Raw genomic sequence first — 54,825 nt, 5'->3', positions numbered from 1 at the left:
GCCCTGAGCAGCTTGTAGCCACAGTACAATGCGCTCTGGTTACGGTGGGCGTGTCAAGGCAGGTCAAGGAGGGGGGTGGGGGTGTGGCCCTGAGCAGCTTGTAGCCACAGTACCATGCGCTCTGTTTACGGTGGATGTATCGCAATGGCTCGTAGAAACCCATATTATACATAGATATCTATATAATATAATATAATATATATTATCACCTGGCCCTGAGCAGCCCACGGTACCATGCGCTCTGTTTACGGTGGATGTATCGCAATGGCTCATATTATACATAGATATCTATATCATAATATATATTATCACGGCCAAAAGCTGTGTGAGCCTCCAGACGATAGGCTATTATGAATCTCAAACGACCGCGTCTTCTTCAGATTGATGTGGAAGTGGAAGAACCAGAGACGTCGGAGAACCCGACGAAGTCCTTTGTGATTCATTATATCGTCTGGAGGTGCACACAGCTTTTGGCCGCCCGTGATAATATGTATTATTTGATATAGATATCTATGTATTATATGATATTATTTAGATGTAGAGCCCCAGGACTGTAACGCAAGTGTTGTACACTTCCTTGTTATTTGGATAACTGTTCTGCTGTTGGTGTGATGGCGCATAACACGTCGGACTCTCGTCTCTGGTATTTCTACAACGAGACTCGTAGTGGGGGTTATCTCAGCCATGGTTCAGAATGAATTGGGGGAAAGGAACTTTGGCTTTGACTCCCTGAAGTACATGAACCACGACATGGAGGAGAAGGGGATTGTTGGCCGCGAATGTATCCCGCTTGAGCCCAGCTTCCCGCCGCCTCGGCAGCGGTCAGCGCTAATCACCGCCTCCTGAAGCCGAGGCGGTGGTCAATCGGCAGCGAGGCTCCGGCGGGAGACGACCGCGGTCAACAATCCCTTTCTCCTCTATGTTGTGGTTCATGCCTATTTCAGGGAGTCAAAGCCAAAGTTCCTTTCCCCCAATTCATTCTCAACCATGGCTGAGATAACCCCCACTACGAGTCTCGTTGTAGAAATACCAGAGACGAGAGTCCGACGTGTTATGCGCCATCACACCAACAGCAGAACGGTTATCCAAATAACAAGGAAGTGTACAACACTTGCGTTACAGTCCTGGAGCTCTATATCTAATACATAGATATCTATATCAAATAATACATATTATCATGGCCAAAAGCTGTGTGCACGTCCAGACGATATAATGAATCACAAAGGTCTTCGTCGGGTTCTCCGACGTCTCTAGTTCTTCCACTTCCACATCAATCTGTAGTAGACAGAACCGCGCGCTGCCTGCTGCCTGCTGCCGGTGTAAGTGCCATATTGGCTCGGCTACCAGATCGGCTCGGGGTCCGTCGTCTGCTGATTACGTCACACAATACGCTATCTACAGCAATAAGGTCTTTTATGGCTTAAATTAAAGAGCCTGTAATGATCTTTCATTTTGAACATAGACCATTCCCAACCTATCTGTATGGATAGTTTTCTTCTAAAAACAAAACATCCCTCGGAATCATCTTGGCTGTTAAGATAAGCCGTCCGTGTTGCCAGATTGGGCACATTTTCAGCCTGATTTGGCTAATTTGAATCACGTTAGGCTGGAAAAACGGGACATATGCCCAATCTGGCAACACAAACCGAAACTAGACAGACCTACTCGCGCTCACACATGTGCTCGCTGTGGTTGCTATGACGACAGCCAGAGCTACAGCACAAAACAGCCAATCACAACTGTCCCTTAGCAGCCAATCACAATGTAGCCTACGCCCATTCAAGCGTACAGCCAATGATATTGTGTAACGTAATCAGCAGACGACGGACCCCGAGCCGATCTGGTAGCCGAGCCAATATGGTACTTACACCGGCGCGAGGCACCACCGCCCGGCTGCCCGCTGCCGGGCGGTGGTGCTTCGCGGCGGTGGTGCCTCGCGGCAACCGGCGGCAGGCAGCATGTCGCACTTCATGTACTTCAATGTCGTTCTGCCATTGCATTCAAAATTCTGTAACTAGCCTGTTACTACGAACTAAGCAACTACCATACACGTATTAGCATTTAGCACTAGCTCAATCACGACTCCTTCAGAATTATTGTGGGTGGTTACGAACCAACCAAGTGGGCAGGGCCATGAATAATAGTTTGACAACGCTACGTCACAGTGTCACCTTATCCAGATCGGCTCATTTCTTCTGCCTTTTTCCTTTCATTGCCTATTGCATTCAGCAGACAAACTGCATAGATTTCAAACTTACCACAGCTCACAAACTTATTCAGACCTATGTTATTTAACAAACAGGAAGGAAAAATGTGATTTTAATGGCATGGGCTCTTTAAGTAATATACATCTGCCTAAAGAACCTATTTTGTGTAAAGATGCCAATTGTACGAGGGTAGAGCATAAGAGAGACCTCTGTTCCATGTATGACAATGTGGTGTCGGCCCTGTATGATGGTGGTAAACCTTTTCATAAACATGACACACAGAACAAGAAGTCTAAAAGTAGACCCGGCTGGAATGAGCATGTAGCGATGGATCATACTGAGGCTTGTGAAGCTTATAAACTCTGGATCATGGCTGGAAAACCTCAGCAAGGATCTGAGCTTGAGCATAAAATGCTTGCCAATGCCAGATCCAAGTATGCTGTGCGTTTCATATCCCTAAATGAGCAATACATCTTATACCGTTGGAAAGCCTGTTTCGCTCCCTTTCAAATGGCGCCCCGTTGTAAGGGACAGGCATTTGTAGGATGAGCAGCAGCGCTCAGTGTGTGGGTTGCGCCCATGAAAAATATGCAAAATCTTTTCTGCCATTGCCAAACAGGTTATTGTGCGGTTGCTATGGACACTTGTTTTGAGCTGTTGGTACGCCCAGGTGCTGCCAATCAGGTGCCTGACTGGGCAACTTCAAGCTGGTGATCTGCAAAACCAAGTTGCGGCAATATTTGGAGTGAGCCCTAGTACCCTCTCCAAACTGGAGGCTTAGATCCATATAACGGGGGACGCCTGGAGACGGAGAGAGGGGTGATGACAAGTGGGGCAACCCCGATCGGCGGCGGCTGAGTTATTCAAAGGAGACTCTCAAACAAGAGTTGCGGGTCAGCGACCCCCCCACTGTACTCACACACATGGGGAGAATCTTGACATGTAGCAACTGTACGTTTTGTCTTACACATGTTGGGTTGTTGTATGGTGGACATTAAGAGTCATTGACTCATCAGCTGTTTTTCCATTTTTATTAACATCAGAAAAGTATTTTTACATTTGATTATGTTGGCATTCATGATTACGAAGTATAAACTAACAATAATGTTTAGATGATTATGAAATACAATTCAATCCTGAAACCATGCTATACATGAATGCAACCACTAACAACTGTATAGCAGTAAACCTTAAAAGACTGGAGCAAACAGACAATGAAGAATATAATGTTATATAATTATTTAGAATGGGTTATCATTTATAATAGTCTGGGTTCACTTCCTACTGAATTACTCCTTGTTGTATTACAGCAGTACGATATTAATACAGTTCTCTCAGATCTCACATGGTAGAGATTCTAATTCAGGAAACAGCATTAGTTGTTTTGGTCGTTGGATTATTTTACTATCAAACAAAGGTCCTAGTCTGTTTGATTGACAGGTGAGATGATCAGGGGGGCAGAGTTTATACCTTCCGCATGTAAACATGGACCGAGGATTGGATAGAGAGGCTCAATAAAGCTGCAGCCAGTAGCAGAGTAGACATGAACCCCTGCTTCCACATCATAGAAGGAGACCAGACCCTCATCATAATCAACAAACACCCCCACCTTCTGGAGCTCAGCTCTCAGAGGGAGACGGACATCAGAGTCATCATTGAATACAAACTCATCCTTGTTGAAGTAAAGAGTCCAGTAACCTGTATCAGGGGTCGCTATGATCAGATCTTTTCTGTTGATGGACTCTCTGGCCACTCCTACATACCATCGAGTCTTGTCTTTAACCTGGACCTCAAAGTAAAATCTCCCTGAGAAGCTCTGCCTCGTGAGCACACGTATCTTCTTTGTAAATCTCTTAGGGTTGTCTGGAAGTTCCTTCCACACACCTCCATCATGTACTTGTTTCCAATCCTCAGACAGGATGAGATGGGGATGAGCTGTATCAGGATCCAGAGTCACATCTACTTCATACTTCTGGACCATCTTCAGTTCAGCATCACTCAGCTTGATCATCTCCATGTTCAGTGTCTCCTCCAGCTGATCCAGGGATCTCCTCAAGGTCCCTACGTATGACGGAGGACGGACCTCCACCGTGGTCCAGTCCCTGGTGGGTGGAGGATCCTTCAGGGATCTGAAGGTCTGGAGGAAGTGGAGGTGGTCTTCAGTGTGTGAGAGCTGCTTCACCGCTGAGCTTCTATCGGTCAGATCTTCTATTTCCTGCTCCAGCTCTTTGATGAGGTCTTCAGCTTGTTTCTCTGTGGATTTCAGTTTCTCTTTAACCATTTGGTTGAGGTCATCCTGGCACCTTTCAATGGAGCGCTTCAGAGCATTGAGGACGTGCACACCATCGGCTATCTCTCTGTCTGCATCTGCTTTGCTGCGCTTTACTGTGTCTTTAATCTCCTGAATATTATTTAGTCTCTCCTTGATCATCTGCTGGACTTCAGCCTCCATCTTCCCCAGCTGGGCCATCTTCACTTCATATTCCTCCGTTTGAGGTACTTCCAGACTGTCCATAGGCTCGACCTGCTGATGGTTCATCAGGACTGCGACTCTCTGATGTGGCTCCAGGTGGGTTTGGCAGAAAGACACACGACACTCTAGACAGGACTGCACAGCCTTCAGCTGGGTCCCAGTACAGATGTCACAGGGAACTTCTCCGGGTTTAACACAGAGCTGATCTTTTACTCGTTTGGATGTTTGAAACTGAGCGGCCAGCTCAGATAAGAGGATATTAATCCGTAAATCAGGTCTTGTGTTGAAAGCCATCTTGCAAAGAGGACATTTGAAAATGACTTGTTCATCCCAGTGCTTTGTAATACAGGTTTTGCAGAAGTTGTGTCCACATTGTGTGGAAACTGGACGGTTGAACACATCTAGACAGATGGAACATGAAAAGTTCTCTGCAGACCCGGAAGTGTTAGCAGAGGCCATTCCTAGACACAGACGACAAGGTTTATGTATTGAGCAAGTCCATTATTTATTTAATTCCCTAAGGAAGAGAGGTTTTAACTTCTCTGAACGTTATGCTGCTTTACTCACCTTGTTGTTGTTTCTGTCTGTCAGACTACTTGTTTCAAAATGTGTTTTCCTTTCCTCCTGAAAGAGAGAACTGCTCCCACGTCGGATTGACTTGGCTTCTGGGAATGTTACGTTTTGTTTCCTCATCAAGACGTCCTCTCCTCTCCTCCCCTAACACCTGGCTCCTCCCCTAACACCTGGCTCCTCCCCTAACACCTGGCTCCTCCCCTAACACCTGGCCCCGCCAGCACGGATGCACAGTTCACTGACATTCATGCGCTGTTCTTTCAAATATATTTTAAAACAGAATATAGGACAAAGCACGGACAAAGAGATGGTGCAAACATGACCGGAGACATTGTGTTGATCTAATGTTGATTTGCTACTGTAACTGGGATTGAGAGCTATTCAAAAACAATTGACTTGAATTGACTTTTCACGAGGCTGGTATTTTCTCTACAGTCTTCATATAAACAACCCTTTCCCCGTGTGTCCAGGTTGTATGTGCTAGTATGGTTTGTGATTTGATGTTGAGTTAACGCTGGTAGTTGTATATGGCTCATCCCTCACCTCATTAAACAGCTGCATCATGAGGCTCAGGGTAGGGCAGACGAACCAGACCAACCAGTTCCCAATTCAGAGACAACACAGTCAGTGCCAGCGACAGTAAAAACAAACCTAAATTGTGCCATGGCAGTTAACAATGTCACATTATAACCGGTGTATTATGGGTAGCTTTTACGTACCAGGGACGACCAGTGTGAAAATCTGAAGTGATGGACAACTGGTTTAATAGATTAGTTCAATTAGTTATTTATGCTTATCAAGGTGTGATTGAGCAAAATTATTTTCCACTAATCCAATGCGGTGTTACATCATTTCAATACATGGATTTCCTTATGTTCCTTTGAGCCAACTGAATGGGTGGAGTCCGACGTCTGATGTCTGGCTGACACTCGTTTTCCATTGAGAGGTGGGGCTTGATTGCAGATCAGGTATTCACCGTCTTTGAGGTGGAGCCAGAACATTTGACTGAGGTAACCTGATGACCCAGAACTGGTAGTATCAGTGAACGAGTGCAGTAGTATGTGTTTAAAGAGGGCCATTTGAGACCATATTTACCTACGTTTTTAAAATGTGATGCATTTGAGTTGAGATTTGGACCAGGATGAATCCACGTCGCTACTATGTAACCCACTGCATCACCTTTCATGAAATCAAAGAACGAAAAACAAGAAAGCACTTTATGTGTTTGGTTGCTGTATGATGTCATCAAATAAGGTTCTTCATTTCCCTGTTGTACACACAAACACAGCATGGAACCAGTCAGTCAGTCAGTCGGTCAGTCAGACTTTCTCTCTCTGTCTCTGTCTCTGTCTCTGTCTCTCTCTCTCTCTCTCTCTCTCTCTCTCTCTCTCTCTCTCTCTCTCTCTCTCTCTTTTTATAAACGGTTCATAAACAGTTTTAATAAGCGGTGACTCAGCAGTTTTAATAAACGGTGACTCAACAGTTCCAGTAATCCTTTGGGTGATTTGAATCTCTCGTCGCTGGTGGCTCGACCAGTAGAGCTGTCAGTTGGTGCCGCGCCCTCAGAGAACCACAGAACGGCCCGCAGTTCAGGGAGGAACTCAATTCAGGAATTAATGCAGGACTTTTAATCGATACTTCAAGCAGCCTTCTTTCCTACACCATATACAGATCGGTTTCCATTACTTCTATTGGATGTCTCCATCTCCAGGTGGAACACCTGCTGGTTCAGGTATCACTTCTGATTGGCTGATAGGGTGACCCGGTCCTTCTGATTGGCTGATAGGGTGACCCGGTCCTTCTGATTGGCTGATAGGGTGACCCGGTCCTTCTGATTGGCTGATAGAGTGACCCGGTCCTTCTGATTGGCTGATAGGATGACCCGGTCCTTCTGATTGGCTGACAGGGTGACCCGGACCTTCTGATTGGCTGATAGGGTGACCCGGTCCTTCTGATTGGCTGATAGGGTGACCCGGTCCTTCTGATTGGCTGATAGGGTGACCCGGTCCTTCTGATTGGCTGACAGGGTGACCCGGTCCTTCTGATTGGCTGATAGGGTGACCCGGTCCTTTTGATTGGCTGATAGGGTGACCAGGTCCTTCTGATTGGCTGATAGGGTGACCCGGTCCTTCTGATTGGCTGATAGGGTGACCCGGTCCCCTGCTGATTGGCTCTGGTGCCACACACCTGTCCTGGGCTTACTGAAACTGAACTGAAGGGGCGTTCACGGGGAGCCGGCAGCCCTGGAGCCCCACGATGAACCAGGACTGTTGAGGGCCTCAGGGGCCCCTGCTTGGTTGGTGTGTTCAGACTCCTCGTCCACAGGACCCCCGATGTCCCCCCTGAGCAGCCCAGACCTGGGCCTTCATCTCACTGGACGCTCTGGATACAAACGTCTGCTAATGATCACATTATGAGTTATGGTTTGGCTAACATGATCTTCTGTAGTTGGAGGTGAGAGAAGGTTGAGGAACCAGACGACGAGTCTTGTTTTTAATGATATTGAGATTTGGTTTGGCACTAAAAAGCTGCCAACAATCTATGCTTTCTTTATCTTATCCCGTCTCATTCGGTGCAAATAGTTCTTCCTGTAAAGTGTTTCACGTTTGTACTTCTTTTTGAATGGAGTAAGTACACCGGGGGTGATTCCCTAAACCAGGCGGTCGGTGGCTTGTCCACAGCGTGTGACGTCATCAGTCGGCCGAAGTTCAGCACCTTGGAGAGCGACAGCGGAAGACGTCTCCCACTCTGGGCCCTATTTTAACGGTCTGAAACGCAAGTGGGAAAGCGCAAAGCGCAAGTAGCTTTGTGGGCGGTTCTACGGCGCTATCGCTATTTTACAGGCGGATAAATGACGCTTGCGCCGCGGCGCAAGCGTCAAAAGGGTTGGTCTGAAGCAGCCTAATTACCCGTAGGTGTGGTTTGGGCGTAACGTGCATCAAACCAATGAGAGTGCCAGCTCCCATCCCCTTTAAGAGCCATGAGCGCATTTGAATCGGACGAGTTGATATTTTGACAGCGCGTCTGCAGTCTCCGATGAAACAGATGCACATGAATTTGCAAATGGCTTAGTTTATTGCCAAATAATGTGGCCTAATTCACACATGGAATAAGGGGTTTTCTTCCACAACTTCAGAAATACTGAGTCCTCAAATAAATTTCGGCAAAGAAAACGTATGATAGGCTATAACATATGATATGCGGTAACTGTGGTTCTATTTAATGATATACGCAATACATTATAAACATTGTTTCTTATGAGTATTGTATGCTATCCTAATATGCATGTGTCCCCGCGGTAATATACATTGCCATTGATTGTATTATGCGTTACGTGTTTTAGGTTGCCCAAGTGAAGGAGTTCAAGTACCTCGGGGTCTTGTTCGCAAGTGAGGGAACTATGGAGCGTGAGATTGGCCGGAGAATCGGAGCAGCGGGGGCGGTATTGCGTTCGCTTTACCGCACCGTTGTTACGAAAAGAGAGCTGAGCCGCAAGGCAAAGCTCTCGATCTACCGGTCTATCTTCGTCCCTATCCTCACCTATGGTCATGATCGGGTTGGGTGATGACCGAAAGGACGAGATCGCGGGTACAAGCGGCCGAGATGAGTTTTCTCAGAAGGGTGGCTGGCGTCTCCCTTAGGGATAGGGTGAGAAGCTCAGCCATCCGTGAGGAACTCGGATTAGAGCCGCTGCTCCTTTACTTAGAAAGGAGTCAGCTGAGGTGGTTCGGGCATCTGGTAACGATGCCCACATGGGCGCCTTCCTTGGGAGGTGTTTCAGGCACGTCCAGTGGGGAGGAGACCTCGGGGAAGACCCAGGACTAGGTGGAGAGATTATATCTCAACACTGGCTTGGGAACGCCTCGGGATCCCCTCGTCAGAGCTGGTCAATGTGGCCCGGGAAAGGGAAGTCTGGGGCCCCCTGCTTGAGCTGCTCCCCCCGCCACCCGACCTCCGATAAGCGGACGAAGATGAGATGATGATGAGAGTGTTTAGTTTGCGTGTGTTTAAACAGAGCACACACGCGCGCCCGCATTCATTAATTCTTTTTAACACTCACTCGCGGTAAAACAATGTTTTTCACGATCAAATAGGCCTACTCATCAATCCTAAAAGTTTTGGGCATGTAGGCCTACACGATGTCTGTGTCAAGAAAATATGTGTTTGCTGTACGGTGTTTGCAGATGCATTGATTAAAAAGTAGCCTACAACTTATTACCGCTGCATCAGCTGTTCTTTCCCAAATAATTTACCAAGAATGTGCGGCTAGGTAGATGAGAGAAGCAAAGTGTATGCGCGAGGTGCACAAGCAATCCGTATGCATTGCATGCGCATGTATGCTTGCGCCCTTAAAATAGCATCTGTACAACGCGCCACTGACTTTAAACCAGGTATTTCCTGGTCAGTAGCGCAATGGTATTCAGAGACGGCAAAATACCGTTTGCGCCAGAACACGCCTCCTCCTTCCGCCGAACCGCCCCTTGGGGCGCAAGATCATTCCCTAATTTACCGGCGAGTGGCGCAGGTGGCAAAAGAGCGCTCTGCGCCAGTTGTAAACTAGCAACGACACATGCGCCAGTGACTAAGTCATTTGCGCCGGATGCAAGATAGGGCCCTCTGTCTGCTGCGGCTATCCTCGACACACCGGCCACCAAGCCGACGCCATAAAAACGTTGTATTCATTTAACACCTTCATGTTTTTCAACGATGCGATTCTATTAATACTGTGTGTGAGAAAGAGACCGCAGACGACTCTTACCTGAACGGCTGATCAAAAAAGTGAATGAAAGAAAGTAATTTGTACCTTAATCATGCGATGAAGTGCAAAAAAGAGGATCATGTGTCACAATATTAAATAAATGGTCAAATTAGGCGTACTACAAAAGCGTAGGATCAGGGACACACAAAGAAGGTTCCGCCCCTCTGTGCTGATACCCGCTCCCGCCACTGGGTGTCGCTCACAACACTGATTATGGGACTGCTGCTTCCATGCGCCGGGGCACAGGTAGTAGACAATAGTGAAGACAAGATCAACGTGTATTTACTCATATGTAATGTGCACGCTGAACAGTACTCAACACAATCCTGGATGAGCTAGAAAGGAGAGCAGACATAGGAGATAGGAGCGGAAGAAGAGAGAGAGAGGAGGAACTAAGATGAGAGGAAGGAGAGAGGAGAGATGACAAGACAAAGTCACAGTACTCAGACACACGGGGAGAATCTTGACATGTAGTAACTGTGATCTTTGTCTTACACATGTTGGGTTGTTGTTTGGTGGAAATCAAAAGTCATTGACTCATCAGCTATTTTTCCATTTTTATTAACATCAGAAAAGTATTTTTACATTTGATTATGTTGTCATTCATAATTACGAAGTATAAACTAACAATAATGTTGAGATGATTATGAAATACACATCAAACCTGAAAGCATGCTATTCATGACTGCAACTATTAACAATTGTATAGCAGTAAAGCTTAAAAGACTGAAGAAAACAGAGAATGAAGAATATAATGTTATCTAATAATTTAGAACGGGTTATCATTTATAATAGTGAGGGTTCACTTCCTATTGAATTACTCCTTGTTATATGACAGCGGAAAGATATGAATACAGTTCTCTCAGATCTCACATGGTAGAGATTCTAATTCATGAAACAACATTAGTTGCTTAGGTCATTTGATTATTATAAGATCAAACAACGTTTCAAGCCTGTTTGATTGACAGGTGAGATGATCAGGGGGGCAGAGTTTTTACCTTCATAATCATAGATACCTGGACCGAGGAATGGATAGAGAGGCCCAGTGAAGCTGCAGCCAGTAGCAGAGTAGATATGAACCCTGGCTTCCACATCATAGAAGGAGACCAGACCCTCATCATAATCAACAAACACCCCCACCTTCTGGAGCTCAGCTCTCAGAGGGAGACGGACAGAAGGGTTATCATTAAATACAAACACATCCTTGTAGGAGAAGAGCGTCCAGTAACCTGTCTCAGGGGTCACTATGAACCGATCTTTTCTGTTGATGGGCTCTCTGGCCACTCCTACACACCATCCATTCTTGTCTTTAACCTGGACCTCAAAGTAAAATCTCCCTGAGGAGAAGCTCTGCATCGTGAGAACACATAGAACCTGTGTAAATCTCTTAGGGTTGTCTGGGAGTTCCTTCGCTACATCTCCATCATGTACTTGTTTCCAATCCTCAGAGAGGATGAGACAGGGATGAGCTGTATCGGGATCCAGAGTCACATCTACTTCATACTGCTGGACCCTCTTCAGTTCAGCATCATCACGCAGCTTCTTCATCTCCATGTTCAGTGTCTCCTCCAGCTGATCCAGGGATCTCCTCAAGGTCCCTACGTATGACGGAGGACGGACCTCCACCGTGGTCCAGTCCCTGGTGGGTGGAGGATCCTTCAGGGATCTGAAGGCCTGGAGGAATTGGAGGTGGTCTTCAGTGTGTGAGAGCTGCTTCACCTCTGAGTTTCTATTGGTCAGATCTTCTTTTTCCTGCTCCAGCTCTTTGATGAGGTCTTCAGCTTGTTTCTCAGTGGATTTCAGTTTCTCTTTAACCATTTGGTTGAGGTCATCCTGGCACTTTTCAATGCAGCGCTTCAGAGCAGTGAGGACGTGCACACCATGTGCTATCTCTCTGTCTGCATCTGCTTTGCTGCGGTAAACTGTGTGTTTAATCACCTGAATATTTTTTAGTCTCTTCCGGATCATCTGCTGGACTTCAGCCTCTATCTTCCCCAGCTGGGCCATCTTCACTTCATATTCCTCCTTTAGAGGTACAACAGGATGGGACTTGTGGTCTGTCTCTGTGCAGAACTGACACACACACACCTGTTCAGTCTGGCAGAAGAGCTCCAGAGGTTGATTGTGTTTCTTACACATCCTGTCTTCCAGACGGTCCATAGGCTCGACCAGCCGATGCTTCTTCAGGCCTGCGACTCTCTGATGTGGCTCCAGGTGGGTTTGGCAGTAAGAGATAAAACACACTAGGCAGGACTTAACGGCCTTCAGCTGGGTCCCAGTACAGACGTCACAGGGAACTTCTCCAGGTTTAACACAGAGCTGATCTTTTACTCGTATGGATGTTTGAAACTGAGCGGCCAGCTCTGATAAGAGGGTATTAATCCGTAAATCAGGTCTTGTGTTGAAAGCCATGTTGCAAAGAGGACATTTGAACTTGACTTGTTCATCCCAGTACTTTGTAATACAGGTTCTGCAGAAGTTGTGTCCACATGGTGTGGTAACTGGACTGTTGAACACATCTAGACAGATAGAACATGAAAAGTTCTCTTCCGACCCGGAAGTGTTAGCAGAGGCCATTCCTAGACACAGACGACAAGGTTTAAGTATTGAACAAGTTCCCTCTTTTTTTAATTCCCTAAGGAAGAGAGGTTTTAACTTCTCTGAAAGTTATGCTGCTTTACTCACCTTGTTGTTGTTTCTGTCTCTCAGACTATTTGTTTCAAAATGTGTTTTCTTTTCCTCCTGAAAGGGAGAACTGCTTCCACGTCGGATTGACTTGGCTTCTGGGAATGTTACATTTGTTTCCTCATCAAGACGTCCTCTCCTCTCCTCCCCTAACACCTAGCTCGTCCCCTCCTCCCCTAACACCTTGCCCTGCCAACACGGAAGCATAGTTCACTGACATTCATGCGCTGTTCTTTCAAATATATTTGAAAACAGAATATAGGACAAAGCACAGACAAAGAGACGGTGCAAACATGACCGGAGACATTGTAGTGATTTAATGGTGATTTGCTACTGTAACTGGGATTGAGAGCTATTCAAAAACAATTGACTTGCATTGACTTTTCACGAGGCTGGTATTTTCTCTACAGTCTTCATATAAACAACCCTTTCCCCGTGTGTCCAGGTTGTATGTGCTAGTATGGTTTGTGATTTAATATTGAGTTAACTCTGGTAGTTATATAAGGCTCATCCCTCACCTCATTAAACAGCTGCATCATGAGGCTCAGGGTAGGGCAGACGAACCAGACCAACCAGTTCCCAATTCAGAGACAACACAGTCATTGTTAACTGACACTGCCGTGGCAGTTAACAATGTCAGATTATAACCTGTTTATTATGGGTAGCTTTTACGTACCAGGGACAAAAATCTAAAGTGATGGATAACTGGTTTAATAGTTTAGTTCAATTAGTTATTTATGCTTATCAAGGTGTGATTGAGCACATTATTTTCCACTAATCCAATGCGGTGTTCCATCATTTCAATACATGGATTTCCTTATGTTCCTTTGAGCCAACTGAATGGGTGGAGTCTGACGGCTGACGTCTGGCTGACACTCGTTTTCCATTGAGAGGTGGGGCTCGATTGCAGATCAGGTATTCACTGTCTTTGAGGTGGAGCCAGAACATTTGACTGAGGTAACCTGATGACCCAGAACTGGTAGTATCAGTGAACGAGTGCAGTAGTATGTGTTTAAAAGAGGGCCATTTGAGACCATATTTACCTACGTTTCTAAAATGTTCTGCATTTAAGCTGAGATTTGGACCAGGATGAATCCACATCACTACCATGTAACCCACTGCATCACCTTTCATGAAATCAAACACCGAAAAAAAACAAAAAACTTTGTGTTTAGTTGCTGTATGATGTCATCAAATAAGGTTCTTTATTTCCCTGTTGTACACACAAACACAGCATGAAACCAGTCAGTCAGTCAGACACTCTCTCTCTCTCTCTCTCTCTCTCTCTCTCTCTCTCTCTCTCTCTCTCTCTCTCTCTCTCTCTCTCTCTCTCTCTCTCTCTCTCTCTCCCTCCCTCCCTCTCCCTCTCCCTCTCTCTCCCTCTCCCTCTCCCTCTCCCTCTCCCTCTCTCTCTCTCTCTCTCTCTCTCTCTCTCTCTTTATCCCTCTCTCTTTATCTCTCTCTCTCTCACTCTCTCTCTCTCTCTCTTTTTATAAACGTTTCACAAACAGTTTTAATAAACGGTGACTCAACAGTTCCAGGAATCCTTTGGGTGATTTGAATCTCTCGTCCCTGGTGGCTCGACCGGTAGAGCTGGCAGTTGGTGCCGCGCCCTCAGAGAACCACAGAACGGCCCGCAGTTCAGGGAGTAATCGATACTTCAAGCAGCCATCTTTCCTACACCATTTACAGATCGGTTTCCATTACTTCTATTGGATGACCCAATCTCCAGGTGGAGCACCTGCTGGTTCAGGTATCAATTCTGATTGGCTGATAGGGTGACCCGGTCCTTCTGATTTGCTGATAGGGTGACCCGGTCCTTCTGATTGGCTGATAGGGTGACCCGGTCCTTCTGATTGGCTGATAGGGTGCCCCGGTCCTTCTGATTGGCTGACAGGGTGACCCGGTCCTTCTGATGGGCTGATAGGGTGACCCGGTCCTTCTGATTGGCTGACAGGGTGACCCGGTCCTTCTGATTGGCTGATAGGCTGACCCGGTCCCCTGCAGATTGGCTCTGGCGCCACACACCTGTCCTGGGCTTACTGAAGCTGAACTGAAGGGGCGTTCACGGGGAGCCGGCAGCCCTGGAGCCCCACGATGAACCAGGACTGTTGAGGGCCTCAGGGGCCCGGCTTGGTTGGTGTGTTCAGACTCCTCGTCCACAGGACCCCCGATGTCCCCCCTGAGCAGCCCTGACCTGGGCCTTCATCTCACTGGACGCTCTGGATACAAACGTCTGCTAATCATCACATTCTGAGTCATGGTTTGGCTAACATGATCTTCTATAGTTGGAGGTGAGAGAAGGTCGAGGAACCAGACGACGAGTCTTGTTTTTAAGGACGTTGAGATTTTGTTTGGCACTAAAATGCTGTCAACAATCTATGCTTTCTTCATCTGATCCCGTCTCATTCGGTGCAAATAGTTCTTCCTGCATAGTGTTCTAGGCGTGTACTTCTTTTTGAATGGAGTAAGTACACCGGGGGTGATTCCCTAAACCAGGCGGTCGGAGGCTTGTCCACAGCGTGTGACGTCATCAGTCGGCCGAAGTTCAGCACCTTGGAGAGCGACAGCGGAAGACGTCTCCCACTCTGTCTGCTGCGGCTGTCCTCGACACACCAGCCACCAAGCCGACGCCATAAACACGTTGCATTCATTTAACACCTTCATGTTATTATCGATGCAATTCTAATAATACTGTGTGTGAGAAAGAGACCGCAGACGACTCTTACCTGAACGTCTCACAATATTGAATAAATAGTCAAATTAAGTGTACTACAAAAGAGTAGGATTAGGGGCCCACAAAGAAGGTTCCGCCCCTCTGTGCTGATACCCGCTCCCGCCACTGGGTGTCGCTCACAACACTGATTATGGGACTGCTGCTTGTATGCGCCGGGACACAGGTAGTAGACTATAGTGAAGACAAGTCAAACATTACACATATGTAATGTACATGCTAAACATTAATTAACACAATCCTGGATGAGCTAGAAAGGAGAGCAGACATAGGAGATAGGAGCGGAAGAAGAGAGAGGAAGGAGAGAGGAGGAACTAAGATGAGAGGATGGAGAGAGGAGAGATGACAAGACAAAGTCACAGTACTCACACACACGGGGAGAATCTTGACATGTAGTAACTGTTATCTTTGTCTTACAAATGTTGGGTTGTTGTATGGTGGACATTAAAAGTCATTGACTCATCAGCTGTTTTTCCATTTTTAATAACATCAGAAAAGTATTTTTACATTTGATTATATTGTCATTTATGATTCCGAAGTATAAACTAACAATAATGTTCAGATGATTACGAAATACACGTCAATCCTGAAACCATGCTATACCTGACTGCAACCACTAACAATTGTATAGCAGTAGACCTTAAAAGACTGGAGAAAACAGACAATGAAGAACATAATGTTATCTAATAATTTAGAATGGGTTATCATTTATAATAGTCAGGGTTCACTTCCTAATGAATTACTCCTTGTTTTATGACAGCAGTAGGATATGAATACAGTTCTCTCAGATCTCACATGGTTGAGATTCTAATTCAGGAAACAACATTAGTTGATTTGGTCGTTTGATTATTTTATTATCAAACAAAGTTCCTAATCTGTTTGATTGACAGGTAAGATGATCAGGGGGGCAGAGTTGTTACCTCCATAATCATGGTTGCCTGGGCAGAGGAATGGATAGATAGACTCAGTAAAGCTGCAGCCAGTAGCAGAGTAGATATGAACCCTGGCTTCCACATCATAGAAGGAGACTAGACCCTCATCATAATCAACAAACACCCCCACCTTCTGGAGCTCAGCTCTCAGAGGGAGACGGACAGCAGGGTCATCATTAAATACCAAACCATCCTTGTTGAAGTAAAGAGTCCAGTAACCCGTCTTAGGGGTCAAAATGATCCAATCTTTTCTGTCAATGGACTCTCTGGCCACTCCCAACCCCCATCCAGTCTTGTCTTTAACCTGGACCTCAAAGTAAAATCTCCCTGAGAAGCTCTGCCTCGTGTGAACACATCTACCCAGTCTAAATTTCTTGGGGTTGTCTGGGAGTTTCTTCCTCACACCTCCATCATGTACTTGTTTCCCATCCTCAGAGAGTATGAGACAGGGATGAGCTGTATCAGGATCCAGAGTCACATCTACTTCATACTGCTGGACCCTCTCCAGTTCAGCATCACGCAGCTTCTTCATCTCCATGTTCAGTGTCTCCTCCAGCTGATCCAGGGATCTCCTCAAGGTCCCTGCGTATGACGGAGGAAGGACGTCCACTGTCGTCAAGTCCCTGGTGGGTGGAGGATCCTTCACGGATCTGAAGGCCTGGAGGAAGTGGAGGTGGTCTTCAGTGTTTGACAGCTGCTTAACCTCTGAGCTTCTATTGGTCAGATCTTCTATTTCCTGCTCCAGCTCTTTGATGAGGTCTTCAGCTTTTTTCTCAGTGGATTTCAGTCTCTCTTTAACCATTTGGTTGAGGTCATCCTGACACTTTTCAATGCAGCGCTTCAGAGCAGTGAGGATCTGCACACCATGGGCTATCTCTCTGTCTGCATCTGCTTTGCTGCGGTAAACTGTGTCTTTAATCTCTTGAATATTATTTAGTCTCTCATGGATCATCTGCTGAACTTCAGCCTCTATCTTCCCCAGCTGGGCCATCTTCACTTCATAATCCTCCTTTAGAGGTACAACAGGATGTGACTTGTGGTCTGTCTCTGTGCAGGACTGACACACACACACCTGTTCAGTCTGGCAGAAGAGCTCCAGAAGTCGGTCGTGTTTCTTACACATCCTGTCTTCCAGACGGTCGATAGGCTCGACCAGCCGATGTTTCTTCAGGACTGCGACTCTCTGATGTGGCTCCAGGTGGGTTTGGCAGTAGGAGATAAGACACACTAGGCAGGACTTCACAGCCTTCATCTTGGTCCCAGTACAGACGTCACAGGGAACTTCTCCCGGTTTAACACAGAGCTGATCTTTTACTCGTATGGATGTTTGAAACTGAGCGGCCAGCTCTGATAAGAGGGTATTAATCCGTAAATCAGGTCTTGTGTTGAAAGCCATGTTGCAAAGAGGACATTTGAACGTGACTTGTTCATCCCAGTGCTTTGTAATACAGGTTCTGCAGAAGTTGTGTCCACATGGTGTGGAAACTGGACTGTTGAACACATCTAGACAGATGCAACATGAAAAGTTCTCTTCAGACCCGGAAGCGTTAGCTGAGGCCATTCCTAGACACAGACGACAAGGTTTATGTATTGAGCAATCCCATTATTTTTGTTATTCCTATATTGCAAAAGTGTTTTTAACTTATCTCAAAGTTGTGCTGCTTTACTCACCTTGTTGTTGTTTCTGTCTGTCGGACTATTTAATGCGTGTTATTATCTCCTGAAAGAGAGAACAGTTTACACGTCGGGGTGCTTTAGGTTTCGTTTCCTCAACATGAGAGAGGGGTCTGGCTGCAGACATCCACCCACACGCACTTCCGCTGCAGACAGAAACATCAACCCACACGCCGGAAATTGCGTGCTGGTGGATGTCTGGAGCGCGAGTTGCACATTATTCAACAGCGCCCCCTCGGGTCACACTTTTCGGTGGGTCGCAGAATTCGGTGTAACAACGGGACTCACTGCACGAAGATGTGACGTTCGGCTCAGCTGCACTTGGAGGTTATGGTAGGTCACGGTGACTATTCAAAACACAGCGATACAATTATAAATGCACGAGGCTTGCATTTCTTTACCGATCTATTAGTTTCATTAAGTTTAGATTTTTTCATCAAACAAATAACAGAACGTTACACCAAAATGAAGCATTTGTTGTTTTAATCCACACTGAGGTGTAATTTTTGCAAGATAGGCAAAAAAATTTTGTAAACGTTGTGTAGCCTATAGTCGGTCTTATTAAACGATTTTAGAGATTTGTTGATGTGTTGTGAGCATAAACGATTTTAAGATTTGGACTTTTGACAGTCATCTGTAGTCCAAAACAGAGTTAAGTTGTGATAAAATAATTACCACGAATTTAATTGACGCAGCTCGTTTCGCTTTAACTAGAGTTGCACCTCTCAGCTGTTCATCTCCGCAGCGGTGGCTGAGAAGTGTGATATCATTCAATAGACAAAATCGATCGTTAAATATTCGATCTGCCTGTTTAGTTCATACAATCTGTTTATAACTAAGAGATCATAGCACTTAGTTCAGTTAAAAGGGGTAAAAGAGATGAAAAATGTAATAAAACGGATAAAAGTTAATGAATTACTGTTATGTAATAGCCTACTATCCTGTCTCAGATTCTAAATGTTCAATGTCCCCCAGTCAATAGGGTGCTAGGATTTTTATTTTTTATTATCCGATTTCCGGCGTGTGGGTGGATGTTTCTGTCTGCAGCGGAAGTGCGTGTGGGTGGATGTCTGGAGCGTGTGGGTGGATGTCTGCAGCTAGACTCTCTTGCAACATGACGTCCTCTCCCCTCCTCTCCTCACACCTGGCTCCGCCCCTTCGGTGCGTGGGCGCAGCACTTCATTCATTCACTGTGTCGGCCTCTTCAAATGCGTTGATGTGTGTTGTCTTCTTTCTGGAGTTAAGAGAGAGCCGGTGCAGAATATAGACATGATTCGATGGTTATTTACAACTGGGATCATCGTTGTAGATCTATTTGGGCTTCCGGGGCTTCCCCGAATACTTTTTAACCAACCCCGATCCGATTTTCAACAGAAATAGACAGAGAGCAAAGAGCTGTTCATTGGCGCTACGCTGCTGTAGGAACTCTCCCCGATGTGCACGCGCAAAATGCACACACGAGTAGCAGATCTTACAGCAGCAGGCAGCGATACGATCTGGTCAGCGGGGGATTTCCTTTTGCTTTTGGAAAGCTTGCTGCGTTTGAAGTACTAGTGCACCCCCTGTTGGTAAAAGTGAGTCACACACACACACACACACACACACACACACACACACACACACACACACACACACACACACACTACACAAGTGGCTCCACTTAGCCTCTGAGCAGCGGGTACATTATTTCAATTTTTTTATTGATATTTTTTGCCTAAACACTGTGTGTGTGTGTGTGTGTGTGTGTGTGTGTGTGTGTGTGTGTGTGTGTGTGTGTGTGTGTGTGTGTGTGCGTGCCTGCGTGTCCATATTCCATACGCTACATCCAATCAGAATGCACCACATCCCCCTGAGTTCTCTGTCCTGCAACCCACATGCTCCGCCTCCTCTCCACCGTCTCTTCCTTATAAGGATTGACTTGATTCTTGAACTGGAATGATGTGGAGCTGCACGGCTCCTTCACAACGGACCGCCGCAGATCCGGATCATCCTCCTCCTCTCATGGTGTGATCCCCCCAACTTCATAGCAAGTCTCGATTGTTGACATAGAAAAAGAAACATCCAGTTGATAATAATCTAAAAGTATTGGTGGTCTTGCGGTTAAGTGCCTCGACCGATAATTTGAGGATTGTAGGTTCTACTCCCGCCTAAGACGACGTTGAGGTGCTCTTGAGCAAGGCACCTGCACCCCTGAGCGCCGTACTCTGTGGCTGCATCTCCGAGTGTGGTACTAGTAATAGTAGTACCTGGATGGGTTAAATGCAGGGGAGGAATTTCCCCAAGGGCATTAATAAAGGTTTAATTATTACTATTATTACGAGCCTGAGCGCCATTGCACCACAGTGATCCACTAGAGCTAGACTCCCCCAGTGGGAGTTCAACTGTACAACTATTTTAGATTCAGAAATCTAAATGTGTTGACCTTTGACATGTGAACACACATAGTGTGTTTCCACGCACGACAACAATGAACACAATCCTAGATGAGCTAGAGAGGAGAGCAGCGGTAGGAGAGAGGAGGAGGAGAGAGAGGAGAGGAGAGGAGGAGGAGAAGAGAAGGAGGAGGAGAGAGAGGAGAGGAGGAGAGAGAGGAGGAGGAGAGAGAGGAGAAGAGAGGAGGAGGAGGAGAGAAGGAGGAGGAGAGAGAGGAGAGGAGGAGGAGAAGGAGAGAGAGGAGAGGAGGAGGAGAGAGAGGAGAGGATAGAGGACAGGAGAGGGAAGCTGACAAGACAAAGTCTCGGCACTCAGACACATGGGGAGAATCTTTTAGATTCTGTGCATGGACTCCATTAAACGAAATTCAAACCATTGCCATTCAATTGGGATACTTTCTTCGACTACAGAAGGGGTGTACGCAGATAGTACAGTGCACCCTCTCCTTATGTGTGTGTCAAAACAACAAATGCATCCAAGGGTAATTGTAGTGTATTAAGTAATAATACATCTGCCTAAAGAAGCTATTTTGTGTGAAGATGCCAATTGTACGAGGGTAGAGCATGAGAGAGACCTCTGTTCCATGTATGACAATGTGTTGTCGGCCCTGTATGATGGTGGTAAACCTTTTCATAAACATGACACAGAACAAGAAGTCTAACAGTAGACCCGGCTGGAATGAGCATGTAGCGATGTATCATACTGAGGCTTGTGAAGCTTATAAACTCTGGATCACGGCAGGAAAACCTAAGCAAGGATCTGAGCTTGAGCATTAAATGCTTGCCAATGCCAGATCCAAGTATGCTGTGCGTTTCATATCCATAAATGAGCAATACATCTTATACCGTTGGAAAGCCTGTTTCGCTCCCTTTCAAATGGCGCCCCGTTGTAAGGGACAGGCATTTGTAGGATGAACAGCAGCTCTCAGTGTGTGGGTTGCGCCCATGAAAAATATGCAAAATCTTTTCTGCCATTGCCAAACAGGTTATTGTGCGGTTGCTATTGACACTTGTTTTGAGCTGTTGGCACGCCCAGGTGCTGCCAAGCAGGTGCCTGACTGGGCAACTTCAAGCTGGTGATCTGCAAAACCAAGTTGCGGCATTATTTGCAGTGAGCCCTAGTACCCTCTCCAAACTGGAGGCTAAGATCCATATAACGGGGGACGCCTGGAGACGGAGAGAGGAGTGATGACAAGTGGGGCAACCCCGATCGGCGGCGGCTGAGTTATTCAAAGGAGACGCTCAAACAAGGGTTGCGGGTCAGCGACCCCCCCCACTGTACTCACACACAAGGGGAGAATCTTGACATGTAGCAACTGTACGTTTTGTCTTACACATGTTGGGTTGTTGTATGGTGGACATTAAGAGTCATTGACTCATCAGCTGTTTTTCCATTTTTATTAACATCAGAAAAGTATTTTTACATTTGATTATGTTGGCATTCATGATTACGAAGTATAAACTAACAATAATGTTGAGATGATTATGAAATACAATTCAATCCTGAAACCATGCTATACATGACTGCAACCGCTAACAACTGTATAGCAGTAAACCTTAAAAGACTGGAGCAAACAGACAATGAAGAATATAATGTTATATAATTATTTAGAATGGGTTATAATTTATAATAGTCTGGGTTCACTTCCTACTGAATTACTCCTTGTTGTATGACAGCAGTACGATATTAATACAGTTCTCTCAGATCTCACATGGTAGAGATTCTAATTCAGGAAACAGCATTAGTTGTTTTGGTCGTTGGATTATTTTACTATCAAACAAAGGTCCTAGTCTGTTTGATTGACAGGTGAGATGATCAGGGGGGCAGAGTTTATACCTTCCGCATGTAAACATGGACCGAGGATTGGATAGAGAGGCTCAATAAAGCTGCAGCCAGTAGCAGAGTAGACATGAACCCCTGCTTCCACATCATAGAAGGAAACCAGACCCTCATCATAATCAACAAACACCCCCACCTTCTGGAGCTCAGCTCTCAGAGGGAGACGGACATCAGAGTCATCATTGAATACAAACTCATCCTTGTTGAAGTAAAGAGTCCAGTAACCTGTCTCAGGGGTCGCTATGATCAGATCTTTTCTGTTGATGGACTCTCTGGCCACTCCTACATACCATCGAGTCTTGTCTTTAACCTGGACCTCAAAGTAAAATCTCCCTGAGAAGCTCTGCCTCGTGAGCACACGTATCTTTTTTGTAAATCTCTTAGGGTTGTCTGGAAGTTCCTTCCACACACCTCCATCATGTACTTGTTTCCAATCCTCAGACAGGATGAGACGGGGGTGAGCTGTATCAGGATCCAGAGTCACCTCTACTGAATACTGCTGGACCCTTTTCAGTTCAGCATCATCACGCAGCTTCTTCATCTCCATGTTCAGTGTCTCCTCCAGCTGATCCAGGGATCTCCTCAAGGTCCCTACGTATGACGGAGGACGGACCTCCACCGTGGTCCAGTCCCTGGTGGGTGGAGGATCCTTCAGGGATCTGAAGGTCTGGAGGAAGTGGAGGTGGTCTTCAGTGTGTGAGAGCTGCTTCACCTCTGAGCTTCTATTGGTCAGATCTTCTATTTCCTGCTGCAGCTCTTTGATGAGGTCTTCAGCTTGTTTCTCTGTGGATTTCAGTTTCTCTTTAACCATTTGCTTGAGGTCATCCTGGCACTTTTTAATGCTGCGCTTCAAAGCAGCGAGGACGTGCACACCATCGGCAATCTCTCTGTCTGCATCTGCTTTGCCGCGGTTAACTGTGTCTTTAATCTCCTGAATATTATTTAGTCTCTCCTGGATCATCTGCTGGACTTCAGCCTCTATCTTACCCAGCTGGGCCGTCTTCACTTCATATTCCTCCGTTAGAGGTACAACAGGATGGGACTTGTGGTCTGTCTCTGTGCAGAACTGACATACACACACCTGTTCAGTCTGGCAGAAGAGCTCCAGAGGTTGATTGTGTTTCTTACACATCCTTTCTTCCAGACGGTCCATAGGCTCGACCAGCCGATGTTTCTTCAGGACTTCGACTCTCAGATGTGGCTCCAGGTGGGCTTGGCAGAAAGACATAAGACACACTAGGCAGGACTTCATGGCCTTCAGCTGGGTCCCAGTACAGACGTCACAGGGAACTTCTCCGGGTTTAACACAGAGCTGATCTTTTACTCGTATGGATGTTTGAAACTGAGCGGCCAGCTCTGATAAGAGGGTATTAATCCGTAAATCAGGTCTTGTGTTGAAAGCCATGTTGCAAAGAGGACATTTGAACGTGACTTGTTCATCCCAGTGCTTTGTAATACAGGTTCTGCAGAAGTTGTGTCCACATGGTGTGGAAACTGGGCTGTTGAACACATCTAGACAGATGCAACATGAAAAGTTCTCTTCAGACCCGGAAGTGTTAGCAGAGGCCATTCCTAGACACAGACGACAAGGTTTATGTATTGAGCAAGTCCATTCTTTTTTTAATTCCCTAAGGAAGAGAGGTTTTAACTTCCCTGAAAGTTATGCTGCTTCACTCACCTTATTGTTGTTTCTGTCTGTCAGACTATTTGTTTCAAAATGTGTTTTCTTTTCCTCCTGAAAGAGAGAACTGCTTCCACGTCGGATTGACTTGGCTTCTGGGAATGTTACGTTTTGTTTCCTCATCAAGACGTCCTCTCCTCTCCTCCCCTAACACCTAGCTCCTCCCCTCCTCCCCTAACACCTGGCTCCTCCCCTAACACCTCCCTCCTCCCCTAACACCTGGCTCCTCCCCTAACACCTGGCTCCTCCCCTAACACCTGGCTCCTCCCCTAACACCTGGCTCCTCCCCTAACACCTGGCTCCTCCCCTAACACCTGGCTCCTCCCCTAACACCTGGCTCCTCCCCTAACACCTCCCTCCTCCCCTAACACCTGGCTCCTCCCCTAACACCTGGCTCCTCCCCTAACACCTGGCTCCTCCCCTAACACCTGGCTCCTCCCCTAACACCTGGCCCCGCCAGCACGGATGCACAGTTCACTGACATTCATGCGCTGTTCTTTCAAATATATTTTAAAACAGAATATAGGACAAAGCACGGACAAAGAGATGGTGCAAACATGACCGGAGACATTGTGTTGATCTAATGTTGATTTGCTACTGTAACTGGGATTGAGAGCTATTCAAAAACAATTGACTTGAATTGACTTTTCACGAGGCTGGTATTTTCTCTACAGTCTTCATATAAACAACCCTTTCCCCGTGTGTCCAGGTTGTATGTGCTAGTATGGTTTGTGATTTAACGTTGAGTTAACGCTGGTAGTTACATAAGGCTCATCCCTCACCTCATTGAACAGCTGCATCATGAGGCTCAGGGTAGGGCAGACGAACCAGACCAACCAGTTCCCAATTCAGAGACAACACAGTCAGTGCCAGCGACAGTAAAAACAAACCTAAATTGTGCCATGGCAGTTAACAATGTCACATTATAACCGGTGTATTATGGGTAGCTTTTACGTACCAGGGACGACCAGTGTGAAAATCTGAAGTGATGGACAACTGGTTTAATAGTTTAGTTCAATTCATTATTTATGCTTATCAAGGTGTGATTGAGCAAAATTATTTTCCACTAATCCAATGCGGTGTTACATCATTTCAATACATGGATTTCCTTATGTTCCTTTGAGCCAACTGAATGGGTGGAGTCTGACGGCTGACGTCTGGCTGACACTCGTTTTCCATTGAGAGGTGGGGCTTGATTGCAGATCAGGTATTCACTGTCTTAGAGGTGGAGCCAGAACATTTGACTGATGTAACCTGATGACCCAGAACTGCAAGTATCAGTTAACGAGTGCAGTAGTATGTGTTTAAAGAGGGCCATTTGAGACCATATTTACCTACGTTTCTAAAATGTTCTGCATTTCAGTTGAGATTTGGACCAGGATGAATCCACATCACTACTATGTAACCCACTGCATCACCTTTCATGAAATCAAAGAACGAAAAACAAGACAACACTTTATGTGTTTGGTTGCTGTATGATGTCATCAAATAAGGTTCTTTATTTCCCTGTTGTACACACAAACACAGCATGAAACCAGTCAGTCAGTCAGTCAGTCAGTCAGTCAGTCAGTCAGTCAGTCAGTCAGTCAGTCAGTCAGTCAGTCAGTCAGTCAGTCAGTCAGTCAGTCTCTCTCTCTCTCTCTCTCTCTCTCTCTCTCTCTCTCTCTCTCATAAACGGTGACTCAACAGTTCCAGGAATCCTTTGGGTGATTTGAATCTCACGTCCCTGGTGGCTCGACCGGTAGAGCTGGCAGTTGGTGCCGCGCCCTCAGAGAACCACAGAACGGCCCGCAGTTCAGGGAGGAACTCAATTCATGAAGTAATGCAGGACTTTTAATCGATACTTCAAGCAGCCATCTTTCCTACACCATTTACAGATCTGTTTCCATTACTTCTATTGGCTGTCTCCATCTCCAGGTGGAGCACCTGCTGGTTCAGGTATCACTTCTGATTGGCTGATAGGGTGACCCGGTCCTTCTGATTGGCTGATAGGGTGACCCGGTCCTTCTGATTGGCTGATAGGCTGACCCGGTCCTTCTGATTGGCTGATAGGGTGACCCGGTCCTTCTGATTGGCTGATAGGGTGACCCGGTCCCCTGCTGATTGGCTCTGGTGCCACACACCTGTCCTGGGCTTACTGAAGCTGAACTGAAGGGGCGTTCACGGGGAGCCGGCAGCCCTGGAGCCCCACGATGAACCAGGACTGTTGAGGGCCTCAGGGGCCCCGTTTGGTCGGTGTGTTTAGACTCCTCGTCCACAGGACCCCCGATGTCCCCCCTGAGCAGCCCAGACCTGGGCCTTCATCTCACTGGACGCTCTGGATACAAACGTCTGCTAATGATCACATTCTGAGTTATGGTTTGGCTAACATGATCTTCTGTAGTTGGAGGTGAGAGAAGGTTGAGGAACCAGACGACGAGTCTTGTTTTTAATGATATTGAGATTTGGTTTGGCACTAAATAGCTGTCAACAATCTATGCTTTCTTTATCTTATCCCGTCTCATTCGGTGCAAATAGTTCATCCTGCAAAGTGTTTCACGTGTGTACTTCTTTTTAAATGGAGTATGTACACCGGGGGTGATTCCCTAAACCAGGCGGTCGGTGGCTTGTCCAAAGCGTGTGACGTCATCAGTCGGCCGAAGTTCAGCACCTTGGAGAGCGACAGCGGAAGACGTCTCCCACTCGGTCTGCTGCGGCTATCCTCGACACACCAGCCACCAAGCCGACGCCATAAACACGTTGTATTCATTTAACACCTTCGTGTTATTCAACGATGCAATTCTAATAATAGTAATATAATAAAATCTGTGTGAGGAAGATACCGCAGACGACTCTTACCTGAACGTCTCACAATATTGAATAAATAGTCAAATTAAGTGTACCACAAAAGAGTAGGATTAGGGGCCCACAAAGAAGGTGCCGCCCCTCTGTGCTGATACCCGCTCCCGCCACTGGGTGTCGCTCACAACACTGATTATGGGACTGCTGCTTGTATACGCCAGGGAACAGATAGTAGACTATAGTAAAGACAAGTCAAACGGGTATTTACACATATGTAAAGTGCATGTAAAACAATACTTAACCCAATCCTGAATGAGCTAGAAAGGAGAGCAGACATAGGAGATGGCAGCGGAAGGAGAGAGAGGAAGGAGAGAGGAGGAACTAAGTTGAGAGGATGGAGAGAGGAGAGATGACAAGACAAAGTCACAGTACTCACACACACGGGGAGAATCTTGACATGTAGTAACTGTGATCTTTGTCTTAAACATGTTGGGTTGTTGTATGGTGGACATTAAAAGTCATTGACTCATCAGCTGTGTTTCCATTTTTATTAACATCAGAAAAGTATTTTAACATTTGATTATGTTATCATTCATGATTACGAAGTATAAACTAACAATAATGTTCAGATGATTATGAAATAAACATCAATCCTGAAACCGTGCTATACATGACTGCAACAATTAAAAATTGTATAGCAGTAAACCTTAAAAGACTGGAGAAAACCGACAATGAAGAATATAATGTTACCTAATAATTTAGAATGGGTTATCATTTATAATAGTCAGGGTTAACTTCCTACTTAATCACCCCTTGTTCTATGACAGCAGTAAGATATGGATACAGTTCTCTCAGATCTCACATGGTAGAGATTCTAATTCATGAAACAGCATTAGTTGTTTTGGTCGTTTGATTATTTTATCATCAAACAAAGGTCCTAGTCTGTTTGATTGACAGGTGAGATGATCAGGGGAGCAGAGTTGTTACCTCCATATCTCCAGGACCATGGACAGAGGAGTGGATAGAGAGGCTCAGTAAAACTGCAGCCAGTAGCAGAGTAGATATGAACCCTGGCTTCCACATCATAGAAGGAGACCAGACCCTCATCATAATCAACAAACACCCCCACCTTCTGGAGCTCAGCTCTCAGAGGGAGACGGACATCAGGGTTATCATTAAATACCAACCTATCCTTGTAGGAGAAGAGAGTCCAGTAACCCGTCTCAGGGGTCACTATGATCAGATCTTTTCTGTCGATGGACTCTCTGACCACTCCTATATACCACGCAGTCTTGTCTTTAACCCGGACCTCAAAGTAAAATCTACATGAGGAGAAGCTCTGCCTCGTGAGAACACATATGTTTTTTGGTAATCTCTTAGGGTTGTCTGGGAGTTCCCTCCTCACACCTCCATCATGTACTTGTTTCCCATCCTCAGAAAGGATGAGACGGGGATGAGCTGTATCAGGATCCAGAGTCACATCTACTTCATACTGCTGGACCCTCTTCAACTCAGCATCACGCAGCTTCTTAATCTCCATGTTCAGTGTCTCCTCCAGCTGATCCACGGATCTCCTCAAGGTCCCTACGTATGACGGAGGACGGACCTCCACCGTGGTCCAGTCCCTGGTGGGTGGAGGATCCTTCAGGGATCTGAAGGCCTGGAGGAAGTGGAGGTGGTCTTCAGTGTGTGAGAGCCGCTTCACCTCTGAGCTTCTATTGGTCAGATCTTCTATTTCCTGCTCCAGCTCTTTGATGAGGTCTTCAGCTTGTTTCTCAGTGGATTTCAGTTTCTCTTTAACCATTCGGTTGACGTCATCCTGGTACTTTTTAATGGAGCGCTTCAGAGCAGTGAGGACGTGCACACCATCGGCTATCGCTCTGTCTGCATCTGCTTTGCTGCGGTTAACTGTGTCTTTAATCTCCTGAATATTATTTAGTCTCTCCTGGATCATCTGCTGGACTTCAGCCTCTATCTTCCCCAGCTGGGCCATCTTCACTTCATATTCCTCCTTTAGAGGTACAACAGGATGGGACTTGTGGTCTGTCTCTGTGCAGAGCTGACACACACACACCTGTTCAGTCTGGCAGAAGAGCTCCAGAAGTCGGTCGTGTTTCTTACACATCATGTCTCCCAGACGGTCCATAGGCTCGACCAGCCGATGTTTCTTCAGGACTGCGACTCTCTGATGTGGCTCCAGGTGGGTTTGGCAGTAAGAGATAAGACACACTAGGCAGGACTTCACAGCCTTCAGCTTGGTCCCAGTACAGACGTCACAGGGAACTTCTCCTGTTTCCACACAATGCTGCTCTTTTACTCGTAGGAATGTTCTAAACTGAGAGGCCAGCTCTGATAAGAGGATATTCACCTGTAGTTCAGGTCTTGTGTTGAAAATCTTGTTGCAAACAGGACATTTGTACCGGACTTGTTCATCCCAAAACTTTGTAATACAGGTTCTGCAGAAGTTGTGTCCACATGGTGTGGTAACTGGGCTGCTGAACACATCCAGACAGATGGGACATGAAAAGTTCTCTTCAGACCAGGAAGTGTTAGCAGAGGCCATTCCTAGACACAGACGACAAGGTTTAAGTATTGAGCAATTCCCTTATTTTTGTAATGCCATAACTGGAAAAGAGGTTTGAACTTCTCTCAAAGTTGTGCTTTTTCACTCACCGTTTCGTGGTTTCTGTCTCTCAGACAATTTTTTCCAAAATGCGATTTATTTTTCTCCTAACAGAGACTACTGCTTCCACGTCGGGTGGCTTTGGTTTCAATGAACCTTAGGTTGTATTTCCTTAACAAGACGTCCTCTCCCCTCCTTACTGGTTCCTCCCCTAATAGCTGGCTCCGCCCCCACGGACACAGTTCACTAACAGTTCAAGATCCACACTCTGGCCTTGGGTGCATTCATGCGCTGTAATTCAAAAACGTTGATGTGTTTCAAATATGTTTGAAACACGACAAAACACAAAGAGCTGGTGAAAAACCAGAGACATTGTGGTGATTTAATAGTGATTTGCCTCTGTAACTAAGATTAAGAGCTATACAAAAACAATTGACTTGACTTCTTTTTTTTTCCTGAGGCTGGTATTTTTCCACAAAAGTCTTTAAAAAAAAGCAACCCTCTCTCTTTGTGCCCAGGTTATAGATGATTTATGGTTTGTGATTTGATATTGAGTCAACACTAGTAGTGTTATAAGGCTTATCTCACAGACTTTAACCTCATAAATGTGTGTGAGTACGACTCTGCAAACGACTCTTACCAGAACGGCTGATCAAAAGAAAAAAGAGAACAAGATATCGATGGAGAGATTATCTATTTATACTGTTTATATAAATATAGATAAATAGATTGAGACCACGCTGTGATAAAGTTGAGCAATGACAATCCAGATCTTCAAGCCACGTTACAGCTCAACGTTCAGACAACCCGTGTCATAACGGGAGTTAAACCAAAGAACAACACCCCCTCATCCAACAACATGGCAGCAGTTATAACCTAATGGCTGCACACACACACACACACACACACACACACACACACACACACACACACACACACACACACACACACACACACACACACACACACACACATTATTACCATAATGTTAACCCTGCCAAAAATATCTGACATAAGCAAGGGGATTTCTCGTTAGTAATGTATTTTACTAAGTTCTCCAGCTACATAAATGATCAGTGAACAATATATTCAAATGTCTTAATTCAAAATGACTGTCGATTCAAAAAGCACCGCCCTCAATTTTCGCTTTTTGACCCTTTTGGTCTCCTCCTCATATAGGCAAGTAACTCCTTTTAAAAAACAGCACTTGTTTCGACATTCTCACATTGATCCCTCTGCAATGCCACATAAGAACTGTTACGCTACGTCCTGCTACGCGGTCCAACACCCCCATCTAGTGGTCGCTGGTTGTTTCTGGTCCTCTTCCCCTCGACACACCTGCCGCTAATCATCATTCTGTGGTGACCCACAATTACTGTGTGAGACATTCACATTCAAGGGACTGTACCTTTAAGATAAACGGTTCCGGTTTACGTCAGTTTCGATTTGAACTCATGTGCGAGTATCACTCGTTTGTTTGGAAGTGGAGAGTAAAGCTGACTCGACCCATCTCCGTCTCTTGTCTCATCATTTACATACTCCACAATTGGTGACCCCCGACGCGAGTTGGATACGACTGTAAAATGTTTCACATCGACGGTGATAACAACGCGCCCGCCGCGGCGCCGGCCGCCGCTGGCGGTGCGGCTATCGACGCGGCGAACGTCGGCGCTATCTATGCTGCCACCGTCAAGTTACCGGACTTCTGGCAGAACAACCCACGGTCGTGGTTCCAGCATATCGAAGCCCAGTTCCAGCTGAGAGGAATAACACAGGACGTGACTAAGTATTTCCACGTGGTAGCAGCCTTAGATGCCTCGACGACGGCCAGGTGTATGGCGCGGTTGGAGGCTCCTCCAGCTGTCGGCAAGTACGACGCGCTCAAGGCGTTCCTCGTGAACCTTTTTGAACTGTCGGAGCTGGAGAAGGCGGACCGCCTGCTTTCCCTGAACGGCCTGGGCGACGGCAAGCCGTCCGAGTTGATGGAGAGGATGCTGGCTGTGCTGGGCTCGGCGGATCCCTCCTTCCTTTTCGCCCACATCTTCCTGCGGCAGCTTCCAGCACCCGTGCGCACCGCACTGGCCAGCTCACCCCTCTTTGCCTCCAAGGACTACCGGGCGGTGGCTGTAGAGGCCGACAGGATTTTCCTCGCCAACAGGCAGCAGTTTGTTCATGCGCTGTTGCCCCCCCAGCACACATCGGCCCCGTTTCCGCCGCAGGGATACGACCCGGACACCGCAGCCGCTGTGACCGCCCGCCGACAGAATGACGACGGGTGTTGTTACTACCACGCCAGGTTCGGGGCCAAAGCCAAGCAGTGTCGCCAGCCTTGCAGTTTTGGGGCCCCGGGAAAAGCCCGGGCCAGCGCTCATTAACAGCTGTGAGCGCTGGTCGGGACTGCAGGCTGTTGTTCGTCACTGACACCTTGTCCGGCCGGCGGCTGCTGGTCGATTCTGGGGCTCAGCGCAGCATCCTGCCGGCAACGCCTGTAGACACTATGGCTGGCGGCCATGGCCCCCCGATGGACGCCGCCAACGGCACACCCATTCGTACCTACGGCACGAGGTATGTGGATGTGTGTTTTGGCGGCCGGCGTTTTGGTTGGGATTTCGTCATGGCTGCCGTGTCTACGCCACTCCTGGGGGCGGATTTCCTCTGCGCATACAGACTGCTGGTGGATGTTACGAACTGCCGCCTGATCGACGCCCTCTCTTTTGCTTCGTTCCCCTGCACGCTGGGGGGGGTGGGGGGGCTTTGTCTTGCGAACACGTTTGCCACCGGGGACCTGTATCAACGCCTGCTGGCTGAGTTTCCTGACATCACCACGCCAACGTTTTCATCGGCTGTGGCTAAGCATGGTGTGGAGCACTACATCACCACGGTTGGCCCCCCGGTCTATGCACGGGCCCGCCGCCTGGACTCTGCCAAGCTCGCGATCGCCAGGGAGGAGTTTGCCACCATGGAGTGCCTCGGCATCGTACGCCGTTCTAAAAGTCCGTGGGCCTCCCCCCTGCACATGGTGACCAAGGCTGATGGCGGTTGGCGTCCGTGTGGTGATTTCCGTCGCTTGAATAACGCCACCACCCCCGACCGGTACCCGGTACCGCACATTCAGGATTTCACCGCCCACCTGGCTGGCGCCGCCGTCTTTTCAAAGGTGGACCTGGTGCGCGGTTACCATCAGGTGCCCGTCCGCCCGCAGGATGTCCCCAAGACGGCGGTCATCACGCCCTTTGGACTTTTTGAATTCCTGAGAATGCCTTTCGGCCTCAAGGGTGCAGCGCAGACGTTCCAGCGCCTCATGGATTCTGTGCTGCGGGACATGCCGTTCCTGTTCGTCTATCTGGATGACATCCTTGTTGCCAGTGCGTCCGCGGACGACCACCTGACGCATCTACGGCAGCTGTTCGGTCGGCTCAGTGAGCATGGTCTCATTGTCAACCCAGCCAAGTGCGAGTTTGGCCGGTCATCCATTACCTTCCTCGGCCACCACGTCACTCCGCAGGGGGCGGTTCCCCTCCCGGCCAAGGTGGATGCCATCGCCAGTTTCCCACGTCCGCGCACTGTGAAGTCCCTGCAGGAGTTCCTGGGCATGGTGAACTTCTATAACCGTTTCCTTCCCCATGCGGCCCAGCTCATGCGCCCCTTGTACAACGCCTTGCGGGGCAGGAAGCCTGCAGACGTGTTGGATTGGTCCACGGAAATGACGGCTGCCTTCGATGCTGCCAAAACCGCGTTGGCCAACGCTGCTCTGCTGGCGCACCCGTCTCCGGCCGCCCCTGTTGCCCTTACTACGGACGCCTCTGATTACGCCGTGGGGGCTGTGTGTGAGCAGTGGGTGAGCGGAGCCTGGCAACCGCTAGCCTTTTTCAGCAGGAAGCTCCGCGACAACGAGAGGAAATACAGCGCTTTCGACAGGGAGCTCCTGGCTCTTTTCCTCGCCACCCGTCATTTCCGCTTCCTGCTGGAGGGCCGTCGGTTCACGGCTTTTGTTGACCACAAGCCGCTGACGTTCGCCATGGCGAAATCTTCGGAGCCATGGTCTGGTCGACAGCAGCGTCAGCTCTCCGCCATCTCGGAGTACACCACCGACGTTCAGCATGTGGCCGGCAAAGACAATTTTGTAGCCGACTGCCTCTCTCGGGTGGTTGTTGGTTCCGTCCACTTGGGCCTCGATTACGCAGCTATGGCTGGGGATCAGGCTATTGACTCTGAGGTGCAGGCCTACAGGACAGCCCCCACGGCACTCCTTATGGAGGATGTGGTGTTTGGCACGGCCAACACTGCGCTCCTCTGCGACGTCTCTACTGGCCAACCGCGCCCCATGGTGCCTGCTGGCTGGAGGCGTAAGGTGTTCGACACGATCCACAGCCTTTCCCACCCTGGGGTGAAGGCCTCTGCCAAGCTCGTGGGGGCCAAGTTCGTCTGGCCGGGCCTGCGGAAGGACGTCAGGGCCTGGGCTGCTGTCTGTGTGGCGTGCCAGCGTGCGAAGGTGACTCGGCATACCAAAGCCCCCTTGGCACTCTTCAAAGTGCCGGAGAGGCGTTTCGACCACGTGAATGTGGACCTGGTGGGCCCGCTTTCACCCTCCCGTGGTTACACCTACCTCCTCACCATGGTGGACCGGACCACCAGGTGGCCAGAAGTGGTTCCCCTGTCCTCCACTACAGCAGCTGAGGTGGCCCGGGCGTTCGTTATGGCTTGGGTGGCCCGTTTCGGCACACCGTCAGACATTTCCTCAGACCGGGGGCCGCAGTTCACGTCGGAGCTTTGGACTGCGGTCGCCGGGGTCCTGGGGGTGAAGGTCCACCGCACCACAGCCTATAACCCACAGAGCAACGGGCTTTGCGAGCGGTTTCATCGGGACATGAAGGCCGCGCTCAGGGCCAGCCTTACGGGCGGCGACTGGGCTGACCGCCTCCCGTGGGTTATGCTGGGCCTTCGCTCCGCCCCCAAGGACGATCTTCAGGCCTCGTCGGCAGAGCTGGTGTACGGCCAGCCCCTGCGCGTCCCTGGGGAGTTTCTTCCGGACGCCACGGCCCCGTGGTCGGCTGCCTCCCATCGTGCTGCGTCCCGGGACATTGCGGACGCTTTCATTCCCGTTCCGACGTCTCGCCATGGCCTCCCCCGGTCCTACGTTCCCAGGGATTTACCGTCGGCCAAGTACGTCTTCATCCGCCACGATGGCCACCGTACCCCGCTGCGGCCCCCCTACGATGGGCCCTTCCGCGTCTTGGAGGGTGGGCCTAAGAACTTTGTTGTGGATATGGGGGGCAGGCCTGAGCGGGTGGCTATAGACCGGCTCAAGCCTGCTCATGTGGATGTTGGCGAACCGCTCCAGCTGGCTCAGCCCCCGCGGCGGGGGCGCCCGCCTGCGGCAGCCTCTACCCCTGATCCTGCGGCGGCCTCGACACCTGCTCCTGCCTCTTGCCCTTCTCCTGTTAGGCGCAGCCGTTCTGGCCGCCTGGTCCGCCCCCCTAGGCGTTGATTTTTCTAGGGACTGTTTTGTACTAGTGTATTCTGTTTAACGCTAGTGGGTGTCCGATGTTCTCTGTGTGTTACCTGTTCGGTCTGGCCCTGTTCGTTTGGGTGAATTCTGGGGGGGCCTGTGTGGTGACCCACAATTACTGTGTGAGACATTCACATTCAAGGGACTGTACCTTTAAGATAAACGGTTCCGGTTTACGTCAGTTTCGATTTGAACTCATGTGCGAGTATCACTCGTTTGTTTGGAAGTGGAGAGTAAAGCTGACTCGACCCATCTCCGTCTCTTGTCTCATCATTTACATACTCCACAATTCCCTACTTCAGTCGGGGATTTCCAATCACCCGGCGCCAGTTCGTCGTTTACTACAAGTTCCAATCCGTCTCTAGATTTGTGTTCCCAAAAGACTACGGGGCCCCACACTGAGGTACCTGGGCAGAAAGAGACTGCCTGTTTCATTCTGTGTTGTTTTTATTCATGCATGCATGCATGTTTGTTTTGGCAGGCGTCACCACGGTGCCCACGTACGTACGCACGCACGCACGCGCGTGCGCACACACACACACACACACACACACACACACACACACACACACACACACACACACACACACACACACACACACACACACACACACACACACACACACACACACTTTGTATTGATCTTTTTTGCCTACACACTGTCTTGGTGTGTGTGTGTGTGTGTGTGTGTGTGTGTGTGTGTGTGTGTGTGTGTGTGTGTGTGTGTGTGTGTGTGTGTCTGTGTCTGTGTGTGTGTGTATATGTGTAAGGTCTGCCTCACTTGTATTCATTTTACTCTGCAATAACTTGATGGAACCTTAGATGTTTGGGGATAAGCAGCACAGCAGTCCGGTAGCTATTTTAAGCTATTAATAAACTGCGTATTTCGTTTATTTAGATAAAGCATTATGAAAAAGTTTATGTGCAAAATAAAGCATACAAATAATGGGTTAGTGTTAGGACGTTAGGACGTTCATGAAACCAATAAATCCCAAATCTATTCTCTTGAGAAGAGGCAATAAAAATGCGATATGCGTGGAAGAGAGACGGAGAAGGGAGGAAGGAGAGGAGAAAAGGATTAGAGAAGAGAGAGTATTTAGTGACCAGAACTGTGTGTGTGTGTGTGTGTGTGTGTGTGTGTGTGTGTGTGTGTGTGTGTGTGTGTGTGTGTGTGTGTGTGTGTGTGTGTGTGTGTGTGTGTGTGTGTGTGTGTGTGTGTGTGCAGACGCCAGGGAGGAGTGAGGGGAGTGGTAGGTCTGGCAACCTGCTGGCTCCACCCCCAATCCATATATGGACTTCCTCCCTCTAATGAGGCAAGCCTGTTGATCGTTAGGCAGGGGTGCTTGGGCTAAAGAGGGCTAGCAAACAGACATGTGGGGGAGTTGGAAGAGGAGCTAGAGAAGCTAGGGCTAGCAGAGGACAGGCAGAGGACCTGTGTGATCGCCTGGAAGAACGGAACGCCCTGAGAGAGAGAGAGAGAGAGACAGTGTGGAAGGTGTTGGGGCATATAGGAGGTGGATGACCCTTTTCCCACCCTGGGTTTATTTAAAAATATATATATTTATTTCTTCTTGGAACTGCTCTGTGTTGTGCCATTTTGTCTACTCAACTTGGTAGCGTTGAAACCCCACACCCACTGGCCCGCTACACTATATTAAGTTAATCTTTGGTGTGTGTGTCTATTTTGTGTGTTTATCTTTATGGTGTGTATCTATAAGGTGTATACCTATGGTGTGTGTGTGCGTGTATATACTGTATATGGTTTGTATCTATCGTGTGTGTGTGTGCATATGGTTTGCATCTGTGTGTGTGTGTGTGTGTGTGTGTGTGTGTGGGTGTGTGTGTTAACGTGTGTGGTGGTAGGCGATGACTCCAGTTCAACCAGTGAATGAGTCTCTCTGGTCTCTTTGATGAAAGCTTACTTCTCACTCCTCAAAGGGCCGTTCAGGATGCTGCCAAGTTACGGTTGCAAATTAATGGAGTATCTCGCAGAGCGCTCAGAGAGCAGAAGTTCTCGTTTTGTGACACTGCCCTCTGCTGTCCACATCCGCTCAGTAGCGCACACGAGCATGTGTGTTTATTGCCAGCATTTCAACTTGAATGCTTTTGCTGTTCTTGTTGTTTTTTCCACAGTAAGGTGAATTGGATGAAGACTTTTTTCGTTTGGAAGTATGAATCTAAATCGGACTCATCCCTTTAATTAAAATGAGGGAGGTCATTTAAGATCAAACGCGGAGCTGAAATAGCCTCTCACTGTCACCAGAGGGCACCGAACCTGCGTTGAGTTTTACTGGTGCTCCTTAAGAGGGCCAGAGTTTTAGACTGGAGTGAGGCTTGAGTTGTGCTAGTGACTCGACGGTTGTGCTATTTATTTTCAGTAAAAATATGCTTTTTAAGAAAAAACATGTGGTGGTTAAACTCATTTGAAATTCAAATATTCATTCTACCTGAAAGTAACATTTCAGAGACTGGACTCAAACTTGTCAAAGTAAGAGGTAAATCACTCATGACCAACGACAGTCAAATAATTAGTATAACTTATAATAAAAAGCTGAATTAATTAAGTATCTTAAACATTATTTAAAACTTGGATGATCCCAAAAGCCCTGAATTTGTATTGTCATTCATTTATCTGATTTAATGGAGATGGTAGATGTTGAACTTTGGGACAGTGCCCAAGTTTGGGGACCATGAGTAAACTGTTCCTTCCTTCAAAGGTCTATCATGGATATTTAACTGGAGTTCTGTGAGTATCTCAACTTAACCATGAAGATGAACTGCAAACTGTAAGTCATTCGTTTCTCAATACTCTTGGGCACATTGATGTATTTTGGCTTCCTGGTGAGTTAACCCGTTGCCTGAAGGTTGATCTGACTAGTAAGGATGTTTTATTATTTCATGGGTTACTTAGGTGTTTGGTTAATGTTGTTTTTAACGATTTGTTAAAATGGTTACAGGCTCCAAGTTATTGTTGTAAGCTGGAGTAATGGGTTGGGTTCTGATATCTTCAGTCTTCTTTCCAGCTACTCTCCTGAGCTCTGCGTCTTCATTACATGAGTGTTGCTTTACTAATGAGGGTGTGGTCTGAGTGAGCAGAGGTGCATACTGGGATACAGAGCTGTCTGAAGTCTACAGGTCTGTAGACGCGCCCCCTCAGGGGAAACCGAGTGTTTGAGAAACCGTTGTGATGTCAGTTACATGGACTGGAATGTTCTTAAAGATGGAGACAGGGATTCAGAAGGAGAAACACCAGGGGGAGATGAGGGGGCTCCTCATCTCAACCACTAAAACACAACTTCAGTCTGACACAGAGAACCATGGAACACATTCAACAGTCCCCTCCAGGCATCGTGACTCCTCAGGAATGGTTTTTCCAAGAAGATCTTATTTGGGGCCATTCCAAGATGGATCCTGCTCCTCAAGAGCCACCCCCCTCCACTGGGTGATCTTCTGAACAGATGACCTCCTTCCTGTCCTCAGGCTGACTAAAGCTGCACCGTTTGCATCTGTGAAGGCCCCTCATTCAGGAAACCACTGGACTACAAAGACATGACTTCAGAGATGTTGAGTCAACCTGGGACACATTTTGGAGAGGCCAAGCATAATCCATCACCAATGTGGGACGCCAATGAAGAATGTTGTACATAATTTACGGGTTTTGGAGTCATTGGTTGTTCTGTTCTGGGTGCCCTGGCAGGAGAGCTGGGGTTGGATGATGGAATGTAATTTGGCATGAGGTTTTTACCCTGCATGATTGTTTGGCCTTTTGTGGCTCAGTGGTGTGTGTGTTTGGGTTTGACATGAGATGGATGATTTTTGAGCGTCTCCAGTAGGGAACGACCGATATATCGGTCGGCCGATATTATCGGCCGATATTCGCGTTTTTCAAGTGTATCGGTATCGGCCGATACGCGGCTGATTTTCGCCGATATTTTTTTCGGCAATTTTTTTTTAATTTTTTTTTTTTACTTGTTCTACCTCACCTGTTTTTAATATTTGTTAAATATTGTTCATCTACTTGTTCTTACTTGTTCTACCTCACCTGTTTTTACTATTTGTTAAATATTGTTTTTTATATTGAAGTTCAATAAATGTTCCTTTTTTTAAATTGAGACTTGTAACATTTGTTATCAGTGTAATTTTTATGATTGAGGGAGCAAAAGCAGTATCGGCTCTAAATATCGGCTCAAGAAAATCTGTATCGGCGTATCGGCTAAGGCTGATGAAAAAATATCGGTATCGTATTGGCCCTAAAAAATCTGTATCGGTCGATCCCTAGTCTCCAGGGTTCTACTGTTTGTGTCTCCCACTCACACCTGGCATGGGGTTCTACGTGCCTGTCCTGGGTTCTATGTGTGTGTGTCCGGCTTGCTTCGACAGTGATCATGTTCATACGGGGGTCTGTGTGATTGCCGTGGGATATTGGAATGGTCAAATAAATCATACCTGATGGACGGCCACATGTTTACTTAAGGGCCTCCAGTAGACATGAAGAGCCCTGAGCGACACTCCGGAGCGATATCCAACACACTGGGCAGGAAGGAGAGTATCCAACTCAAGTGTAAAAGGATGCAAGCGGCGTGTTCAGATCAGTGACTTCAAACTAGGACTACACCAATCAGGATCAACGGAGGATGGACACCTAAAGGCATTCCACAAGGAGAGTCTGAAGTTGGAAAGGGTCCTCAATGGATATTCAAGATGACCTTCAGACCTGTAATGAGACGGCTCTTCCTACCTGGGTGGATTGATGGAGAACCCTGTGGATCTTGTCTTGCTCTCAGTTGCACGTCTTCTCAGGCTGAACTGCGTTTGTTTCGGACAGGACCAGCTGAACGAGTTGTGCTCTTCAGCTGAGGAGGTAAGGAAACCTTCACTGGGGCTTCAAGGTGTAAAGAGGAGAATGTTTCAAAGTGTTCCATGGTACTCTGAGGACCGTTGTTGTGCTCCACTGGCTGAGAAGAAGAACCCTCACATCTTCCTCTTGGCCTTTCTCCTCTGACAATCCTGGCGCCATCTTGAAGGATATTCAAGCTCATGTAACTGATGTCACGACAGATTCTCAAACACTTGGTTTCTCCTGAGGGGCGTGTCTATAGAACTGAAGACTTCAGACAGCACTGTATCCCAGCATGCATCTTTGCGCACTCTGACCACATCCCCATGAGTAGGATGCACCACTCTAGTGATGGAGATGTAGAGTTTTATAAGTAACGAGGGAGTAGACAAAGGTGATCAGAACACAATGGCATGTCAAGTCTGTAATTCTTTAAACCATGAAGACGGTTGGATAGTTTAGGAATTGGGCTTCTTTATAGTATGGGCAGTCCTTTCACTCATATGCCCACTTCTCACTGGACCTGTACATGTGTTGGCTGGCTGGCATGATTTGCTGTTGGTGATGAGTCGGTCAGGGTGACGTTGCAGGGCTATGGTCGGCTCTCTGTGAGCTCAACGTTTAGATTTGCTCCGTATGGTTTGTACCCTGAATAATCTAGATAATTGTAAAATGCAGGCACGGTTTTGTATTGAATGATTCCAGGATTTTAGGTTTAATGTTGTTGTGGGACGTACATGGTAGTTTGGTTCTTCGTACGGTTTTGAGTGATATAACTTGTACACACTGGGTGCATTATAATGTAAAGGTATACTGAATAGTAGTAATTACCAACAGCAACAAACAGATCTCCTCAAGGTAAGTCTGTTGGCTGTGTTTTAATGAAGACCATCGCTGGACTTCAGGATCTTCCTCCGTTCAGCTCAAGGTGAGGCGCTGTTTCTGTTTTTCCTTTGGTTGGTTCCGGCTGGAATGTTCGGATTCCAGTCGGACGGTTTGTGCTTCCCGCCGTGGAAGGTTCTGAGTGCGGTCACCTGATTTAGTCCTAATGGTTAGCATAGAATGTTGTAGTCTTGACAACCATAAGAAACCACCTGGCAGTTAGGCGGTCGGGAGTCCCCTGTGGGAATCTGGCGGAACGTTCTGGATTGTATTTGCGTAACCTCGAGCCGTTGCCAACGGAAACTATTTTTCAGTCGGTTTCCATTGGGAATTGTTGCCCCTTATCTTATCAACTTAGTTTGATATTAAATACTTACTGACGCGTACGTCGTACAATATGTTGATAATTTCTGATGGATGCGCCGTGATTTTAGCGACGTTAACGTGACGGGACTCTCGCTGCGTACAAAACGGCGTTCTACTTGCGGGCCCAATTTTGACATCAGTGAAGGCTGAAAATCATTTCAAAGTGGAAGACAATTTGACATTTCTTCAACGGAACCCAGCACCTAAATATGGCTGAGTATATTTGATTTAATATCGATACTGCATAGTGTTCTTTGTTACTTCAGCTTTTGTACATTCTAAATATTTGCTGTCATTAATTGCCACAGAAGTTAAACCCTACCCAATGGAATGACGTTAAACAACGACTTTGGTGCAGAGTTACCAACTGGATAATATCAAAGCTAATATAATGGCCGTCCTTCCCACATGTTACAGTAGAAGATACTCTAGAACTGTACAAGGTTAAAAAGTTAACATGTAGTTTTTCCCAAGGTGTCTGCCTCCTCACCCAGAGCAAGACCTCCACCTCCTCACCCAGAGCCAGACCTCCACCTCCTGTCAGAAGTCCTCCAGATCAGGTCAGTTTCAATGCTTGGGCTGAACCACTTCTTTAAACTTATGGACTGCTGTCTTCATTCCCATGCTCATGTCTGGTCTCGAGTCTTTTCTAGCTTTCAGTTATAAAATAATAGTTAAATAAATTGTGTAACTCTGTTTCGGATGAGTCAATTAGGTTTATTGTTGGTTAAATGTTGATATAAACCTCCTGCTGTAGCTGAAAGGTGAGGCTGAGAGGCTGGGGGCCGGAGGCTTGTGGTGCCAGGATGGACCGGAGACTGAGGCTGGAGACCAGGGGCCTGCAGCACCGGACCAGAGGGTAACCATCACCAAGCTTATCTGAAGCACTAAAATCCACGGTAGTTTAGGTCTGGTTTTGATCATCTTATGACTTTAAATCTGTGCCAAGCTGTGATTTGAGTTAATCATACGGGGGTTATGTAGGAGTCATATGAGCCATTATTGTTACTAGTGCTGCTACGACCGTAGTGGATGAATTGCTGAACGCGACAATCTGCAGACGTTGTCTAATTTAAGTGTTTAAATATGGTTAAATTTGACTTCCATTTTGCAAGTGAACCTCAGATGCAGGAGGTGGGGTGTGTTGCGTCACTAGGTGATTTACTGCCGAGAACAACTGTTTGTAACCAGAACAGGAATCCATGGCTGAAGGAGCTGATGGAGGAGCCGTGCTGAAGGAGCTGATGGAGGAGACGTGCTGAAGGCCCTGCCTGATGGAGGAGCTGGTGGAGGCCCTGCCTGGTGAAGGATGTCTGTCGTGAGGTAGATGGAGCCTGACTCTGAAGTGATCATCACACTCCCTGCCACATCTCGTAGAATACTGCTACCACAAACTACCGGCGTTTGTACCATATATACCAGACGACTACATCTGTTTTACCACATGTTGAAGCAAGGCTCCCGCTGTTTGTTCCAGACCAGGACTCTGTCTGAGGAGAGCTGCTGGAGGAGCTAAGACGCTGGAGGACGACTAGGAATCGACCAACAAGGATTCCTCTTAAGTTTTTATTTACTTGCATGGTTGACCTAAAGGGAAAAATACAGCTGTTACTTTGACATGCGTCAACCAACTACCGCTGTGTTTTCTTACCAGAACGTGTTTCTGGAGCGGAGGCGAGCTGATAGGGGAGCCGTGAATCTGGAGGATGACCATCACTCTACCAACAAGGATTGTAAGTTTGTATTAACCAAACAAACTGGAAATAAAGGGCTTAAAAATAAGACTAACTACATGTTTGTTACAGACGCTGGGGCCAGACTTGCGCTGTTTGTTCCAGACCAGGACTCTGAGTGAGGAGAGCTGATGGAGGAGCCAAGACTCTGGAGGACGACATCACTCTACCAACAAGGATCCTCGTAAGTTGGCATCAAATAAACGGAGTGGACCTGTTGTAACGCAGAATTAGTTTGTCCAGTACAAGTTACGGCATAGTACTGTGGTTGGTTACCAGACAAACTATAGCTGCTACTTTCTTACGCACCATTACAGCCCAACTACTCCTGTGTTTGTTACCTTACATTAGAGCCAAACTACTCCTGTGTTTGTTACCTCACATTAGAGACAAAATACTCCTGTGTTTGTTACCTCACATTAGAGACAAACTACTACTGTGTTTGTTACCTTACATTGAACAAATTACGTTTGTAACCAGACCAGGAATCTGGAGGACTGATGGAGAAGCCGTACACCTGGAAGGCAAATCCTAAGGACAACCAGGACTCTACCATCAAGGACTCCTCGTAAGTTTGCAATATCTGGACATAGTGGACTGGGTTGGGGGTTTGGTGTTCAACTCTCAGACCAATGGTGCCGGGTTCAAGTCCTCGGAATACAGTGATGCGTCCTTGAGCAAGGCGCCCTAAAGCCTGCCTGCTCCTTAATGACATCTCTTTGGTTCAGATAATGTTGAATCTTTTGAATATTGAACCTAATCAATGTCCTTGTTTGGTCCGGGCAGACACACCTGTGGTGAACCCTACCTGATCCTGTTTGGTCGGTAGTAGACACACCTGAGCTGAACCCGCCTTGATCCTGACATCCTGCTGGTCCCGTCTCCTCAGTTCATCTGAGCCTCGTCCTCCAGAAGACCTGCTGAGCTCAGCAGTCTGAGGCTGATGGATCAATGACCTCCAGTGGGAGTGATCTTCTTGACCCCACATGTAACCGTGTGCTTCCACACGCCTTTCCCTCACGTCTGTCACTAACTTCACTACTTCACTACTCTCTACTGCTTCCTCTTTTCTTCCTTCTCTGTGGTTCGAACCTTTACACTGGAGGCGCGTCTCCATGCCCTCAGAGGGTTCAGCGTTAGGGTTGAGAGTCAGGGTTTAGAGTCAGGGACAGAGCTGGGGTCTCATTTATAAAACTGTGCGTGGGATCATTACTAAAAATGTGCGTACGCCCAGAAGCCAAGTTTTGCGTGCGCCAAAAAATATTCGGATTTATAAAACACTGCGTACGCACACCTGTACGCAATCTTTGCTTTATAAATCACATACTGACTATAATTGTGCGCAGCTGAATCAGCTTCACGTTCCGCCCTCTACACGCCCCTTTTTAACCATAAATGGTCAATGCAAATGACCTCATGAATGCGATCTGCATATAAAAGACTCAGATGCCGGTATTATGTCTTGTTGGAAACAATGGCAGAAGTACTGAGAAAATCAAAAAAGCGATATTTCACGGAGGTTGAAGTGGAGACACTTGTGGGTGAGATGGAGGCCCGAAAGGTAGTTTTGTTCGGCGGTCACGGGATTGGAATCGCTAACAACAAAAAGCAGAGTGAGTGGCAACATGTTGCTGCAGCAGTGAACTCTGTCACGGAGCGCACAGTCCCAGAATTAAAAAAGAAGTGGTCTGACATAGAGTTACATATTTTTATGTAGCCTACCAATAAATCGTTATGGTCCCTAAATACCCTCTCCCTCCGAATCCTGCATGGTCCGCCAGAAGTGCCATATGGTGCAGCATTACCACGGCGCTCACCTCTGTATTTATTGGGTTACGGTAATAAGACTGACGAGAACACCTTGGATAATCAGTTTGTAATTACCCACGTAAAATGTTCTTGAACATAACCCCTTTTTAATGCCTGATTCATGAAAAGCATCAAGAGTAACTGACAACTATTGTGATGAGTGTGGCTTGGTTTTTCACACTTGGGATTTAATTGACATTTGATCGTTACAGTGTCACATAAAAATATTATGTTATTGACACATGTTGGACAGATGCTTTATTCCATGCAGTCGCGCCGTCAGTGGACAGTATGAAGTGACGGGATTAAATATAGAGAATTTCTTTTTATTTCTATTCTAAGGAGATGTTTCTGGAGTTATAACTGGGAAATAACGCAGTGGACTTAAATTATTCTGATTAGGATTTAACGCATGATACGGGTTGAAATTAAATTGATGAAGGGCGATGATAAAACATAATCGTTCTTCTCACTCTGCAATTCTTCGGTCTGACTTCAGTTCACCACCACACCGTCTGTGTCGCCAATTCTCCTTTTCCTCCAAACCATGCGCAAACTCTGACCATGCGCATGGGTCAGAGTTTGCTTAGGGCTGCGCACATTTTCCCGTCAAGTTGGTTTTTTATAGATCACAACCTTGGCGTGAAAAGTCACGTACGCAACTTTCAGCCCCGTTTTGTGCGTACGCAACGGTTATAAATGAGACCCCTGGTCAGGGAGGACTGCTTTTACACAAACCTCTTCACTTGCTTTCGGAATGGTGGTGACATTTTGAAAAGATTCATTTGGGAAAATGATTTGCTTTCCTTTGCAAAATTGTATTAATCTTCTGTCAAGTGTTTTTTTTATATATTAAAATACCACATTGACTTCTACATGTTTGGTGGGGTTCATTTAATTGTCCTTTAACTTGGTTAATGTCAAGCTAACCTCCTGCAATACATTTAATATACATGATTGTTATTCAGTAATGTTCACATAATCCATTTTGTAAAAATATGAAACCTCCATATTACTACTAAATTCAAGCCTATTCATGTATTTAACAATGTACTGCCCCGCAGGCCATTCTCTGCTACTACAACACGTTCAAACCACCAACCCGTCTCGCATCAATGTACTATAGCTACGTTGGTTATGGAAGTAGATTTGTGTCTTTATTATGCAATCAAAAAGAATAGATTTGAGAGCAATACTATCGACACTGCATCAAATGTTTTATTGCAAGTAAAATAAATGTGGTGAAAAAAATTATTTATGGGAATCCAAAAGTTTTGTTTGCAAATCCAAAAGTTTTGCTTGCGCATCCAAAAGCTTTGCTTGCTGTTGAGCTGAATCATCGTGGGCGGGACCTACGCCGAAAGATGTAAGACGCGTCTCTATTGGCCAATCTCGATCGGAGTGACGGCTTGGCGTTTTGAAGTCCATGATGAGACGGAGCGGGACTCGGGAGCTGAGAGGACAGAAAATCAATGCGCAGGTATGTCTTCCGTCATAGTAAGAATGTTACTATGATGGGTACTGATGGGCCCTGGCGCAGGGCCCATCAGTACCTATAGTATAGGGGCCCAGGATTTGGTGCTACGGCCCTGGATGTTGTAATGGGTTAAAAAATACACATTATTTTGTCAGCATGTAGCTGCTAGCTTAGCTCAATTACCTAGTCATAGGTACGTTACGTGCACAGGCCTATTAGCCTGCATGACGTTGTGCATGTAGCTACTAGTTAACAAGACTATTTGTGTCTCGTTTGTGCTACGCTATCTTCATGTACTTCTTTTTAAATGGAGTATGTAGACCGGGGGCGGTTCCCTAAACCAGGCGGTCGGTGGCTTGCCAAAGCATGTGACGTCATCAGTCGGCCAAAGTTCGCGAAAGACGTCTCCCACTCTGTCTGCTGCTATACCCATATGCCGCGTTTCCACTGCAGGGTGCGTATAATAATATGTGTGTGAGAAAGAGCCCGCAGACGACTCTTACCTGAACGGCTGATCAAAAAAATGAAAAAAAGTAATTTGTACCTTAATCATCATGTCTCAGAATGATAAATAAAAAGTCTAATTAAGTGTAGTACAAAAGAGTAGGATTAGGGGCCCACAAAGAAGGTTCCGCCCCTCTGTGCTGATACCCGCTCCCGCCAATGGGTGTCGCTCACAACACTGATTATGGGACTGCTGCTTGTATGCGCCAGGGCACAGGTAGTAGACTATAGTGAAGACAAGACAAACGTGTATTTACTCATATGTAATGTGCATGAAAAACAAAACTTAACACAATCCTGGATGAGCTAGAAAGGAGAGCAGACATAGGAGATAGGAGCAGAAGAAGAGAGAGGAAGGAGAGAGGAGGAACTAAGATGAGAGAATGGAGAGAGGAGAGATGAGTCTTTACATGTAGTAACTGTGATCTTTGTCTTACACATGTTGGCTTGTTGTATGGTGGACATTAAAAGTCATTGACTCAGTTGTTTTTCCATTTTTATTAACATCAGAAAACATTTGATTATTTTAACATTTGATTTGATTGTTTGATTACGTTGTCATCAACTAAACAATAATGTTTAGTTGATTATGAAATACACATCAATCCTGAAAACATGACTGCAACCATTAACTATTGTAATGCAGTAAACCTTAAAAGACTGGAGAAAACAGACAATGAAGAATACAATGTTATCTAATAATTTAGAATGGGTTATCATTTATAATAGTCAGGGTTGACTTCCTACTGAATTACTCCTTGTTATATGACAGCAGATATGAATGCAGTTCTCTTGGATCTCACATGGTAGAGATTCTAATTCATGAAACAACAATAGTTGTTATGGTCGTTTGATTATTTTACTATCAAACAAAGATCCTAGTCTGTTTGATTGACAGGTGAGATGATCAGGGGGGCAGAGTTGTTACCTTCATAATCAAAGGGCCATGGACCGAGGATTGGATGGAGAGGCTCAGTAAAGCTGCAGCCAGTAGCAGAGTAGATATGAACCCTGGCTTCCACATCATAGAAGGAGACCAGACCCTCATCATAATCAATAAACACCCCCACCTTCTGGAGCTCAGCTCTCGGAGGGAGACGGACAGCAGGGTAATCTTTAAATACCAACCCATCCTTGTTGAAGAATAGAGTCCAGTATCCATTCTCAGGGGTCAATATGATCTGATCTTTTCTGTTGATGGACTCTCTAGCCACTCCTAAAAACCATCCAGTCTTGTCTTTAACCTGGACCTCAAAGTAAAATCTCCCTGAGAAGCTCTGCCTCGTTAGAACACATATACCCTTTGTAAATCTCTTAGGGTTGTCTGGGAGTTCCTTCACTTCACCTCCATGATGCACTTGTTTTCCATCCTCAGACAGGATGAGCTTGGGATGAGCTGTATCAGGATCCAGAGTCACATCTACTTCATACTGCTGGAACCTCTTCAGTTCAGCATCATCACGCAGCTTCTTCATCTCCATGTTCAGTGTCTCCTCCAGCTGATCCAGGGATCTCCTCAAGGTCCCTACGTATGACGGAGGACGGACCTCCACCGTGGTCCAGTCCCTGGTGGGTGGAGGATCCTTCAGGGATCTGAAGGCCTGGAGGAAGTGGAGGTGGTCTTTAGTGTGTGAGAGCTGCTTCACCCCTGAGGTTCTATTGGTCAGATCTTCTATTTCCTGCTCCAGCTCTTTGATGAGGTCTTCAGCTTGTTTCTCTGTGTGTTTCAGTTTCTCTTTAACCATTTGGTTGAGGTCATCCTGGCACTTTTCAATGCAGCGCTTCAGAGCAGTGAGGATGTGCACACCATCGGCTATCTCTCTGTCTGCATCTGCTTGGCTGTGTTTAACTGTGTCTTTAATCCCCTGAATATTATTTAGTCTCTCCTGGATCATCTTCTGGACTTCAGCCTCTATCTTCCCCAGCTGGGCCATCTTCACTTCATATTCCTCCTTTATAGGTACAACAGGATGGGACTTGTGGTCACCCTCTGTGCAGAACTGACACACACACACCTGTTCAGTCTGACAGAAGAGCTCCAGAAGTTGATTGTGTTTCTTACACATCTTGTCTTCCAGACGGTCCATAGGCTCGACCAGCCGATGTTTCTTCAGGCCTGCGACTCTCTGATGTGGCTCCAGGTGGGTTTGGCAGTAAGAGATAAGACACACTAGGCAGGACTTCATGGCCTTCAGCTGGGTCCCAGTACAGACGTCACAGGGAACTTCTCCGGGTTTAACACAGAGCTGATCTTTTACTCGTATTGATGTTTGAAACTGAGCGGCCAGCTCTGATAAGAGGGTATTAACCCATAAATCAGGTTTCGTGTTGAAAGCCATGTTGCAAAGAGGACATTTGAACTTGACTTGTTCATCCCAGTACTTTGTAATACAGGTTCTACAGAAGTTGTGTCCACATGGTGTGGAAACTGGACGGTTGAACACATCTAGACAGATGGAACATGAAAAGTTCTCTTCAGACCCAGAAGTGTTAGCAGAGGCCATTCCTAGACACAGACGACAAGGTTTATGGATTGAGCATGTCCATTATTTATTTAATTCCCTAAGGAAGAGAGGTTTTAACTTCTCTGAACGTTATGCTGCTTCACTCACCTTGTTGTTGTTTCTGTCTGTCAGACTATTTGTTTCAAAATGTGTTTTCTTTTCCTCCTGAAAGAGAGAACTGCTTCCACGTCGGACTGACTTGGCTTCTGGGAATCTGACGTTTTGTTTCTTGTCTTTGTTTCCCATAACACCTGGCTCCTCCCCGAACACCTGGGTCCTCCCCTAATACATGGCTCCTCCCCTAACACCTGGGTCCTCCCCTAATACCTGGCTCCTCCCCTAACACCTAGGTCCTCCCCTCCTCCCCCAACACCTGGCCCCGCCAACACGGATGCACAGTTCAGTGACATTCATGCGCTGTTCTTTCAAATATATTTGAAAACAGAATATAGGACAAAGCACAGACAAAGAGATGGTGCAAACATGACTGAAGAAGTGTGTTTCCAAGTGTGTCCAGGTTGTATGTGCTAGTATGGTTTGTGATTTAATATTGAGTTAACGCTGGTAGTTATATAAGGCTCATCCCTAACCTCATTAAACAGCTGCATCATGAGGCTCAGGGTAGGGCAGACGAACCAGACCAACAAGTTCCCAATTCAGAGACAACACAGTCAATGCCAGCGACAGCAAAACAAACCTAAAATCGTGGCAGTTAACAATGTCACATTATAACCGGTGTATTATGGGTAGCTTTTACGTACCAGGGACAAACAGCGTGAAAATGAAGTGATGGAAAACTGGTTTAATAGTTTAGTTCTATTTGTTATTTAGTCTTATCAAGGTGTTATTGAGCAAAATTATTTTCCACTAATCCAATGCGGTCTTACATCATTTCAATACATGGATTTCCTTATATTCCTTTGAGCCAACTGAATGGGTGGAGTCTGCTTTCCCTCCTGGCTCCGTTCCAAGCAGCTGACCAAAAGCCATACACTCACCTTATAGTGACTGTCCAGCTGAATCAAGCTACAGAGTTATTACACAACTAGCTAATTGAATACCTTTCTACCTGTGTTGTCTGGACAGCCAGATGAAAATCATATCAACAACACACTACACACTCCCAATATCTTTTCACACACCCCAGAGACATCTATGGACTTTCATTCATTGGACTTTGAGACCCCTGACTGTTATGGACTTATCTGTGTGTATGGACTCTTAAATGTTGTGCAAATGTTTTTAAGTGCTGTTTTAATGTCTTTCTATGAGGATTGAAGAGATGTGTAATGCAAGACAAATTTCTGTGTAAACGGACATTAAAGTTGATCTAATGTAACCTAATCTAATAATAACTGGACCTGCTCTTTGTTACTCTTTCACTGCAGTTTGGTTCAACATGATGATAAATGCTCCAGGCCCAGGGTCTAAAGAACCCCGTCCAAAACCCATCCACCCACCACTTAAATCAAGCAGAATCATTTTTATTCCTTTCTAAACCAATCAAGCCTTCACAGAAAACCTGGGAGAAAAGTAATCACATTTTGGATGATAGGGTTGTAGGAATAAAGTAACTTGCAGTTGAAGTTGTGAGCTTGAAATTTTGAAGGAAAACCAAACATGGTGTTGGAGCTGGTCCAGACTATCAGAATGTAAAGAATGCCTTCTGGCTGACGTCTGGCTGACACTCGTTTTCCATTGAGAGGTGGGGCTTGATTGCAGATCAGGTATTCAGCGTCTTTGAGGTGGAGCCAGAACATTTGATTGATGTAACCTGATAACCCAGAACTGCAAGTATCAGTTAACAAGTGCAGTAGTATGTGTTTAAAAGAAGGCCATTTGAGGCCATATTTACAAACGTTTTTAAAATGTTATGCATTTAAGTTGAGATTTGGACCAGGATGAATCCAGAACACTACTATGTAACCCACTGCATCACCTTACACAAAATCAAACAACAAAAAACAAGAATACACTTTGTGTTTGGTTGCTGTATGTTGCATCAAATAAGGTTCTTTATTCCCCTGTTATACACACAAACACCGCATGAAACCAGTCAGTCAGACACTCTCTCTCTCTCTCTCTCTCTCTCTCTCTCTCTCTCTCTCTCTCTCTCTCTCTCTCTCTCTCTCTCTCTCTCTCTCTTTTTATAAACGGTTCATAAACAGTTTTAATAAACGGTGACTCAACAGTTCCAGGAATCCTTTGTGTGATTTGAATCTCTCGTCCCTGGTGGCTCGACCGGTAGAGCTGGCAGTTGGTGCCGCGCCCTCAGAGAACCACAGAGCGGCCCGCAGTTCAGGGAGGAACTGAATTCATGGATTGATTCAGGACTTTTAACCGATACTTCAAGCAGCCATCTTTCCCACACCATTTACAGATCGGTTTCCAATACTTCTATTGGATGTCTCCATCTCCAGGTGGAACACCTGCTGGTTCAGGTATCACTTCTGATTGGATGATAGGGTGACCCGGTCCTTCTGATTGGCTGACAGGGCGACCCGGTCTTTCTGATTTGCTGACAGGGTGACCCGGTCCTTCTGATTGGCTGATAGGGTGACCCGGTCCTTCTGATTTGCTGATAGGGTGACCCGGTCCTACTGATTGGCTGATAGGGTGACCCGGTCCTTCTGATTGGCTGATAGGGTGACCCGGTCCTTCTGATTGGCTGATAGGGTGACCCGGTCCTTCTGATTGGCTGACAGGGTGACCCGGTCCTTCTGATTGGCTGATAGGGTGACCCGGTCCTTCTGATTGGCTGACAGGGTGACCCGGTCCTTCTGATGGGCTGATAGGGTGACCCGGTCCTACTGATTGGCTGATAGGGTGACCCGGTCCTTCTGATTGGCTGATAGGCTGACCCGGTCCTTCTGATTGGCTGATAGGGTGACCCGGTCCTTGTGATTGGCTGATAGGGTGACCCGGTCCTTCTGATTGGCTGATAGGGTGACCCGGTCCCCTGCAGATTGGCTCTGGTGCCACACCCCTGTCCTGGGCTTACTGAAGCTGAACTGAAGGGGCGTTCACAGGGAGCCGGCAGCCCTGGAGCCCCACGATGAACCAGGACTGGTGAGGGCCTCAGGGGCCCCGCTTGGTTGGTGTGTTGAGACTCCTCGTCCACAGGACCCCCGATGTCCCCCCTGAGCAGCACTGACCTGGCCCTTCATCTCACTGGACACTAGGGGTGGGAAAAAAATTGATTCTTCAATGCATCGCGATTGTCGCTAGAACGATTCTGTCTCGATGCAGATCAATTAATAATCGGAATTAAAAAAAAAATAATGTATAAATTTTCTTTTATGCCTGCTGCAACATTCTGTTCGCCAGAGAGGGATGCTTTTTGTAATTTTTAAATTATTGAATTTATCTTCAGTGTGTATTGGCCAATCTGATTTGTCTTGACACGATTGCGATTCAGCCTACGCATAGCATGCACGCAAACTCACAGCCAGACACTTGATTAATTACTTCAGTTCTAAATCTCGATGATGATCTTAATGACTTTGGCGAAACTTTTATGGTTAAGTTGGTCACTAGGCTGAAGGCGTCGGCCGGATCTCTTCCTTTTTTTTTTTCATAGAACTGTGTGGTCTTCTGAGAGCATAACATGACATCTCATTTCTTTCTCTGAATAATTCCTCAGTCCGGCTTAATTAGAGAGGGAGGGAGAGAGAGGGAGAGAGAGGGAGAGGGAGAGAATGAGAATGGCGGTCAAAAACAAACAAAGACATGGAAAAATGTAATTTAACATTACATTGGGCTCACTCAACTCAAACGCTCTTTATTTCCGTGTTTGTTTGTTCATTTCCCTGTTAAGTCCCCAACTGTGACACACACATTGTTTGTGATGGTATGCTAAGTATGTCTGTCTGTCTTTTTGTCCATGTCTGTCATTGTCTGTCATCAGTTTTTTGCTGTTCCTTCTGTCTGATAAATGCTCCAGGTCCAGGGTCTAAAGAACCCCGTCCAAAACCCATCCACCCACCACTTAAATCAAGCAGAATAATTTTTTATTCCTTTCTAAACCAATCAAGCCTTCACAGAAAACCTGGGAGAAAAATAATCACATTTTGGATGATAGGGTTGTAGGAATAAAGTAACTTGCAGTTGAAGTTGTGAGCTTGAAGTTTTGAAGGAAAACCAAACATGCTGTTGGAGCTGTTCCAGACAGAATGTAAAGAATGCATTCTGGCTGACGTCTGGCTGACACTCGTTTTCCATTGAGAGGTGGGGCTTGATTGCAGATCAGGTATTCACCGTCTTTGAGGAGGAGCCAGAACATTTGATTGATGTAACCTGATAACCCAAAACTGCAAGTATCAGTTAACTAGTTCAGTACTATGTGTTTAAAAGAAGGCCATTTGAGGCCATATTTACACACGTTTTTAAAATGTGAGGCATTTAAGTTGAGATTTGGCCCAGGATGAATCCACATAACTACCATGTAACCCACTGCATCACCTTTCATGAAATCAAACAACGAAAAACAACAAAAAACTTTATTTGTTTCGTTGCCGTATTATGTCATCAAATAAGGTTATTTATTGCCCTGTTGTACACACAAACACAGCATGGAACCAGTCAGTCAGTCAGTCAGTCAGTCAATCAGACTCTCTCTCTCTCTCTCTCTCTCTCTCTCTCTCTCTCAAATTCAAAGTGCTTTATTAGCATGACAGTATTTGAATACAGTATCGCCAAAGCATATTCAAGTTATGCAAGAATAATTTTACAAATAACAGATAGTAATACTAATAATAATGCTACTACTAATAATAATAACAATAACAACAATAGCAATAGCAACAACAATAATAAAATAAATATAAAGTCGGACTGAATCTCTCAGGTTATGACATTTCAGGAGATGTTGTGCAGCCAGGGCAGCAGACAGACCTTCACCAAGAAGAATTGCAATTTTGTCCATATGTTCCATGTCTGCAGGATCCGGAATATAGGTTTGTAATTTGGTGAAGTATATCCGTCTTAAAATGTCCTATTTTCCACAATGTTAAAGGAAGTGCTCCTCTGTGTCAACCTCCTCTGCCTGACAGCGACCAAACAGTCTGTGTTCCCTCGGCAGCCTGGTCTATCTGTGTCCGCCTGTTTCCACTGCAAGATTGTGGACACTGATCCTGTACTTGGTCAGGATTTGTCTCTGCTTCACATCTCTGACAGAGTGGAGATTGTCTGCCAATTCGTAATATCTGTTTAGGATCAGATAGGAATTCATTCTACTTTGGTTTGAGGTTTGGTTTGTCTAATGTTCCAAATAGTCTTCTTTTGCTTGATTAATTATTTTGTTGACTCTAATTGGAGTCTGGGAAGCAGTGCTGGACTGAGCTTGATGTGTGTTGTTTAGCTTCAGCACCAGCTGGCACAGGGGACTCTTGTCAGAGTTCAGTTCCTGGGTTTCTTGTGCTTTAAAATTAAGTGTATTCTTGGGTCTCTCTCCCTCTCTCTCTCTCTCTCTCTCTCTCTCTCTCTCTCTCTCTCTCTCTCTCTCTCTCCCTCTCCCTCTCTCTCTCTCTCTGTCCATCTCTCCCTTTCTCTCTCTTTCCCTCTCTCGCTCTTTCTCTCTCTCTTTTTATAAACGGTTCACAAACAGTTTTAATAAACGGTGACTCAACAATTCCAGGAATGCTTTGGATGATTTGAATCCCTCATACCTGGTGGCTCGACCGGTATAGAGCTTGGCAGTTGGTGCCGCGCCCTCAGAGAACACCAGAACGGCCCGCAGTTCAGGGCGGAACTCAATTCATTAATTAATTCAGGACTTTTAATCGATAATTCAAGCATCCATCATTTCTACA

The 54,825-nt window shown here is 46.5% G+C and overlaps 3 protein-coding genes across 4 annotated transcripts; all 3 read right to left on the bottom strand.

Moving 5' to 3' along the window:
- Positions 1–3,224: 3,224 nt before the first annotated feature.
- On the bottom strand, positions 3,225–18,164 carry LOC115543060 (E3 ubiquitin-protein ligase TRIM39-like). 2 transcript variants are annotated; one of them, XM_030355611.1, is made up of 3 exons: positions 18,035–18,164; positions 11,333–12,591; positions 3,225–3,996 (listed from the first exon to the last, which is right to left on the bottom strand). In XM_030355611.1, exons 2-3 carry the CDS (start codon positions 12,587–12,589, stop codon positions 3,628–3,630), a joined length of 1,626 nt encoding a protein of 541 aa, XP_030211471.1. In that variant the 5' UTR covers positions 12,590–12,591; positions 18,035–18,164; the 3' UTR covers positions 3,225–3,627. The 2 variants fall into 2 exon arrangements, with proteins under 2 accessions (XP_030211471.1, XP_030211470.1); XM_030355610.1 differs by lacking the exon at positions 3,225–3,996 and having other exon boundaries at positions 10,746–12,591.
- Positions 15,898–29,695, bottom strand: LOC115541775 (uncharacterized). Its single transcript, XM_030353615.1, has 5 exons — positions 29,445–29,695; positions 27,712–29,336; positions 22,419–23,897; positions 18,138–18,251; positions 15,898–17,891 (listed from the first exon to the last, which is right to left on the bottom strand). Exons 2-5 carry the CDS (start codon positions 29,332–29,334, stop codon positions 16,302–16,304), a joined length of 4,806 nt encoding a protein of 1,601 aa, XP_030209475.1. The 5' UTR covers positions 29,335–29,336; positions 29,445–29,695; the 3' UTR covers positions 15,898–16,301.
- A 17,634-nt stretch (positions 29,696–47,329) lies between these two features.
- On the bottom strand, positions 47,330–49,021 carry LOC115543080 (zinc finger protein RFP-like). The gene has a single exon (XM_030355632.1). It carries the CDS (start codon positions 49,013–49,015, stop codon positions 47,390–47,392), a length of 1,626 nt encoding a protein of 541 aa, XP_030211492.1. The 5' UTR covers positions 49,016–49,021; the 3' UTR covers positions 47,330–47,389.
- Between the last annotated feature and the right edge of the window lie 5,804 nt (positions 49,022–54,825).

Source organism: Gadus morhua, chromosome 4 (assembly GCF_902167405.1).
Source record: "Gadus morhua chromosome 4, gadMor3.0, whole genome shotgun sequence".
In the NCBI taxonomy this organism is placed as follows: Eukaryota; Metazoa; Chordata; class Actinopteri; order Gadiformes; family Gadidae; genus Gadus; species Gadus morhua.
Note: the sequence above shows the minus strand (reverse complement) of the source record. Positions and strands in the feature narration are given on the sequence as shown.

Excerpts from the sequence above, each read along its gene's own strand:
- LOC115543060 (XM_030355610.1), bottom strand. The coding sequence starts at position 12,589 with ATGGCCTCTGCTAACACTTCCGGGTCGGAAGAGAACTTTTCATGTTCT.
- LOC115541775 (XM_030353615.1), bottom strand. The coding sequence starts at position 29,334 with ATGGCCTCTGCTAACACTTCCTGGTCTGAAGAGAACTTTTCATGTCCC. Across the intron at positions 18,252-22,418 it reads TGTTTGTTGATTATGATGAG|GCAACTCGCGCTCCAGACAT; the intron begins GGTCTGGTTTCC and ends GTTGAATAATGT. Across the intron at positions 17,892-18,137 it reads CAGCCAGACCCCTCTCTCAT|AACTTTTCATGTTGCATCTG; the intron begins GTTGAGGAAACG and ends GGGTCTGAAGAG.
- LOC115543080 (XM_030355632.1), bottom strand. The coding sequence starts at position 49,015 with ATGGCCTCTGCTAACACTTCTGGGTCTGAAGAGAACTTTTCATGTTCC.